The sequence below is a fragment of the Bombina bombina genome, chromosome 7 (genome assembly GCF_027579735.1).
Source record: "Bombina bombina isolate aBomBom1 chromosome 7, aBomBom1.pri, whole genome shotgun sequence".
NCBI lineage: Eukaryota > Metazoa > Chordata > Amphibia > Anura > Bombinatoridae > Bombina > Bombina bombina.
Genome location: NC_069505.1, coordinates 588309020 through 588381108, shown reverse-complemented (window position 1 = coordinate 588381108; position 72089 = coordinate 588309020). Strand labels below are relative to the sequence as shown.

The following is a 72089-nucleotide window of genomic DNA, read 5'->3' as shown; positions in this document are numbered from 1 at the left end:
TGTTGTATAATAGAACCATCAATAAGTTTAACTGAAACAGGATGTGTCTTGACAACAGTTGGAATTTTATTGAGCTTAACATATGCTATATCTATATAGTTTCCTGACGCCCCAGAATCAATCAAAGCGTTAGAGCGCACGTTTTTCTGATCCCACTGTAAAGAAAAGGTGAGAGTGAGATGGGGGTTTTGAGAAATGTGAAAAATATTGTGATTGAAACTACCCTTACCCTTTTTCTGTCTCAATAGAGATGGACAATTTGTGACGGAGTGGTCTTTTTGTCCACAATAAAGACAGAGATTTTCTAATCTACGTCTAGTTTTTTCCTCTGGGGTTAGAGGACCCCTTATAGTTCCAATTTCCATAGGAACCTGGTTTGAAACAGCTTTTTCCATGGCTGTAAAACAGGGATATGAACGTCTGGGCACAACTTCATAGGAAGCTTTTTCAGCCTTTCTTTCACGTAACCTTCGGTCCAAAGTGGTGCTTAATTTCATCAACCCATTCAGTGTGTCAGGCATCTCTAATCGTGACAATTCATCTTTAAGGGATTCAGAGAGACCCAATCTGAATTGATTCTTTAAACTGATCTCGTTCCATTGAGAGTCATCTATCCACATTTGAAATTCAGTAATATATTCTTCAATGTTTCTTTTCCCCTGTTTCATAGATCTTAATTTATTTTCAGCTGTTATTTGAGTGTGGGAATCCTCATACAAGGCAGTCATAGCTAGAAAAAATTCTTCAAGCGAATCCAATATTGAATGTTCACTTTCAAAGAATCTATTGGCCCAGGAGCGTGGCTCCCCCTGTAGGAAGGAAATAGTGGTACAGACCTTTATCCTTTCACTATGGTATGTTTTAGGTCTAAGTGAGAAAAGAAGTTTACATGCACTTTTAAAATCCCTGAATTCGCTGCGTTTGCCAGAAAATGGTTGTGGGTATTGTATGTGAGGTTCAGCAATTCCTGCTTCTTTCCCTGATATACAATCTTTTATTAAGGTTTTGAGAGCTTTATTTTCAGTTTGTACCTCTGTTAATGCTCTAGCAAGATATTCTAATTTCTGATGAATATTAGAAAATTCATTTTTAATTTCATTAGGATCCATCTTCAAAATAAAAAAAAAAAAAACTTTCTTTTTAAGGCCTGAAAATTCTGTGATAATTTTGTCTCACCAAACTTTAGAGAAAAATAAAATAAAGGGAATGTAGCTCTATTCTTGTAAACAGCAAGTAAATATAACTTAATATACTAGCATGCACAAGGTGAGCATTTACTTTTAGTAATTGAAATGAAAAGTATGGATTATACCTCTATGAATGATAATAGTAAATCTTATGTGAGAAACTTATTAAGCTTCTAATATATAAGCAATGATTCGTTAATATTATGAACAAAGAAAAAATGAGAAAAAATCCTTTATATTCAGGATATGAAATAAGTTGTTAAAGTTCAATTCTTGATAAAGTAATGTTCAAGTAACTTTCCTTAAGTTTCACGCACTCACACAAACACTCTAAAATATATATACAATGTTCCAACACACACGCAATATTGACCAGCAAGGAGGAGGTTAATTCAGTGTAGTACAGCTCAGGTAAGTAATGACACTTAGCGTTATATTTGGAAACCTTAAACTTTGTATACAATACGATACCAATACCAGCGTGGTGATAAGACCAGATTTCCCCAGAAGCGATGGTGAAGCGTGGAGAGCGGAATTAACAGCAGAGTAAATACTAAACCGGAGAATATTAGAGAGCGGCGTTCCGGTAGCAGCTTGTGTGAGTGCGGCTTCAGCTGCGTGTGATTGAGTTCCGGTAGCGTAGGAATATGATTAGAAGTATCGGTCCAAAAGGAATCAGGAAAGAAGTGCAGCAAACTTTGAGATACAAACAGCCTTCAAAAATAAAAATACTTAAGACCTGAAAGGGAAAAATAAACTGCTTGGAATGAGCAGTAGCACAGGATTACAGAATCCACTTTAATTTTCAGGCACTGAGTAATGGAGAAGCACTTCCTTAAATAGGAGGAAGTGCTGATAGTCAGAAAGTCTTAAAGGGATATCACACCAATAGAATGAAAGCTGTTAAAATCCTATTGGCTGTTCAAATCAGCCAATAGGAATTAAGCAGCTCTCATTCTATTGGATGATTGATCAGCTGTTAGTAATTTGTTGTGTAATTTTTCCACACCATAGGTGCTTATCTGTTTTACACATTAATACTGTGGACATGAAACTATAAAAACATGGAATGATCCTTTGTATATGAGTTCAAACCAGTATTAGTTTTTTTATATCAGTTTTTCTATGCAATATATATATATATATATATATATATATATATATATATATATATATATAATATGTACTCAGTTTTATATGTTTAGGGAATGACCGGTCATTTTTTATAAATATAAGTATTTCGAAATAATCTTGTGAACATTAAATTTGCATCTATAAATTAAAGGGAAAGCATTTTTTTTTCCTTTATGTATGTAATATATATATGGTTTTAAAGCACTTTGGTATATATCATTGTAAATTAGATATACAGATTTCGATCTTTACCCTGTAGCTGTGAAGTGCTCATATACACTTACAAACCTATCTAGTCACAATTATAATTTTTTTCCGTTGTGAGAACGGGATAGTATATGTAGCAAGGTTCTTAGACTAGCGCAACACTAACCCCTTCATACCAGAAGAGAGGGAGGGGAGTACCTGTGAATGGATGGGGTCAAGGGGACAGGTAGTGAGGTGAGAGCACAGTATAAGTGCAGAAACTTCTTCCTCAGTAGCAGGGGCGAAACAGCTAAATATATGGCTATGTGGGTTTTGGTTAATGGCAAGCTTTTGAGGGGGTGAGTGGCTTGAAGCATGTTGAGAGCTGATATCATTTCTGATGGAATCAATTTTGTTATTGAAGTGGCTGGCAAAATCTTGAGCTGACAGAGAAGTTGTATTAGGAGGTGGGGGTGGGCGGAGAAGAGTGTTGAAAGTAGAGAACCAATGTTTTGGGTTTGAAGAAAGAGTGGATAAAAGAGTACAGAAGTAGTGTTGCCTATGAAGATTAAGGGCAGAGTAGTAAGAGTTCAAGATGAACTTGTAGTAAAGAAAGTCAGGTGAACTCCGAGATTTTCTCTAGTGCTGCTCAGCAGTACGGGAACATCTGCGTAGGTACCATGTCAGAGGAGTATGCCAGGACTGAGGGTGAGTGTGTGATTTCTGAGCTATGGAAGGAGGGGCCAGATTGCCCAGGACTGATGTAAGGGTGGAATTATAGTGGCAGATAGATGAGTCAGTGCAGGAAAATGAGGAGATGGATGAGAGAAGAGGTTTGAGAGAACTAGCGAGCTGTTGCTGATCTTATGACATAATGCTTCTTGTGTGAGGTGTAGAAGAAGCGAGAGTTGTAGGGAGGGATGAGATGCTGCAAGTGAGGAGATGATGGTCAGAAAGAGGATAAGGGGAGTTTGTGAAGTTTGATAGCTTAAGATCAGATCAAGGGAGTGACCGTCTTTGTGAGTGGGAGAGTCAGTCCATTGTGACAGACTGAAAGAGGAAGTGAGTTGCAGAAGTTGTTTTGCAGAGTAGGCAGTGGGATTGTCAAGAGGGATGTTGAAGTCAACAAGAATGAGGGCAGGAGTGTCTGAGGAAAGGAAATAAGGTTTCCAGGCAGCAAAGTGATCTAGAAATTGAGTTGAGGAGTCAGGGGGTGGTATATTACTGCAACAAATATAGAGAGGGGAGAGAATAAGCAAATCATGTGGGTTTCGAATGAGGAAAATGTGAGGGAAGAGATGGATTGTATTTGTTGAAAGGTGCAATGAGAGGAAAGTAAAATACCTACACAACCTCCTTGTCTGTTACCAGACCTAAGAGTATGGATGAAGTAGAGATCCCCATGTGAGAATGCAGCAGTGGATGCTGTGTCTAAAGGAGAGAGCCAGAAGGTTGAGGGAGTGGGAGATAAAGAGGTCATAGATAGAAGTGAGCTTGTAGCAAACAGAGCGAGAGTTCCAGAGTGAACAAGTGAAGGGGGTAGTGACTTTAGATACAAGAGAAATGTGAGTAAGGTTACCAGAGTTTTGTTTACTGAGTCTGTGGAGGGGTACACATGGATGTGCATGGCTGGGACGTTGTTGGGGACCAGGATTAGGGGAGATGTCACCAGCAGCTAGTATGAGCAAGAGGGAGATTGCCATGAGGTGAGATGCAGATTTTCAGTAATAAAACTGCTTTTGGGATGAGGTGCAGGGGAAGAGAGGGTGTCTAGGAATGTGTGAAGTTCATGAGTACAAAATTAAGGTGAGTTTAAGAGAGATGGGCTAATGAACAGAGCAGGTGGTGAGGGGGAAGAAGTAATTGAGTAAATTAGTTTGCTATAGAGGCAAGAGGTAGCAAAAAGTAATATGAATATATTGAGCATTTTACAAAAGTGGGAAACAATTAAACACATAAAACACAGTAATACAGCAGCACTTGGCCACTAATGTGCAGGGGGCAGCATTGCACAAGCCTTTCACCAGAAAGGCTTCTGCAATGTTAAATGCTGACAGCGTATGCTGTCTGCATTTAGCGATGTTGGGCGGACATGATCCGCTACAGCGGATCATGTCCATCTGACATTTAATTTATCTACCCCTTAGACTTTACTGTATGTGTCTCATTTTGCTCTCCAAGGCCTTGTATGTTGAAAACTCAATTCCAGGAGATATGTGTAGAATAATGATTATTATGAAATGGTGCCTACCCTGGCTTAAAGTGAAAGAGAACCTCTAACAGTTCTGGTGTCAGAAGATTGGATTCAAACTGGGTTAGTAAGAAGCTTTTATGTATCCTGCTTCCTCTGTGAATCTGGACCCAAGGTCCTTGTTCAGTGTTTGCATCACTTTCGGAAATGTGTGAAGCGTAATGTGTCACATACTATCTAAACATAAAATAGCCTCTATCTCGGCTTTACACCTTGTAAATGAATGTATTTAGAAGTGATTATATTGTCATCTGATAGACATATCATCCATATGATTCTAGACACTGTAACTTCCTTTTTGAGTCATACATTATCCATTTGTTTATATTTGTAACCATGGTTACCCATTATACATATGGTGTTATAGCGTAATTAGACCCTATGTTAAGTTCCAAGTGCCTGTCATACAGTGATGTGATTACATGGTGTTTGTCACATGTGTCTCTACCTGCATATGTGCAAAAGAACTGTTACAAATACCACAACAAACTATTATAAAATATTATTTTAATGCCAATAAAACATCAACACTTCCTGTGTTACTTATTAATATACTCATATTAACTCATCATATCACTTCTATTTCATCAGTGAATACTCAAACTAAATATTTATACCCATGTATTATATTCTCAATTTGCGCTCATTACTCATCAGTATCACCCAATATTGCAAATATACTCATCTTCACAAAATAAATATATTATTTACACTGAACAAGAAAAACACAAAACAAGACTTTACTGAATCCCGTACCAGATGGAAAATCCTGTTTTACAAATTTGTACATATACATGGAAATATTTCTTAATGGAAAACAAATTCAATAAAGAACAAGGTGTTTCATGACACCTTCTTTCTTATAGTTTACATTAATATGGATACTTTAATTCATACCATTCAACTTTTTAAGCTTAGGGAAAACCCTGTAGGTATACCACTATAGACATGTAGGAACATATGAATATATATGTAGAAAAACACACACATGGAGCTATATATGGCTTCAGACAAAGGACTAGGTCCGGCCTCTTTAATGACTTATTTGTGTATAACAATGGTATTGAGCTGGTTGTTCATTCCTGTGAGTATGCTTCTCTCTGTGTGTATTTAGTCTTTCTAGGGGGAAAAAAGGGCAACCAGACGTTGACTCCTTGCTCAGTGTACTTAGAGGAATATGGCTACACCTTACTGACAAGGCCCAAATGAAGACCGAAACGATCATCTGAGGTTTCTGTGTTCTTTGTTCAGAGTTGAATTGCCTGGTATTTTGGTGCTGGACTGACCGTACTATGCGGAATAAGACTGAAATACTGGAGGATAGGTCTACTCTGTTGAAAGCATTACTGGGCCAAAAAGAAGCTGCACCTAGGTGGTAAATCGCCATAGAACAGGCAAAACTGGTATTGAGCTGGTTGTTTGTTCTTGTGAGTGTGCTTCTCTCTGCTGTATGTATATATATATATATATATATATATATATATACACTGTAGTGTGAAAACAATGAACGGTTTCGGGGTCTCCCCTGTCCTCAGAGAGTGCCTTCCTTTGACTACAGTGTATACTATTTTTGAAAGTGCACCCCGGGGGTTGTGTATGGTGTGAGTGCTGGATCCTGATCATATATATATATATATATATATATATATATATATACTGTATATACTGTATATATATATATATATATATATATATATATATATATATATATATATATTATAAAAAATACCCATATACAACACATATACATTGATGAATGTATTTATAAGGGGATGTTAAACAACTAGATAAAATGTCCAATTAGTGTTCTGATTTGTGCATACAATTATCTTTTGATATCATGATCATGCACATTCATTCTGAAACTGTTTCATATGCACATTTCTTTTCATTAGGGAGGTCTCATCGGCTTCACTAAGCTGAAGCTCGTGATGATTGGGTGGTGAAGTAAACACTAGCAGGTACTATACTAACTGAGCACATTCACTGCCGAAACCGGAAGCCATCTTCCTACCTGAGTCCTATGGGGGGGGGGGGGGGCATTGAAAGTTGGAAAATAACCAAATTTCATAGCAAAATTGTAAGAAAAGTAAGGAAAAATGCTATAAAAAAGTAATTTACAAAAAAGTATACTAACGTTCTTTGCATTGCTGCTGTTTTTTTAGTGTTTCATGCCCCTTTAAGAAAAAAAAATGCAAACTTATTAATCATCATTGATAATGTAACTTTCAAATATGAGGAAAAAAAATGTTTATATTTGCAAAATAGTTAATATACTAATGATTTGTTTTACGGGTATTTAATACCCTCTAGATGCTTCAGAAACCTCCAGAGTTTCAGACACTCATGGGATAAGCTCTCAGATTTAACAAAAATAATAATTAAAACCTCTGGGATTTAAGTATCTCTTGGCACCTGCTCAGACTTCATAAAAGATTATTAAATCCTCTGTTGTGAACAAAGAACAGAAAATATGTGGATTCAAGATTAGTGTGTAACTCTACTGTATGATAGCTTTTTTTTTTTCACAAAACATTGAAATTACGAGTTACATTTTACCGACCACCAAGAATCAAAAAGAAACTTCCTAAAAACAGAAAAGAAAAATTGTCGCCAGCACCTTGCAGCACAAAGCAACGTCTGATGCAGGATTCGCCAGGCTATCCCCAAATTAGACTGAAATTGTGGTTGAGTTTTATATCTCATTTGAGGTATATTGTGTTGTGTATTAGAAGCATACTTCAATTATTTATAGAATCACAATTTGAAAATGCATAATATATAGGGCTAGATTGCGAGTCGAGCACAAATTAATGCTCCCACTTGAGTGTTAATGGGTTTGCGATCATATTACGAGTTGAAAGTAAACTGTTTTTGCTCTCGCGGTAACCAGACTAGCACTAAAAAGTTAGAATATCACGTGCGTGTTCACGTATTCCCCGATAGAAGTCAATGGATAAAGAAAAGTGGGAAAAAAAAATCTAACACCCCACTCTTGCGCAAACACAATCGCATATTTTCATTTAAACTAAACCAACATAAATGATGAATATTTCATATTCCAATGTTCTTTACATAACAGAACATGTTCTATTTATTCATAAAAAATATTTCAAAATAAATCTGTTGTTTTTTTTTTAGAAATACCAATATATATATATATATATGACAATTTGCCTTCCTTTGTCAAAGACTCATTAGATGTTCTTAAAAATACACTGCTGGTTGCAATTGATGTGGAAGGACTATATTCTTCAATCCCACATGACAAAGGAGTGGAAATTTGTGGATATTTTCTGGAACAGAGAGGCAAAAGATACACTGAACATACACAATTTGTGATCTCCATTCTGAATTTCTTGCTAAGACATCATTTTTATTTTTTTCAATCAAAAGATTTATGAACAAATCCTAGGTACAGCCATGGGCACTTGCTGTGCCCCAATGTATGCATGTCTGTACCTAGGATACTGGGAAAAGGAAGTTATCTGGGATAGTGATTATAAAGACCATATAGGACTATGGATACGTTTTATAGATGACGTATTACTGTTATGGGAGGGGTCAGAAGAAAAATTGACAGATTTTATGAACTCTTTGAATATCAATAACTTTAATCTAAAATTTACTAACACGAGTAGTAAAACTGAAATTAGCTTTTTAGACCTGATTTTAAGGAATGATAAACTATGTATTGTGACTGCCACCCACAGAATACAAACAGAGGGTAACACTCTACTACGTGCAGATAGCCATCATCCTTTTCATTTACTTCTAAATATACCTCAAGGTCAATACCTTAGACATAGGCGTAATTGTTCAAAACTTGAAACTTTTAAAACTGAGGTCAATGAATTAAAACAGAGATTTAAGGAACGTGGTTACTCACAAAATTGTTTGAAAAGAGCATATAGCAAAGCAAGATATCTGGATAGGCAGGAAATTCTGTATAACCACAAATGACAGCTAGAAAAGCTCCAAACCTTAAAGACAAACTTGTCAAAAGCCACTTCTCATCTAAGGATAGCAACTGGCTATCTCAATATGAAGCAAAGATGGTAATTTTAAATCTTCAAAATGCTCAGTTTGCACAAATATGACAACTGGTAATAAATTCATTGATAAATTTGGTAAACAATGGTACATTCAGGAACACATAAATTGTCAAAGTGAAGGAGTAGTTTATTGAGTTTACTGTAGCTGCCCTTGTTACTACGTAGGAAAAACCTACAAAGAGCTAAAGGAAAGAATAAAGGAGCACAAAAGAGATATTAAAAACAAATTAATTGATACTAGTAGTGTAGCAAGACATTTTTTCTACAAACACAACAGTAATAAGCATGAATTGAAATTTAGGGGTCTACATAGAATAGACCTCAAAGAAAGAGGAGGTAACCTTGATAAATTGTTATTACAAAATGAATGTAAATGGATTTATAGTTTAAAAACACTTGCACCCTTAGGGATGAATGAGGAAATAAATTATGCATGCTTTCTGGGTGAATGAAATTTCTCTCTCTCTATATATATATATATATCCTTTTTGTATATATTTTTTGTATATATTTTTTTATTCTATTAGATATAATATAGCTTTAAAATATCTTGACTGCAGAAGAGTGGGTATGAATTCATAATGAAGTTCCCTTTCTAGAAAGTAAATATGAATTTTATTAATAAATGAAATGTTATCTGTTACAAAATAGATATCTAATATTCACAAAGTACATCAAAATACCTCAAATTGTATTACCGCCATGTCTAAAACTATTAAAGTATGTATATGATTAAGTGTATATGATCAACTCGATCGTAGTCTTAATTCCAAGTTATTTGTAGAGATTTTGTGCAAATATGAAAAATTTCTCAAAAAATGTACACTGTGCAGAAAGGGAGCAAAATTATAATATTATATTATCTGTATTAATTAGTTTCAATTATTGTATATATTTTCACTGAGTGATATGCATTTAAGTAACAACTGATTATTGTTACAACATGTTACCATTTTCCCCCAGCAGCTTATACATTTCAAAGGCTTTTCCTTTAAAAAGAAACCTCAAGATACCTATGATCATGTGATTTTTTGGAGTAGGAAGAAGCCCCAGAGGGGTGAAACGTGTGTAGCTGGCAGTTGTGTTTGCTGGAGCAACCTAGGCAGAAAAGTTTCAGGAACGGAGACTTTTTGAAAGGAGATGTCTGGAGTTTGGAGGTGCATCCACAAGTTTATGGCTTATAAAGTTTCATCAAAAGGAACGGAGAGGAGATAAACACCCTAGGGAAATACACCATACTTGTGGAATCAACTGGTGTACCTAGGAGGTGTGGAATCACGATAGTGGGAATCCCTCAAAACCGCAAGTATTAACCGCTATGGCGGTCTATCAGAAATACAGAAGTGGCATTATCATGCAAACCAAGATTGTTATAGCCTTATTGTGGGACTGCCAAACATAAAAGGGTAAATCAATAAACAGGTATATCATCCTAACACAGCAATCAAAGCATCTGTCGGAATAAGGGCATTTACTGTGTAAACCTTTCAATACCCAGACACACTCTGACTATTCAATATATATTATTTGTTTGGAACATTCAACTATAGGATATAATTTCTCTATCTCAGTGCTGGGAACTTAGAAATTTATACCTGTGAACTTTACAGGACTTTGGAACTTTTAGTTAACTTCCGGCTAGATTTAGAGTTTGGCGGTAGCCGTGAAAACCAGCGTTAGAGGCTCCTAACGCTGGTTTTAGGCTACCGCCGGTATTTGGAGTCACTGAAAATAGGGTCTAACGCTCACTTTTCAGCCGCGACTTTTCCATACCTCAGATCCCCTTACGTCAATTGCGTATCCTATCTTTTCAATGGGATCTTTCTAACTCCGGTATTTAGAGTCGTTTCTGAAGTGAGCGTTAGACATCTAACGACAAAACTCCAGCCGCAGGAAAAAAGCAGGAGTTAAGAGCTTTCTGGGCTAACGCCGGTTCATAAAGCTCTTAACTACTGTACCCTAAAGTACACTAACACCCATAAACTACCTATGTACCCCTAAACCGAGGTCCCCCCACATCGCCGCCACTCGAATTTTTTTTTTAACCCCTAATCTGCCGACCGCCAACTACGTTATCCTTATGTACCCCTAATCTGCTGCCCCTAACACCGCCGACCCCTATATTATATTTATTAACCCCTAACCTGCCCCCGACAACGTCGCAGCCAGCTACCTACAATAATTAACCCCTAATCTACCGACCGCAAAGCGCCGCCAGCTAAGTTATCCCTATGTACCCCTAATCTGCTGCCCCTAACACCGCCGACCCCTGTATTATATTTATTAACCCCTAACCTGCCCCCAACAACGTCGCCGCCACCTGCCTACACTTATTAACCCCTAATCTGCCGAGCGGACCGCACCGCTACTATAATAAATGTATTAACCCCTAATCCGCCTCACTAACCCTATCATAAATAGTATTAACCCCTAATCTGCCCTCCCTAACATCGCCGACACCTAACTTCAATTATTAACCCCTAATCTGCCGACCGGAGCTCACCGCTACTGTAATAAATGGATTAACCCCTAAAGCTAAGTCTAACCCTAACACTAACACCCCCCTAAGTTAAATATAATTTAAATCTAACGAAATTAATTAACTCTTATTAAATAAATTATTCCTATTTAAAGCTAAATACTTACCTGTAAAATAAATCCTAATATAGCTAAAATATAAATTATAATTACATTGTAGCTATTTTAGGATTAATATTTATTTTACAGGCAACTTTGTATTTATTTTAACCAGGTACAATAGCTATTAAATAATTAAGAACTATTTAATAGTTACCTAGTTCAAATAATTACAAAATCACCTGTAAAATAAATCCTAACCTAAGTTCTAATTAAACCTAACACTACACTATCAATAAATTAATTAAATACAATTCCTACAATTACCTACAATTAAACCTAACACTACACTATCAATAAATTAATTAAATACAATATCTACAAATAACTACAATGAAATAAACTAACTAAAGTACAAAAAATAAAAAAGAACTAAGTTACAAAAAATAAAAAAATATTTACAAACATAAGAAAAATATTACAACAATTTTAAACTAATTACACCTACTCTAAGCCCCCTAATAAAATAACAAAGCCCCCCAAAATAAAAAAAATGCCCTACCCTATTCTAAATTACTAAATTAAAAGCTCTTTTACCTTACCAGCCCTGAACAGGGCCCTTTGCGGGGCATGCCCCAAGAAGTTCAGTTCTTTTGCCTGTAAAAAAAAAACATACAATACCCCCACCCCCAACATTACAACCCACCACCCACATACCCCTAATCTAACCCAAACCCCCCTTAAATAAACCTAACACTAAGCCCCTGAAGATCTTCCTACCTTGTCTTCACCCTGCCAGGTTCTCCAATCGGTCCAGAAGAGCTCCTCCGATGTCCTGATCCAAACCCAAGCGGGGGGCTGAAGAGGTCCATGATCCGGTCGAAGTCTTCATCCAGGCGGCATCTTCTATGGTCTTCCATCCGGAGCGAAGCGGCAGCATCCTGAAGACCTCCTACGCGGAACATCCATCCGGCCCGACGACTGAACGACGAATGACAGTTCCTTTAAATGACGTCATCCAAGATGGCGTCCCTCGAATTCCGATTGGCTGATAGGATTCTATCAGCCAATCGGAATTAAGGTAGGAATATTCTGATTGGCTGATGGAATCAGCCAATCAGAATCAAGATCAATCCGATTGGCTGATCCAATCAGCCAATCAGATTGAGCTCGCATTCTATTGGCTGATCGGAACAGCCAATAGAATGCGAGCTCAATCTGATTGGCTGATTGGATCAGCCAATCGGATTGAACTTGATTCTGATTGGCTGATTCCATCAGCCAATCAGAATTTTCCTACCTTAATTCCGATTGGCTGATAGAATCCTATAAGCCAATCGGAATTCGAGGGACGCCATCTTGGATGACGTCCCTTAAAGGAACCGTCATTCATCGGGAAGTCGTCGGAAGAAGAGGACGGATCCGCGCTGGAGGTCTTCAGGATGGAGCCGGTCGTCATCGGATGAAGATAGAAGATGCCGCTTGGAAGAAGATGGTTGCCGGTCCAGATCTACTCTTCTTCCCGGATAGGATGAAGACTTTGGAGCCTCTTCTGGACTTCTTCAGCCGTCGGATGATGGATGTCTAGCCCCCGCTTGGGCTTAGATGAAGATATCGGAGCCAGGACGGATCGGTGATACCTGGTGAGGTGAAGACAAGGTAGGAAGATCTTCAGGGGCTTAGTGTTAGGTTTATTTAAGGGGGGTTTGGGTTAGATTAGGGGTATGTGGGTGGTGGGTTGTAATGTTGGGGGGGGTATTGTATGTTTTTTTTTACAGGCAAAAGAGCTGAATTTCTTGGGGCATGCCCCGCAAAGGTCCCTGTTCAGGGCTGGTAAGGTAAAAGAGCTTTTAACTTTATTAATTTAGAATAGGGTAGGGCATTTTTTTATTTTGGGGGGCTTTGTTGTTTTATTAGGGGGCTTAGAGTAGGTGTAATTAGTTTAAAATTGTTGTAATATTTTTCTGATGTTTGTAAATATTTTTTTATTTTTTGTAACTTAGTTCTTTTTATTTTTTGTATTTTAGTTAGTTTATTTCATTGTAGTTATTTGTAGGAATTGTATTTAATTTATTTATTGATAGTGTAGTGTTAGGTTTTATTGTAGGTAATTGTAGGTATTTTATTTAATTAATTTAGTGATAGTATAGTGTTAGGTTTAATTGTAACTTAGGTTAGGATTTATTTTACAGGTAATTTTGTTATTATTTTAACTAGGTAACTATTAAATAGTTCTTAACTATTTAATAGCTATTGTACCTGGTTAAAATAATTACAAAGTTGCCTGTAAAATAAATATTAATCCTAAAATAGCTACAATGTAATTATAATTTATATTGTAGCTATATTAGGATTTATTTTACAGGTAAGTATTTAGCTTTAAATAGGAATAATTTATTTAATAAGAGTTAATTAATTTTGTTAGATTTAAATTATATTTAATTTAGGGGGGTGTTAGTGTTAGGGTTAGACTTAGCTTTAGGGGTTAATCCATTTATTATAGTAGCGGTGAGCTCCGGTCGGCAGATTAGGGGTTAATAATTGAAGTTAGGTGTCGGTGATGTTAGGGAGGGCAGATTAGGGGTTAATACTATTTATGATAGGGTTAGTGAGGCGGATTAGGGGTTAATAACTTTATTATAGTAGCGCTCAGGTCCGCTCGGCAGATTAAGGGTTAATAAGTGTAGGTAGGTGGTGGCGACGTTGAGGGGGGCAGATTAGGGGTTAATAAATATAATATAGGGGTCGGCGGTGTTAGGGGCAGCAGATTAGGGGTACATAGGGATAATGTAAGTAGCAGCGGTTTACGGAGCGGCAGATTAGGGGTTAATAATAATATGCAGGGGTCAGCGATAGCGGGGGCGGCAGAATAGGGGTTAATAAGTGTAAGGTTAGGGGTGTTTAGACTCGGGGTACATGTTAGAGTGTTAGGTGCAGACGTAGGAAGTGTTTCCCCATAGGAAACAATGGGGCTGCGTTAGGAGCTGAACGCGGCTTTTTTGCAGGTGTTAGGTTTTTTTTCAGCTCAAACTGCCCCATTGTTTCCTATGGGGGAATCGTGCACGAGCACGTTTTTGAGGCTGGCCGCGTCCGTAAGCAACTCTGGTATCGAGAGTTGCATTTGCGGTAAAAATGCTCTACGCTCCTTTTTTGGAGCCTAACGCAGCATTTTTTTGGACTCTCAATACCAGAGTTATTTTTATGGTGCGGCCAGAAAAAAGCCCGCGTAGCTAACGCACCCCCTTGGCCGCCAAACTCCAAATCTAGCCGTTCATGAATACATATTGTACATTTATTATTTTACAATGTTTGCGTTGAGAGCTCTCTGTGTGATTTTTTTGGTATTCATAGTGCACTATGATAGGAGTTGAATTACCTAATTTACTGTTATATATATATATTTGTTGCCTATTGGAACTCCAATAAATGCTTTATTTTATGCTTCCCTTCTTTCAGTGTATTGATGCATTGTGCATTGGTAGGCTATTTATGAATATATCGTTATGTTGTAGGTCTTTAGCGCTAAGGCAGTATATCCACGTATTTTTAGGGATGAGTTAGTGCTGGATAGGAATTGCTGATACATTCTTCATAATTTCAACATATATATATATGACAAGAGGGCTCCAATTCCCTTCTATATATGTCTATAAATGTGTACATACTGTATGTAATTATATGTTTATATACATTGGTAAATACATAATTACACCTATAAATACATAAATATATATGTACACAAATATAGAAATATCTATATACATACATATACATCTTTTGACATGTATATATATGTGTCTCAATGTTAAAGCCCTTTGTCTGACTTTTTTTTCTAACACCCAAGATCTCATATCTTTGAGCCCTTATAACTTTTGTGTGCAATATATTTTGTAAGTAATTTTTATTAGATGTTATTATGAGTGTAACTGTACTTTTTAATGTATTTTTATGGGTTTTTTTTTGCAACTTTTTAGTTTCGCCAAACAGTTAACCAGAGCTCTGAGGTAGAGGTAAACATTCTAGCGTAAATCGCGATTGCACTCACGCGATCGTGTTTACTTTCAACTCGTAAAACAAGTGGTAAGGCCAATGAGTGCAAACCCTCGCAATATTCCCCTTATCACTCTGGCGCAGACTTCTTGAAAAAGCCCTTTGTGGGGGAAACTTGCATTGGGGCTATCTAATCTTTGGACACTGCACAGCACTAGAGGCGGAACTTTGTAAAGTAACTGAACTATATCCATGACCAACGGTAAACGTTGAATCCTCATGGCAGTCGCTAGCTGTAGTCCATACTTTTAATGTTGCTTGCCCTCAGCATTTCTTGTGTGTAAGATGTTGTCCAGAACATTGTCTTAATAAAGTACATTCTTAGATCCTGCGGTCTCCGGGTCCATTGTTTTGCCACTGGAGGATTGGGATTGATTTGGGCGTCTCTAACGGAGACCTCAGTCATTAGCTCACTAGTATGTGAGTACGGTCCTTATTTACAGCTGCTGTTTAATTGTATGCCACATAACTTCACTATTTTAACTCTGTTACTTTGAGGTTATCTACAGCTAAATTTCTGAAGATTTGGAAGAAATATTTACACCCCAAGGACTATATCCTTTTTCACAATTTTTTTTACAGTGCACAGTGTTGTATATTACTTTTCTGTTTTTAATATTATTATAAGTATAGCTATACTTTGTAATGTATTTTTTATGTGTTTTGTGCAACTTTATAATTTTGCAAAACAGTTAACCAGAGATCTGAGGTCGCGGTTAACATTCTAGCATAAATTACATTGCACTGATGCGATCGCGTCTTCTTTCAACTCGTAATACAAGTGGTAAGCCCAATGAGCACAAACCCTCACAATATACCCCTTTTCGCTCTGGTGAAAGCGTTTGCGCTACACTCGTAATTTAACCCTTAATAAGAAAGCATTCTGCATTCTGTTTTGTACATATTGTTCTAACAGTATGAAAAACAAAAAAATATATAAAACCCAAATATCATGGATTTCTCTTATCTTGTATAAGAGCTTTTGGATCTACAACATATTTTTTTACAGGTTATTTACTTTCTTATTTACTTTCTTTCATCAATCTTTTTGTGTATTATGTATAAATTATTAGCATTTTCTAGTAATTCCTAGAAATAAAAAACTAATAAAAAACCCAAGCATTGGTATGTGGTAGTCTCTATAGCCAAAAAATAAATAAAATTAGGTAATTTGATGTAATTATAGAATAGGGTTGTCAAATTCATGACATTTATTTTTATCTCCCCCTCCCCACCCACCAAGTCAGTTGATTATAAAATTTACTTATCTAATTGTGATATTTAGTATTATTTTCACTAATGCTAAGCCAAGATACTTATGTGCTCATTTATCATTGACAAGCTAGACATAATTATGCATCATTTATTAAATGTATTATATTGATGGGTATGCATTAATGTAGTATTAAAATACAATAATATTAATGGAAAATAAAGCTGTTTAAAATGAGAAAACTAATAGCATAGTTTTATTTCTGAATTTAAGTTTCAAAAATGATCTAAATAACACTTTTGATTTAAACTTTTTGCTTCATATTTTTTTTTTTTACTTATTCTTGGCATCATATAAGCACATAGATAAAATACAAAGGCCTAGATTTAGATTTTTGTCGGTAACGACCCGCGCAGCTAACGCTGGCTTTTTTCTGGCCGCACCTTTTAAATAACTCTGCTATTGAGAGTTCACAGAATGGCTGCGTTAGGCTCCAAAAAGGGAGCGTACAGGCATATTTAACGCCACTGCAACTCTCGATACCAGAGTTGCTTACAGACGCGGCCAGCCTCAAAAACGTGCTCGTGCACGATTCCCCCATAGAAAACAATGGGGCTGTTTGAGCTGAAAAAAAACCTAACACCTGCAAAAAAGCCACGTTCAGCTCCTAACGCAGCCCCATTGTTTCCTATGGGGAAACACTTCCTACGTCTGCACCTAACACTCTAACATGTACCCCGAGTCTAAACACCCCTAACCTTACACTTATTAACCCCTAATCTGCCGCCCCCCGCTATCGCTGACCCCTGCATATTATTATTAACCCCTAATCTGCCGCTCCGTAAACCGCCGCTACTTACATTATCCCTATGTACCCCTAATCTGCTGCCCTAACATCGCCGACCCCTATATTATATTTATTAACCCCTAATCTGCCCCCCACAACGTCGACTCCACCTGCCTACACTTATTAACCCCTAATCTGCCGACCGGACCGCACCGCTATTATAATAAAGTTATTAACCCCTAATCCTCCTCACTAACCCTATAATAAATAGTATTAACCCCTAATCTGCCCTCCCTAACATCGCCGACACCTAACTTCAAACATTAACCCCTAATCTGCCGACTGGAGCTCACCGCTATTCTAATAAATGTATTAACCCCTAAAGCTAAGTCTAACCCTAACACTAACACCCCCCTAAGTTAAATATAATTTAAATCTAACGAAATTAATTAACTCTTATTAAATAAATTATTCCTATTTAAAGCTAAATACTTACCTGTAAAATAAATCCTAATATAGCTACAATATAAATTATAATTATATTATAGCTATTTTAGGATTTATATTTATTTTACAGGTAACTTTGTATTTATTTTAACCAGGTACAATAGCTATTAAATAGTTAAGAACTATTTAATAGCTAAAATAGTTAAAATAATTACAAAATTACCTGTAAAATAAATCCTAACCTAAGTTACAATTAAACCTAACACTAGACTATCAATAAATTAATTAAATACAATACCTACAATTATCTACAATTAAACCTAACACTACACTATCAATAAATTAATTGAATACAATATCTACAAATAACTACAATGAAATAAACTAACTAAAGTACAAAAAATAAAAAAGAACTAAGTTACAAAAAATAAAAAAATATTTACAAACATCAGAAAAATATTACAACAATTTTAACTTAATTACACCTACTCTAAGCCCCCTAATAAAATAACAAAGCCCCCCAAAATAAAAAAATGCCCTACCCTATTCTAAATTACTAAAGTTCAAAGCTCTTTTACCTTACCAGCCCTGAACAGGGCCCTTTGCGGGGCATGCCCCAAAGAATTCAGCTCTTTTGCCTGTAAAAAAAACACATACAATACCCCCCCCCCAACATTACAACCCACCACCCACATACCCCTAATCTAACCCAAACCCCCCTTAAATAAACCTAACACTAAGCCCCTGAAGATCTTCCTACCTTATCTTCACCATACCAGGTTCACCGATCGATCCAGAAGAGCTCCTCCGATGTCTTGATCCAAGCCCAAGCGGGGGGCTGAAGAGGTCCATGATCCGGCTGAAGTCTTCATCCAAGCGGGAGCTGAAGAGGTCCATGATCCGGCTGAAGTCTTCATCCAAGCGGGAGCTGAAGAGGTCCATGATCCGGCTGAAGTCTTCTATCAACGGCATCTTCAATCTTCTTTCTTCCGGATCCATCTTGCAGACCTCCGACGCGGAACATCCTGCTGGCCCGACGGACTACCGACGAATGAAGGCTCCTTTAAGGGACGTCATCCAAGATGGCGTCCCTCGAATTCCGATTGGCTGATAGTATTCTATCAGCCAATCGGAATTAAGGTAGGAATATTCTGATTGGCTGATGGAATCAGCCAATCAGAATCAAGTTCAATCCGATTGGCTGATCCGATCAGCCAATCAGATTGAGCTCGCATTCTATTGGCTGTTCCGATCAGCCAATAGAATGCGAGCTCAATCTGATTGGCTGATCCGATCAGCCAATCGGATTGAACTTGATTCTGATTGGCTGATTCCATCAGCCAATCAGAATATTCCTACCTTAATTCCGATTGGCTGATAGAATCCTATCAGCCAATCGGAATTTGAGGTACGCCATCTTGGATGACGTCCCTTAAAGGAACCGTCATTCTTCAGTTGGACGTCGTCGGAAGAAGATGGGTCCGCGCTGGAGGTCTTCACGATGGAGCCGGTCCTCATCGGATGAAGATAGAAGATGCCGCTTGGAAGAAGATGGTTGCCGGTCCGGATCTACTCTTCTTCCCGGATAGGATGAAGACTTTGGACCCTCTTCTGGACTTCTTCAGCCGTTGGATGATGGATGTCTAGCTCCCGCTTGGGCTTGGATGAAGATTTTGGAGCCAGGACCGATCGGTGAACCTGGTATGGTGAAGATAAGGTAGGAAGATCTTCAGGGGCTTAGTGTTAGGTTTATTTAAGGGGGGTTTGGGTTAGATTAGGGGTATGTGGGTGGTGGGTTGTAATGTTGGGGGGGGTATTGTATGTGTTTTTTTGCAGGCAAAAGAGATGAATTTCTTGGGGCATGCCCCGCAAAGGGCCCTGTTCAGGACTGGTAAGGTAAAAGAGCTTTGAACTTTTGTAATTTAGAATAGGGTAGGGCATTTTTTTATTTTGGGGGGCTTTGTTATTTTATTAGGGGGCTTAGAGTAGGTGTAATTAGTTTAAAATTGTTGTAATATTTTTCTAATGTTTGTAAATATTTTTTTATTTTTTGTAACTTAGTTCTTTTTTATTTTTTGTACTTTAGTTAGTTTATTTAATTGTATTTATTTGTAGATATTGTATTTAATTCATTTATTGATAGTGTAGTGTTAGGTTTAATTGTAGATAATTGTAGGTATTGTATTTAATTAATTTATTGATAGTCTAGTGTTAGGTTTAATTGTAATTTAGGTTAGGATTTATTTTACAGGTAATTTTGTAATTATTTTAACTATTTTAGCTATTAAATAGTTCTTAACTATTTAATAGCTATTGTACCTGATTAAAATAAATACAATGTTGCCTGTAAAATAAATATTAATCCTAAAATAGCTACAATATAATTATAATTTATATTGTATCTATATTAGGGTTTATTTTACAGGTAAGTATTTAGCTTTAAATAGGAATAATTTATATAATAAGAGTTAATTTATTTCGTTAGATTTAAATTATATTTAATTTAGGGGGGTGTTAGTGTTAGACTTAGCTTTAGCGGTTAAAAAATTTATTAGAATAGCGGTGAGCTCCGGTCGGCAGATTAGGGGTTAATGTTTGAAGTGAGGTGTCGTGATGTTAAGGAGGGCAGATTAGGGGTTAATACTATTTATTATAGGGTTATTGAGGCGGGAGTGAGGCGGATTAGGGGTTAATAACTTTATTATAGTAGCGGTGCGGTCCGCTCGGCAGATTAGGGGTTAATAAGTGTAGAAGAAGGGGAGGCGGCAGGCACTACTTAGCAGACCCACAAACGTAAGTAGTAAAACAAAAAGTCTTTATTGAAGGCACTTGGCCATATTAAAAAGGCAGACTGACAGGCAGGGGAGACAGAACAACAAGGTCTTACGCGTTTCGCGCCCCCTAGTGGCGCTTACTCATAGACTGTTGTCTATGTTACAACCTTAACAATTTATAGGCTAAACAGGAAAACAGTTAACCCTTCAGCAGCTAAATAAAAACAGGTTAAAAACATAGATAGTACTGGGTAGATACAGGACAATTGTAGTTAGCAGTTGATAAACAGAATTACAAAGTACATAGTCACAAAATGTAAGAGCTAATGATGGAGCTACTTAATGCATCAAGATACAAAATTCAGAAACCAAGTATTATGAAATTAAGCAAATATATATATATATATATATATATTCTTTAAGATAAAGGGATTTGCACCATTAATTAGAAAGATTAATTTGTATGGTTTTCTATATTTTTGCTGGCAGAAAAAGCTAATGTAAGACATTGTACAGTTAGCTAATGCACAGTAATGTTAAGTTAAAAAAGAAAGGGAAAAAAAAGGGAAAAAAAAAGGAAAAAAGCAGATCCATAGAAATCAAGCATTGATAATGTAACATAATCTAGTTATCAATAAAATAACTAATATCGCATTCCCTATTCATGCCAATAGGATGGCGTGTTTTGAGTTTTAAAATCCAATATAATTCTTTCTTCTCTAATATCTTGGATTTGTTACCTCCTCTAGGGGGAACTATGGCTATGTCTATGATTTGCAAAGCCAATTCTGCTTGATTAGAGAAATTAACATAATTAAAATGGTTAGCAACAGCAGAGTCAGATTCATAATTTTTAGTATCCCTAATATGTTCATTGAATCTAGTTCTGACATGACGTGATGTCATGCCTACATATTGGCAGAAACAAAGTTTGCATGTAAGTAAATAAACTGCATATTGAGTGGAACAATTGGCATAGAAGTCTATATTGTAAGTGTTGTTATCAGCAGAGCAGTGAAAAGTGTCACCCTGTAGGATGTTAGGACACGCATAACAAATTTTGGCCCCACATTTATAAGTACCTTTTTTGGACAGCCAGTTTTTTGGTGTACCTTGGGATATATTCTTGACCATACTGGGAGACAATATTTGTCCCAATGTTTTAGATTTTTTAGGGACAAATATGAATTTGTGAACGTGTTCACCAAGTACATCATCTGTAGCCAGTATTGGTAAATGCTTTTTTAAGATGTTTATTATATCCTGATATTGCTGACTGTATTCAGTCGTAAATACTATTGAATCTTCAAAACTATTTTCCTTTGGCCTAGTGTGTAGAACATTTTGATGATGAGTACTAACCATTTTTCTGCATTTTTCTAACTTCTGAAACTTATATCCTCTTTTAGTTAATCTATTTCTGAGTTCTATGGACTGCTGTTCATAGATCTCATCAGATTTGGTATTACGTCTGAGTCTTAAAAATTGTGATTTGGGTATAGATTCAATAAGATGTTGTGGATGTTGAGAGGTGGCGTGAAGTATTGTGTTGCCAGCTGTGGTCTTTCTGAATGTTTTGGTCACTATATGATTATCAATAATTTGAAGGGTTAAGTCCAAGTAATTCACACTTACTCTACTAAAGACCCCAGTAAATTTTAGACCCATTTCATTGTTGTTGCAAAAATCAATAAATTCATAAAACAATGTATCATCAACAGGTTTTTTAACTATGAAAAGAAGGTCATCTATATAGCGTACCAATAATTCTATGTCTTCACACCAAGGGTTCATTGGCGTATACACATAAAGTAACTCCCACCAGGCAACAAAGATGTTGGCAAATGAGGGCGCATATTTGGCCCCCATGGCTGTACCACATATTTGTAAATAATATTGGTTGTCGAATAAAAAATAATTATGCGACAAAAGAAATCTCAATACCTCACAGACATATTCAATAATGGGGGATTCCAAATTAGAGTCCCTATGTAGAAAAAACTCAACTGCCTGAATACCCAAACTTTGCGGGATAGAGGTGTATAAGGAAGTTATGTCTATAACGACCCAAGTGAAATTTGATTGCCAGTTAATGTTATCTAATGTATTTAGGAGATGTGAGCTATCTCTAAGGTAACTAAGTTGGGAAGTGGCAATGGGCTGTAATATGGACTCTAACCATTCTCCTAATGGTTCAAACAAGGAACCAATTCCAGCCACTATCGGTCTACCCGGTGGGGAATCTAAACTCTTGTGTATTTTAGGTACATGGTGAAATACGGGACATATTGGATTTTCAGGTAACAAGGAATTCATGTCTTGTTCTTTAAAGACTCCCAAGGTAATGCCATCAGCTATTAGTTGTTTTAGACTATGTTTAAAAATATTAGTGGGATTGCTGCTCAATAGACGGTATGTGCCTCTGTCAGACAGCTGTCTGTAGGCTTCACTGAAATAGCTAGTCTTGTTCATGACTACAATGCTGCCTCCCTTATCAGAATTACGAATAACAATGTTGTTATTATCACATAAAGACTTAACAGCTAGTCTTTCTTTAAATGTAAGATTGGGGGAGGCAGCATTGTTGCCAGTATCTCTTTCTAGCCGCAGTATATCTGCCTGAACTGCTTTTTGAAATGCATTTACCAAAGGGCCCCTAGAATTCTTTGGATAAAACTCAGAATTATGTTTGTTGGGTCTTGGTACTGAATGAGGATTGGAGTCCTGATTATTATAACTATCTGAGTATAGATCTTCTAGAGTAGTTAAAGCACATGCATCCTGAAATGCTAAATGAGAAACATTAGGATTGTATTGAAGACTTACTACATTTTTGTTTGGTGGTATATCATTGGTTCTATTCTGTGCAAAAAACCTTTTGAGAGACAATTTGCGTACAAATTTGTTCACATCTAACAATGTATTGAAACTTGAAAATTTGTTAGTAGGTGCAAACCCAAGTCCTTTTGATAAGACTTTAGTTTCCTCTTTGGATAATGAATAGTCCGAAATGTTGACCACACTTAGATCATAGGAGGATGCAGGTGAGGTCTCGTTAACAGATGACTCAATTGGTGACTTCACTTTTTCTTTTTGTTCTTTGCTTGACCTTTTGCTTCTCCATCTTCTCTTTCTTCTTTCTCTTTTGGAATTGTTTTCCTTGTTTTTATTCGACCTGTCCGTTGGATCTCCTCTGGTTCGTCCACCGCTGGCACCTGTAAAAAAGCAGAGGAAGAAGAGAGGGAGGGGGAGGAGGAGAGAGAAGAGGGAATAGAGGAACTGGAAGAAATCCCAGTACCCCTAGATGTAACATCTGAATCAGTGGACTCTCCATCATTGCTGAATACTACTTTTCTTTTTTGTTTATTTTTCAGAATGGACTTAGGTTGTTCTTTCAAATCGTCATTGCCTTTAGGGCTTTGTTGACTTTTCCCAGTATTATTGCTTTTATTAGCTTTCTTGTTTTTCCAGAATGATTCTTTTCTTTGCTTTCGAACAGCAGCCCAGTTATAAACTTTATTTTGTTCATAATCTTCTTTATCACGATTGAATTTGTTGCTTTTTCTCGAAGCTTGTTCAGCATCAAATTTATTTATTACCTCATCCATCTTCTTTTTATTTTCAGCATAATTAGTGCAGTGCTCATAATTTTTCAAGTCTTCTTTTTTCACTTTAATTTCTGATTGTAATTGTGCACGCTTCTTTGTCTTAACTCGTACCAGAATGTTAATAAGTTTAAATGAGCACTCAGATAAAGTGTAGGCAGGTGGAGGCGACGTTGTGGGGGGCAGATTAGGGGTTAATAAATATAATATAGGGGTCGGCGGTGTTAGGGGCAGCAGATTAGGGGTACATAAGGATAATGTAGGTGGCGGTCGGCAGATTAGGGGTTAAAAATTTTTAATAGAGTGGTGGCGATGTGGGGGGACCTCGGTTTAGGGGTACATAGGTAGTTTATGGGTGTTAGTGTACTGTAGAGCACAGTAGTTAAGAGCTTTATAAACCGGCGTTAGCCCAGAAAGCTCTTAACTACTGACTTTTTTCTGCGGCTGGAGTTTGGTCATTAGATTTCTAACGCTCACTCCAGACACGACTCTAAATACCGGAGTTAGAAAGATCCCATTGAAAAGATAGGATACGCAATTGACGTAAGGGGATCTGCGGTATGGAAAAGTCGCGGCTGGAAAGTGAGCGTTAGACCCTTTAATGACTGACTCTAAATACCAGAGGGCGTTAAAAACCAGCGTTAGGAGCCTCTAACGCTGGTTTTGACGGCTACCGCCCAACTCTAAATCTAGGCCATAGTTATCATGTGTTATAATATGTATGTGTTGTCTTATGCTTGTATTAATACGTGTGCTTCTCTCATTATATTTGAATTATGGATGTCTCAGTATAAAGCCTTCTTCTTGTATTTAAATTATTATTAATATTCAGCTAGATTATGAGTTTTGAGTGCTATAGTTAAATTAACGAGTGCCACAACAGAGACGTTAATTCACCTCCCTATAGTGCTGCTATTACAAGTTTGTAAAAAGCAGGCTTCTACGGGCGATATGGTGGCGTTGAGCTCTATACCACTCTGAAATACAAGCGCTGTTTTGACGTGCACGATTTCCTTATAGACATCAATAGGGAGAGCGGGCAGAAAAGAAGCCTAACTCCTGCAATCGCAGAAACAAAAGCTCCGTAATGCAGTCCCATTGAAGTCTATGAGGAAAGAAAAATTTATGTTTAAACCTAACACCCTAACATAAAAAGCACATCTAAACACCCATAATCTGCCGCCCCCGACATCTCCGCAACCTACATAATGTTATTAACCCCTAATCTGCTGCCCCTAACATTGCCGCCACGTACATTATAGTTATAAACCCCTAATCTGCCGCCCCTAACATTGCCGCCACTTACCTACCCTTATTAACTCCTAATCTGCTGCCCCAATGTCGCCGCCACTATATTAAAGTTATTAACCCCTAAACCTCTGGCCTCCCACATCACTAACACTACATAAATATATTAACCCTTAAACCTAACCCTAACCCTAACGTAACCCTAAACATAAGTCTAACCCTAACCCTAACACCCCCTAACTTAAATATAATTAAAATAAAGCTAAATAACTAATAGTTATATTGTAGCTAGTTTAGGTTTAATTTTTATTTCACAGGTAAGTTTGTATTTATTTTAACTAGGTAGACTAGTTAGTAAATAGTTATTAGCTATTTACTAACTACCTAGTTGAAATAAATACAAATTTACGTGTAAAATAAAACCCAACCTGCCTTACAATAAAACCTAACATTACAATTAAATCAAATAAATTAAATTAATCAAATACAATTATCTAAATTACAAAAAACAAAGAAACACTAAATTACACAAAATAAAAAACAAAATTATAAAAAAAAACTGAATTACTCCTAATCTAATAGCCCTATCAAAATAAAAAAAAAAATAGCCCCCCCCCCAAAAAATAATAATAAAACCCCTAGCCTACACTAAACTGCCAATGGCCCTTAAAAGGGCCTTTTGCAGGGCTTTGCCCTAAAGATAACAGCTTTTTTACCTGGCAATAAAAATTATAAACACCCCCCAACAGTAAAACCCACCCAACCAAACCCCCCAAATAAAACTCTATCTAAATAAACCTAAGCTAACCATTGCCCTGAAAAGGGCATATGGATGGGCATTGCCCTTAAAAGGGCATTTAGCTCTTACGGTGCTCAAACCCTAAGCTGAAAATAAAACCAATAAACCCTTAAAAAAAACTCTAACACTAACCCCCGACGATCCACTTACAGTTTTCGAAGACCGAACATCCATCCTCATCCAGCTGGTGAAGTCCTCATCCAAGCGGGCAGAAGTCCTCATCGAAGCCGGCAGAAGTCTTCATCCAAGCAGGCAGAAGTCCTCATCGAAGCCGGCAGAAGTCTTCATCCAAGCGGGCAGAAGTCTTCATCCAGACGGCATCTTCTATCTTCATCCATCCGGCGCAGAGCGGGTCCATTACCAAGACATCCGGCGCGGAGAATCCTCTTCTTCAGATCATCACTGGAAAATGAAGTTCACTTTAAGTGACGTCATCCAAGACTTGAGGTTTGAGGTTTAGTGGTTAATTGGTTTATTATAGCGGTGGTGTGGGCGGACGGCAGATTAGGGGTTAATAATATTTATGTAGTGTTTTCGATGTGGGAGGGCGGCGTTTTAGGGGTTAATAGGTTTATTATAGTGGCAACGATGTCGGGGATTGGCGGAAGAGGGTTTAAAGGGACAGTCTACACCAGAATTTTTATTGTTTTTAAAGATAGATAATCCCTTTATTACCCATTCCCCAGTTTTGCATAACCAACACAGTTATAATAATATACTTTTAACCTCTGTGATTATCTTGTATCTACGCCTCTGCAAACTGCCCCTTTATTTCAGTTCTTTTGACAGACTTGCAGTTTAGCCAATCAGTGCCTGCTCCCAGATAACTTCATGTGCATGAGCACAGTGTTATCTATATGAAATACGTGAACTAACACCCTCTAGTGGTGAAAACTGTTAAAATGCATTCTGAAAAGAGGTGGCCTTCAAGGTCTAAGATTTAGCATATGAACCTCCTAGGTTAAGCTTTCAACTAAGAATACCAAGAGAACAAAGCAAAATTGGTGAAAAAAGTAAATTGGAAAATTGTTTAAAAATACATGCTCTATCTGAATCATGAAAGTTTATTTTGGCCTAGACTGTCCCTTTAATACATTTTAATAGTGGCGGCGATGTCCAGAGTGGCAGATTAGGGTTTAATAATTTTATTTTAGTGTTTGCGATGTGGGAGGGCCTCGGTTTAGGGGTTAATAGGTAGTTTATGGGTGTTAGTTTACTTTGTAGCACTTTAGTTATGAGTTTTATGCTACGGCTTTGTAGTGTAAAACTCATAACTACTGTCCTTTGAAGTCCCATTGAAAAAGGACTTTTTTAAAAGTGCGGTACTGACGTTGCGTGACAGCCAAAAAGGTGTGTGGTACACCTATAGCTACAAGACTTGTAATAACAGCGTTAGGGAAAAAGCATCGTTATGAGCCAAAACGATGCTTTTTCACTCAATGCAAAACGTAATCTAGCTGATAATTATTATTGCTATTATTTGTATTTCTCTCTTTAAAACATCACCTTATATTTTATATCTGATTTATCTTTTTGTCTATTTTTAAATATATACCCTTGAAGATTAGTTTTTAATTAATCCAGATATTTTTTCATCATAGTATAACAGAAGTTGGCATTTTTTAAAAATAACTTGGTACAGGTCCTTGTTCATTTATGTTTTTATTTATTTATTTATTTATATATATTTATTTATTTAACACCCTTTACATTTTCATACACATCTGCATACTGTATTGATTTGTTAGTCCAATCAATTAAGTCTAAAAACTAAACAATTTAAATTACTTTCCTTTTCCATATAAAATTACTAAATATGAAATTAAAATATAGAGAATTATACCTCAATATATATACTATATAAACCTGCTATTATATATTTAAATCATTTTTCTTTTAAAAAATATCCCAAACCTTTACATTTTTTGTATGGTAAGTGTATATTTTACATTCAGAAAAAGTTATATTTATAAGGAAAAACTAATTATTATAATTAAATTGTATAGCTTCACAAACTTCTGTAACATTGAGTACAAAGATAGGAATATACAACAACACAGATTTGTGGTATCAACATATTCATTTGGCACATATAAAATGTACTATGAAGTATAATTACTTTTCTTCTTATACAAACTCACTCCCCCCCCCTTTTATATATGTGTGATAAATCTTTCAGTAAATGCGTCAATCTGACAGTAACTGCGTTACTTAACTCAATATGATATCTTGCCAGATGGGAACCAGTCTTAAAGGTACCTTATAGCTAAGGTCCTGGGTGCTGTTCTCCAATATGTAATCCTCAATAGACTGTGTAACTGGATCTTTGATGATCCTTCATTCAGATACATGCTTTCTCTCCCTCAGCGTTAGTTACAGCGTCTGTCCAATCACACGGCTAGAGCCTGACCTCTCACCTCTCTTCGAAATTACACTCTCTAGTGACGTCACATTTCTCTTTACACACGCTCAGGGGGAGTGCGATAACCAATGTTAGCTATATGCAAGGGTGTAACACCCACTTAATGTGCTTGCTTTTTTCCAAACATACAGTTTCTTCAATAAAGGGTTGAGCAGCACCAGTAGCGAGTAAAACAATTTTTATTTGAACTTTCAATTAAAAAGGTTCTCCAATAACTAATTATTGCAAGGTGGAGCCGATGATATGACACACCATGACTACTTGACGCGTTTTGGCTGAAAAATAGCTTTTATCAGCCGAAAAGCATCAGCGAGTCATGGAGTGTCATACCATAGGCTCCACATTGCAAACATTTGTTATTGGAGAACCTTTTTAATTGAAAGTTCAAATAAAAGTTGTTTTACTCGCTACTGGTGCTACTTCACCCTTTATTAAAAAAAAGATTTATTATGAAATAACAGACTAAACAAATCTAGGAGGAGGACCCTTCTCTGAGGTGCTTACAGTCTATAGGTTGAGGGTGCAGAGATTTAAGGTTTGGGGTAGATTGTCATGTGGATTGAAGTTGCGGCAGTGAGTCAAGGCGATTCAAGATTTATATATATAATAATTTACTTATGTTAAATGCTAACCTGTCTATAACATCAAAACCCAATGCTTACTCTATATATAAAATCCATATTTAATAAAAAAATATTTTTCTTTTTTGTCAGCCAGATTTTCCTATACATATGGAAGAGATGAATCAGACAATGGTGACTTATTTTATTATGAAAGGGATTTCAGACGTTCCTCAGCTCCAGGCTCCAATCTTTATTTTGGTCCTGGTTCTCTATCTCATGACACTTGGCAGTAACATGACTATTCTTTACCTGGTCTGCCGGGATCCTCACCTGCACACGCCCATGTACTTCTTCCTTGGCAACTTGTCTATTTTGGACATGTCTCATACAACTGTTACTTCCCATAGGGTACTTGTTAATTTCATATCAGGACACAATAGTATTTCATATGTTTCCTACCTTTTGCAATTTTATATATTTGTATCATTAGCAGCTAATCAGTTGTTGATACTGACTGCTATGAGTTATGATCGCTATGTGGCCATCTGTAATCCGCTGTGCTATCACATGACCATGAGCCGTACAGTCTGTGTCCTGCTGGCCATTTTCTGTTGGGTAATCAGTTTCCTAGAAACCTTACCTTACGTTGTGTTAGTGGCACAATACACTTGTTACAGATCCAATATAATCAATCACTTCTTCTGTGATGTTATGCCTCTTTTGAAACTCACCTGCAGTGACACCACTGTTTTTTATATTTTGGTTTTCAGTGAGGGTGTGTTTATTATGGTTTTAACCCCCTTCATGCTCACCTTTATATCTTATGTATTTATCATCACTGCCATCCTGAGGATACGATCTAGTTCTGGAAGACGTAAAGCCTTCTACACATGTTCTTCACACCTCACAGTTGTCATTCTTCTCTATGTGTCTATCACCTGGCAATATATAAGGCCATCTGCAAAAGACAATTTGGATGAAAATAAGATGCTGTCTCTATTTAACACTGCTATTGTCCCCTTACTAAATCCATTGATATACAGCTTAAAAAATAAGGATGTCAAGTCAGCACTGAGACGTAAATTGATAACTTCTAAAACTTTATTATGAGTAGACTCCACCACAGCTCAAAACAATGTCACACACTCTTAAAGTTTGAGTTTGTGCTTCAGCCCCAGTGACACAGTTGCTCCCGAGCCCCGCAATGGAAAACTATGTCAGCCTCAAACAACCAAGCACCAGTTTACTTCACTTAACCACATCACTTCAAACCTACAAGAGCAGCAGTTGTCAAACTCAGACTGCAAAAGAGGTCATGTTGAAACCTAATTTTTTAGAATGGAGAGAAGCCATTAAGCAGCAAAAGTCAGATATGACAGATTACAGTCTCTTACAAACAGGATAGGAGAAGACTGCAATTGGAAGCTTTTACTGCCATTTTACTGCACTGTCAACTGTCAATTTACTTTAAAATGATAAATGTAGCAAAGGAAGGCATTAGGGACCAGTCCATCCTTTGCAAAAAGCTGTTCCTTCATAAACTCTCCAACAGTTCCTAGGCCTATACCTATAAACAGATTTATAATTATCTTAAAAGCATATCTGCTTTTTCCTTCACACTAATATATGTTAAAAATGATTTCCACTTGTATGGATACAAAGACTACTATAAACGAATGTAGGTATTTAAATTAATCCCATTAACTGCTGAGCCATTTCCACCTTGTGCTGCAAATTTATATATAAATTAAATTGAACTTGGTATACACCATTTGAACACCATATAGTGCATCAAGGAAAATATAACATTTTTTAAAATTCCGTTATGAAAGTCCTCTTAGAATATGCAAGTCCAAAGGAGGCGAAAGAGACAGTAGCAGGGTGACATTTGCAAATAAGCCTTTTTTCAAAGATGTTACGTTAAGTATTTCAGAGAAGGGATGAAAGAGAAGAGTAAGTGGTGGTGGAGGGGGGAATAAAAGCTGGGGGGAAAAAAGAGGGAGAAGCTTAAAGTGTATCTAACGTTGACATTTTTCAGAAATAAATCTGCTACTTATTTGAAATTCAAACTATGTGCTTTTACATTTTCTATTTATTATGGGTTTATAGGTTAATCTAGTGGTCCTTTAAAGCATATATGTTTTACATTATTGTCTCCTGTTAACAACAGGGTTGATCACAGTCACCATGTAAGAATAACTGGCACGTTGACGACTGTTAATCAGTTCTTTTCATTTTCATTTGGGGAAAATGTCTCTATATTTATCATGTGTCATGTTACCACTCATCACAATACAAAGTCCCGGTAATTAACGCCATGTTTGCAGGACCTGTTTTTACTAATCAAATTTCATAAATTAAAGGGCTCAATAAACTCACATACATTACTTTTATTCTTATAGTGAAATAATTACTTAAAATATTCCAACCTCAATTATGAAAAAGTTGGGATAGTATGGAAAATGCAAAAAAAAAAAGAGTAATTTGAAAATTCAATTCACCCTGTTTTATTTATTTGATGTTTTACTTTGTGAATTAAAGGAATTTTTGAAAATATACACTTCATTTCAAATCTGATGACTACAACACATTCCAAAAAAGTTGGTACAGGTGCAATTTAGGACTAATAGCGACAAGTGTGACAAGTTAAAATAAGAAGGTGATGGGAAACAGGTGAGGCAATTGTGTAATCAACGTATATAAGGAGTCTCCAAAAAAGGCCTAGTCCTTCAAGAGCAAGGATGGGTCGAGGCTCGCCAATCTGCCAACAGATGTATCAGCGAATAATCCAACTCTTTGAGAACAAAATTAGCCAAAAACAAATCAACTGGATTTTGGGCAATTTACCTTCTACAGTGCACAATATAATTAAAAGATTCAAGGAATCCAGTCAAATCTCAGTGCATAAGGGGCAAGATGAAAACCACTTCTTAATGCGAGTGATCTCCGATTGTTAAGACGTCACTGTCTCAAAAACCGTCATGAGTCTGTAATGGATTTCCTGACATGGGCTTGGGAATACTTTGGTAAACCTTTGTCAGTCAACACTATTCGTCGCTGCATCCACAGATGCAAGTTAAGGCTTTACTATGCAAAGCAGAAGCCATACATCAACGCTGTCTAGAAGTGCCGCCGACTGCTCTGGGCTTGGTCTCATCTGAGATGGACAGTAGCACAGTGGAATCATGTTTTGTGGTCCGATGAGTCAACATTTCAAATATTTTTTTAAAAAACAACCATTGTGTTCTTTGGGACAAAGAGGAAAAGGACCATCCAAGCTGTTATCTGCATCAGGTCCAAAAGCCAGCATCTGTCATGGCATGGGGGTGTGTCAGTGCCCATGGCATGGGTAACTTGTGAGGGCACCATTAATGCAGAAAGATATGAAAACATTTGTTTTCTTTGTTTAAGAGATACCTAGGTAGGTAGATATGATTATTGCAAAACATCTGCCATATAAGGCTCCAGCCACGTGTATGCTCCTGAGCTTACTTCCCTGATTTTCATTAAAATATACCAGGACACCAACATTTTTTTTCATAAGATGGTGTAATAGACTGTTTTTGTACTTGCAACCCTCAGCTGTGATTGACTCAGCTACAAAATACATATATCAATAGGTTCAGATATGTGTTAACCCTATTACTTTACATCTATGCCAGACTTATTTACCTACTTTAAAATATACATATTCTTTTTTTGTGGTTAATTGAATCAAATATGACTTTAAATAGTGTTTAAATGTAAGGTGCAAGAAAATCCTAACATCTGCTAAGCACAGGGGTATGCAAAGGTGTAGCAGTGAGGAGGAGTTAAAGGCAGCACAGCCTTATAATACATGGAAATGGAAAGAATGCATTAAATGTAATCATTCATTATCATTCTTCTTTAATTTGCATAGTGGTACTGTAGTATATAATCCACTGAACTGTAAGATAAATGAAATACAATAAATGCGCATGATAAAAACACAGTTCAATAGCACACAGTCTAAATTTTAAATGAGCACTAGATATTTTCTAGCAAATTTCAAAATGTCCTTTAATTTGCTGTCCCCCTGTATCATGTGACAGCCATCAGCCAATCACAGACTTATATACGTAGTCACTGTGAACACTTTTACATGCTCAGTATGATCTGGAGTCTCATAAAAATGCGCATATAAAAAGAATGTGCACAATGTGATAATGGTAATAAATTGGAAAGAATCTTAAACTACACGCTATATCAGAATTATTAAAGTTTAATATTGACTTTAGTGTCCCTTTAAATATTATTAATATGAGATCAATTTGTTTTATTATTTAGTGTCCGTGTAAGAAACAATATTTTGGACAAACAAGCAGACCAGTAAGGGATAGGATAAGGCAACATCTTTTAAATATAGAATGGGGCTTTGAGGATCATTTACTCTCAAAACACTTTAAAGACTTCCACGGACAGAAAACTGAAGGCTTTTTATACTGGGGTGTTAAAAAGGTTAAACTCCAAAGAGGCGGAAACACACTGAAACAGCTCCTATTTACTGAAGCTGAACTAAATTTTAATTTTGGTACTCTGACCCCAGGGGGGCTGAATGCGGAATTTGACCTTAATCCTTTTAACTAATGGGGTCATGAGATACCCATTCTTATATCTTAAAATAAAATCTTTTCACCTTGTATCAAATATTTACATCTGGTTTCTATGAACTTTTATTAAACACTTTGTTTTTTAAAAAAAACTTTTTCAAAAAATTTTTATTTATATATTTACATATTTATTATTCAGTTTATACATCACAGTCCATTGATCATGCGAAAATATATTTTATGGATTAGTCTTTTATTATATTTTATATACATTTATTTATATATCTATATATTTTTATATGTGTATATAGGTTTTTATATGTGCATATATTTTTAATATGTGCATATACATATTTTTTTTAATTTTTTTGATATTTTTCTGCTATTCTTCTGTTATTCATATAGACTCTATATGTGATTTTATATACATTATTTCTGTGCATATATATATATTTTATATAGGTTTTATTTATTTAAATTCCCTTCTCCCAAAAACATGAATGCATTAATTTTATGAATAAATGTTTGGATTAACAAAAGGTATTTTTATTGGTAATATCAAGACACTATGAATTGTATATAATACTTGTTAGATTATTACTCTCAGATAACAAGTAAGATTGCACTATTAAAACGCACTGTGGAATATATTGGATGTCAAAAAACAAGAATACTGAATGAAATTTAGCACTGTTTGCATAAATAGAGTTTATTACAATAGACATTTCAGAGTTAAAAAGGCGGCACAAGATTTCTGCCTATAAAAGGAAGGACTAGACCACTTGTAAGTCATCTTGATAAAGGCACGCTGTGCTGAAACGCGTAGAATGACTTACAACTTTTGAATCACACTCAATTGGATTATTTCAGAAACAACAGTGAACGTTTCAAATTTGGGACGTTTTTCCAGGGTCCGGATTGGTCAAACCAGTCAGGTGACGAAGACACGTACACGCTGACAGTGAAGACGCTGAAGCCGCGCTTAGGAGTGAATCAATACTCGGCGTGTAGTGCCCGTGTAGTGCCCGCAGCTGATTGCTGAGTGGAATCGTTCATACAGCACTGGAGCCGCTTACAGCCATTAAGTCTGTTAGGTACGTTCAAGCTATCCTAATTTAACATTGGAACACTTGCTTAACTGACCGGTCAGCACTGCTTATGCTTATGTTTTATGAACTGTGTGTCTGCTAAATTGATTCGAACAGACTACTTTACAGACCTATATACAGGAAACAGACTTTGCTGGATTACCATTTGGTTTTATACAAACGCACAACGGTCTTTTCTACAACCTTTTCTATAGTTTTTTATCATTTTTTTTTTAAATAACCACTTGCACTATTGGACTTTCTAATACCTTTTTAAGGAGCCAACATATGAGTGATAATATTAATGATCAGTTTTTAGATGTGGCCACATCTTAATCCATTTGTTTGAATGAATGCACTTACTTTCCCTGTTGCTGATTTATTACTTGAATGAATATATATGTTTTTTTTATTTATTAAATACTTATAAGGAACTTTACTTATCATTTGTGATTTTTTAGCATTGATATTAAATATTTTTATAAAATATTTTTATATGATATAGCTATCTTGTTATTATATGGTATAACCTACCTTACCTTTTATCTTTAGTGATATTTATGACATTATCTAAGTACCATTAGCTCTATTTTGTATGATAAATTTTTATTGTATATATTTATTTGATCTTATCATAACTCAGCCTAGTGCGCCGCTCTTATCTTTTCTAATTTGTTTTATTAGATGCTAAATGAAACAGATGGATCTAAACTCAGAGAGTAGAACAAAAAGTCATACGAACTAAACATGTGCGTTAGAATTTTGACAAATGCAAGCAAATAAAAAGTGGCCCCTGTAACAGATGCACAAGCTAACTAACGCCTAGATTTAGAGTTCTTCGTTAGCCGTCAAAACCAGCGTTAAGCGACTTTTTTCACTAGCAAGGACGCGGGGAACTTTCCCAGCAGAGTTTTTGCAGGCTACTATTATCACTCTCCCGAAGCAAGGGAAGGACTCGACACTTTGTGGAAGTTATAGACCAATTTCACTACTGAATCTTGATGTCAAACTCTATGCTAAAATTCTAGCCTCGCGTCTTAACTCCTTACTACCTATGCTAGTTAACCCTGACCAGGTGGGCTTTGTCCTGCGGCATCAGGGCCCAGATAATACCAGAAGACTCCTAAATATTTACTTTGAAGCTCATAGACTGCAGCTGCCCTGTGTCACCCTATCATTGGACGCCGAAAAAGCCTTCGACAGGGTGAACTGGGATTATATGTTTGCCGTTTTGCGACGATTCAGCTTCCCAGAGTCCTTTATCACGGCAGTTACGGCGTTATATTCTAATCCGTTGGCAGTGGTTAAGGGCCTAGGATTCTGCTCTAAGTCCTTTTTGATAACGAATGGTACGAGACAGGGGTGTCCCCTGTCTCCACTCATATTTGCCCTTATGATGGAACCCCTCGCTGCGGCTATCCGATCATGTCCCCAGATCAAAGGAGTTTCTATATATCAGACGGAGCAGAAAACAGCCTTGTTTGCAGACGATTTAACAGTACTCATTTCTGAGCCTCTTACATCTCTCCCCCACTTGTTCTCCCTGCTGGACAGATTTGCCCTGGTTAGCTACTATAAATTAAATGTGCTCAAAACGGAAGCTTACACGATCAACATATCTGAAGAGTCTCTTAACACACTAAAAAATACATATAAGTTCCTATGGTCCACATCGCATATCAAACATCTTGGGGTATATTTATCCCATAATATTTCTGAGATGATAGCCTTGAACTTTATTCCCCTGTTATCGGATGTAGAGAAATCTTCAGGCACGTGGAATGTTCCATCACTATCATGGCTGGGTCGGATAGCGGCTTTTAAAATGAGTCTTCTTCCGAAACTTACTTACTTGTTTCGCTCCTTACCCATTCCAATCCCTAGGTCCACAATTTATAAATTCCAACAATTGTGTAATAAATTCATTTGGCGCAACAAGGTCCCGAGACTAGCTACCAACATCCTGCAACAGCCCTTGTTGGCCAGTGGGGCAGCGGCCCCTAATATCTTAAAATATCATGAGGCAGCCAGGTTGTCCCATGTGACCCAGTGGAACTCGGTGTCGGTGAGCCGGTGGGCTGAGATCGAGCAAGCATCCCTCCCAGCGGGGTACACCCTGAGAGATCTACCATGGATCCCTAAGCACTCTAGGCCACCTGGCCTCTTGATGAACCCTATCATAAAATCGAATTTACGGTTCTGGGATAAAATACACAACCTTCCGTCAGTAGCGCCTCATCCTTCCCCGTCACACTCGTTACGAGGGCTGCTATTGTCTTTGCCAGATTCTCATCCTAATCTATGGCTTGTCTTAGGCTTAACCAAGCTAACAGACCTCTATACTGGGGATAAACTAATCACCTATCAAGATTTTCTTCGAAAGTTTAACCCGCCTTCTATCTTGCACTTTGAGTTCTGGAGACTACGTAGTTTCCTTTTGTCGTGGGGCTTTGATAAGGGTCCTCTGCGAGCCAAAACCATTTGGGAAATAAAATGGGACTCTCCGTCCTCCTCTACCAGACTCCTATCTGTCTCATATTGTGTACTCCTGAATTCTCCGGTCTTTTACAAATCTCCTCCGATACGACACTGGGAGTCTTCCTTAATGGTCTCACATGACCCTCGCCAATGGCAAGAAGCAGTCCAATTAACCAAAAAAGCTATACACTGTATTACACTATATGAGTTGTTTCTCAAGGTCTTGCTACAATGGCATATGACCCCTATTCGTCTTTTTAAAATATCGCCCGTTAATTCACCTAAGTGTTGGAGAGGATGTGATGATTTGGGAACCCCTCAACATATATGGTGGTCCTGCCCACAGATTCAGCCGCTTTGGCAGAAGGCAATCCAATTTTGCTCTTCCGGGGGCATTCATCTACCTATGTCACCAAGTGCATGTCTGCTTCATATTCTGCCTAGGCAGCTGATCCTGCCTCAAAAATTGTTTTGTATTTACCTATTCTTAGCCGTTAAGCTGGCTGTGGCCCGCATGTGGCTACAGCGTACCTCACCCTTATGGGAACAAGTGACTGACATATTAAACTTTGTGAAGAAAATGGAGTCCTATGTCTCACACATTCATGGGTCTGCAGATCTCCAAATCAAAATTTGGGAGTATGGCCCAAAGTAATTCTCGCTGTATATATCACAGGGCACTCACAGACCCTGCACACTGTCTTACTCTAGGCCCTCCTGAATACTTTCACCTGCCCCACCTCCTTCCTACCCTCCCTAGAATGAATCCAACTTTCCCTGCCTTCTCCCCTAAACCCCCCTATAACCCCTCCTTTTTTTTTTTTTTTCTCCTCCCCTCTCCCCCTAACTGATAGCTAGACACAGTCATTATCTGGATCGATTGATATACTTGCTTTGCAACACAGTATGTTTATGTTTTGATGTTGGTAAGAACAGCCATGTTTAGACTCTCATGTTTTATGAAAATGCTGCCTTAATTAGATAACTAGCAACATGTTTGCCTTTTTGAAGCAGCCAACAGTTGGCCCCCATGTCTGTTGAGATGGGGGTATAGCTGATAACCCATAGGCATTTGCTTTCAGCATTCAGTGTTCTCTTTTGTATCTTTATTATTATGCATGTCTGTTCCACATATTGTAATTTCCAACTAGTACCGTACTCTGTACTACCGATATTCAAATGTACGCTTTTGATGTTCTTATGTTTACAAATTTATTGAAATAATAAAAATTATTATATAAAAAAAAAAAACAGCGTTAAGGGGTCCTAACGCTGGTTTTTACCGCCCGCTGGTATTTAGAGTCAGTCAGGAAAGGGTCTAACGCTCACTTTCCAGCCGCGACTTTTCCATACCGCAGATCCCCTTACGCCAATTACGTATCCTATCTTTTCAATGGGATCTTCCTAACGCCGGTATTTAGAGTCTTGGCTGAAGTGAGCGTTAGAACTCTAACGACAAGACTCCAGACGCAGCAAAAAGCCAGGAGTTAAGAGCTTTATGGGCTAACGCCGGTTCATAAAGCTCTTAACTACTGTGCTCTAAAGTACACTAACACCCATAAACTACCTATGTACCCCTAAACCGAGGTCCCCCCACATCGCCGCCACTATAATAATTTTTTTTAACCCCTAATCTGCCGACCGCACACCGACGCCACCTACATTATCCCTATGTACCCCTAATCTGCTGCCCCTAACATCGCCGACACCTACATAATATTTATTAACCCCTAATCTGCCCCCCCCCAACGTTGCTGCTACCTTACCTACACTTATTAACCCCTAATCTTCCGACCGGACCTCGCCGCCACTATAATAAATGTATTAACCCCTAAACCGCCTCACTCCCGCCTCGCAAACCCTATAATAAATTTTATTAACCCCTAATCTGCCCTCACTAACATCGGCGACACCTAACTTCAAGTATTAACCCCTAATCTGCCGACCGGACCTCACCGCTACTATAATAAATGTATTAACCCCTAAAGCTAAGTCTAACCCTAACCCTAACACCCCCTAAATTAAATATAATTTTAATCTAACAAAATAAATTAATTCTTATTAAATAAATTAATCCTATTTAAAGCTAAATACTTACCTGTAAAATAAACCCTAATATAGCTACAATATAACGAATAATTATATTGTAGCTATTTTAGGATTTATATTTATTTTACAGGCAACTTTATATTTATTTTAACTAGGTACAATAGCTATTAAATAGTTAATAACTATTTAATAGCTACCTAGTTAAAATAATTACAAAATCACCTGTAAAATAAATCCTAACCTAAGTTACAATTAAAACTAACACTACAGTATCAATAAATTAATTAAATAAACTACCTACAATTACCTACAATTAAATCAACTAAACTAAATTACAAAAAAACAAACACTAAATTACAAAAAATAAAAAAAGATTACAAGAATTTTAAACTAATTACACCTACTCTAAGCCCCCTAAAAAAAATAACAAAGCCCCCCAAAATAAAAAAATGCCCTACCCTATTCTAAAATAAAAAGTTAACAGCTCTATTACCTTACCAGCCCTTAAAAGGGCCTTTTGCGGGGCATGCCCCAAAGAATTCAGCTCTTTTGCCTGAAAAAAAACAATATAATACCCCCCCAACATTACAACCCACCACCCACATACCCCTAATTTAACCCACTCAAACCCCCCTTAAAAAACCTAACACTAAGCCCCTGAAGATCTCCCTACCTTGTATTCACCCAGCCGGGTATCACCGATCCGTCCAGAAGAGGGTCCGAAGTCTTCATCCTATCCAGCAAGAAGAGGTCCAGAAGAGGGTCCGAAGTCTTCATCCTATCCGGCAAGAAGAGGTCCTCCAGAGGGTCCAAAGTCTTCATCCAGACGGCATCTTCTATCTTCTTCCATCCGGAGCGGCGTGGGTCCATCTTGAAGCAGCCGACGCGAAGCCATCCTTCCTCAATGACGTCCTAAGTCCGAATGAAGGTTCCTTTAAATGACGTCATCCAAGATGGCATCCCTCGAATTCCGATTGGCTGATAGGATTCTATCAGCCAATCGGAATTAAGGTAGGAAAAATCTGCCAATCAGCCAATCGGATTGAACTTGAATCTGATTGGCTGATTCAATCAGCCAATCAGATTTTTCCTACCTTAATTCCGATTGGCTGATAGAATCCTATCAGCCAATCGGAATTCGAGGGACGCCATCTTGGATGACATCATTTAAAGGAATACAAAGAGAGAAGCGCTCTACCAGGAACGAACAACAGCTCAGTGGCTTGTTCTATGGCGATTTACCACCCGGAAGCAGCCTCTTTTAGACCAGTGTGCTTTTCACAGAAGAAAACTTTCCTGAAGTATATCAGTCTGATCCCGCCAAGTAAGGTCAGTCCAGCCCTGAAATACCAGGCAATTCTCCTCTGAACAAGGAACATGACAACCCCAGACGATCGTTTCGGCCTCCTATGGGCCTCGTCAGTGAGGTGCAGCCACATTCCTCTAAGCACACTGGGCAAGGAGTCCACGTCTGGTTTCCCCCATCACCCATAGGGAGACTTCCCCAGGGTCATAATAATTTGCATACAAAGAGAGAAGCGCTCTACCAGGAACGAACAACAGCTCAGTGGCTTGTTCTATGGCGATTTACCACCCGGAAGCAGCCTCTTTTAGACCAGTGTGCTTTTCACAGAAGAAAACTTTCCTGAAGTATATCAGTCTGATCCCGCCAAGTAAGGTCAGTCCAGCCCCGAAATACCAGGCAATTCTCCTCTGAACAAGGAACATGACAACCCCAGACGATCGTTTCGGCCTCCTATGGGCTTCGTCAGTGAGGTGCAGCCACATTCCTCTAAGCACACTGGGCAAGGAGTCCACGTCTGGTTTCCCCCATCACCCATAGGGAGACTTCCCCAGGGTCATAATAATTTGCATACAAAGAGAGAAGCGCTCTACCAGGAACGAACAACAGCTCAGTGGCTTGTTCTATGGCGATTTACCACCCGGAAGCAGCCTCTTTTAGACCAGTGTGCTTTTCACAGAAGAAAACTTTCCTGAAGTATATCAGTCTGATCCCGCCAAGTAAGGTCAGTCCAGCCCCGAAATACCAGGCAAATCTCCTCTGAACAAGGAACATGACAACCCCAGACGATCGTTTCGGCCTCCTATGGGCCTCGTCAGTGAGGTGCAGCCACATTCCTCTAAGCACACTGGGCAAGGAGTCCACGTCTGGTTTCCCCCATCACCCATAGGGAGACTTCCCCAGGGTCATAATAATTTGCATACAAAGAGAGAAGTGCTCTACCAGGAACGAACAACAGCTCAGTGGCTTGTTCTATGGCGATTTACCACCCAGAAGCAGCCTCTTTTAGACCAGTGTGCTTTTCACAGAAGAAAACTTTCCTAAAGTATATCAGTCTGATCCCGCCAAGTAAGGTCAGTCCAGCCCCGAAATACCAGGGAATTCTCCTCTGAACAAGGAACATGACAACCCCAGACGATCGTTTCGGCCTCCTATGGGCCTCGTCAGTGAGGTGCAGCCACATTCCTCTAAGCACACTGGGCAAGGAGTCCACGTCTGGTTTCCCCCATCACCCATAGGGAGACTTCCCCAGGGTCATAATAATTTGCATACAAAGAGAGAAGCACTCTACCAGGAATGAACAACAGCTCAGTGGCTTGTTCTATGGCGATTTACCACCCAGAAGCAGCCTCTTTTAGACCAGTGTGCTTTTCACAGAAGAAAACTTTCCTGAAGTATATCAGTCTGATCCCGCCAAGTAAGGTCAGTCCAGCCCCGAAATACCAGGCAATTCTCCTCTGAACAAGGAACATGACAACCCCAGACGATCGTTTCGGCCTCCTATGGGCCTCGTCAGTGAGGTGCAGCCACATTCCTCTAAGCACACTGGGCAAGGAGTCCACGTCTGGTTTCCCCCATCACCCATAGGGAGACTTCCCCAGGGTCATAATAATTTGCATACAAAGAGAGAAGCGCTCTACCAGGAACGAACAACAGCTCAGTGCCTTGTTCTATGGCGATTTACCACCCGGAAGCAGCCTCTTTTAGACCAGTGTGCTTTTCACAGAAGAAAACTTTCCTGAAGTATATCAGTCTGATCCCGCCAAGTAAGGTCAGTCCAGCCCCGAAATACCAGGCAATTCTCCTCTGAACAAGGAACATGACAACCCCAGACGATCGTTTCAGCCTCCTATGGGCCTCGTCAGTGAGGTGCAGCCACATTCCTCTAAGCACACTGGGCAAGGAGTCCACGTCTGGTTTCCCCCATCACCCATAGGGAGACTTCCCCAGGGTCATAATAATTTGCATACAAAGAGAGAAGCGCTCTACCAGGAACGAACAACAGCTCAGTGGCTTGTTCTATGGCGATTTACCACCCGGAAGCAGCCTCTTTTAGACCAGTGTGCTTTCACAGAAGAAAACTTTCCTGAAGTATATCAGTCTGATCCCGCCAAGTAAGGTCAGTCCAGCCCCGAAATACCAGGCAATTCTCCTCTGAACAAGGAACATGACAACCCCAGACAATCGTTTCGGCCTCCTATGGGCCTCGTCAGTGAGGTGCAGCCACATTCCTCTAAGCACACTGGGCAAGGAGTCCACGTCTGGTTTCCCCCATCACCCATAGGGAGACTTCCCCAGGGTCATAATAATTTGCATACAAAGAGAGAAGCGCTCTACCAGGAACGAACAACAGCTCAGTGGCTTGTTCTATGGCGATTTACCACCCGGAAGCAGCCTCTTTTAGACCAGTGTGCTTTTCACAGAAGAAAACTTTCCTGAAGTATATCAGTCTGATCCCGCCAAGTAAGGTCGGTCCAGCCCCGAAATACCAGGCAATTCTCCTCTGAACAAGGAACATGACAACCCCAGACGATCGTTTCGGCCTTCTATGGGCCTCGTCAGTGAGGTGCAGCCACATTCCTCTAAGCACACTGGGCAAGGAGTCCACGTCTGGTTTCCCCCATCACCCATAGGGAGACTTCCCCAGGGTCATAATAATTTGCATACAAAGAGAGAAGCGCTCTACCAGGAATGAACAACAGCTCAGTGGCTTGTTCTATGGCGATTTACCACCCGGAAGCAGCCTCTTTTAGACCAGTGTGCTTTTCACAAAAGAAAACTTTCCTGAAGTATATCAGTCTGATCCCGCCAAGTAAGGTCAGTCCAGCCCCGAAATACCAGGCAATTCTCCTCTGAACAAGGAACATGACAACCCCAGACGATCGTTTCGGCCTCCTATGGGCCTCGTCAGTGAGGTGCAGCCACATTCCTCTAAGCACACTGGGCAAGGAGTCCACGTCTGGTTTCCCCCATCACCCATAGGGAGACTTCCCCAGGGTCATAATAATTTGCATACAAAGAGAGAAGCGCTCTACCAGGAACGAACAACAGCTCAGTGGCTTGTTCTATGGCGATTTACCACCCGGAAGCAGCCTCTTTTAGACCAGTGTGCTTTTCACAGAAGAAAACTTTCCTGAAGTATATCAGTCTGAACCCACCCAAACCCCCCTTAAAAAACCTAACACTAAGCCCCTGAAGATCTCCCTACCTTGTATTCACCCAGCCGGGTATCACCGATCCGTCCAGAAGAGGGTCCGAAGTCTTCATCCTATCCAGCAAGAAGAGGTCCAGAAGAGGGTCCGAAGTCTTCATCCTATCCGGCAAGAAGAGGTCCTCCAGAGGGTCCAAAGTCTTCATCCAGACGGCATCTTCTATCTTCTTCCATCCGGAGCGGAGTGGGTCCTTCTTGAAGCAGCCGACGCGAAGCCATCCTTCCTCACCGACGTCCTAAGTCCGAATGAAGGTTCCTTTAAATGACGTCATCCAAGATGGCATCCCTCGAATTCCGATTGGCTGATAGGATTCTATCAGCCAATCAGAATTAAGGTAGGAAAAATCTGCCAATCAGCCAATCGGATTGAACTTGAATCTGATTGGCTGATTCAATCAGCCAATCAGATTTTTCCTACCTTAATTCAGCCAATCGGAATTCGAGGGACGCCATCTTGGATGACATCATTTAAAGGAACCCTCATTCGGACTTAGGACGTCAGTGAGGAAGGATGGCTCCTTCAAGATGGACCCGCTCCTCTCCAGATGGAAGAAGATAGAAGATGCCGGCTGGATGAAGACTTTGGACCCTCTGGAGGACCTCTTCTTGCCGGATAGGATGAAGACTTCGGACCCTCTTCTGGACGGATTGGTGATACCCGGCTGGGTGAATACAATGTAGGGAGATCTTCAGGGGCTTAGTGTTAGGTTTTTTAAGGGGGGTTTCGGTGGGTTAGATTAGGGGTATGTGGGTGGTGAGTTGTAATGTTGGGGGGTATTGTATTGTTTTTTTTTCAGGCAAAAGAGCTGAATTCTTTGGGGCATGCCCCGCAAAAGGCCCTTTTAAGGGCTGGTAAGGTAATAGAGCTGTTAACTTTTTATTTTAGAATAGGGTAGGGCATTTTTTTATTTTGGGGGGCTTTGTTATTTTTTTTAGGGGGCTTAGAGTAGGTGTAATTTGTTTAAAATTCTTGTAATCTTTTTTTTTTGTAATTTAATGTTTGTTTTTTTTGTAATTTAGTTTAGTTGATTTAATTGTAGGTAATTGTAGGTAGTTTATTTAATTAATTTATTGATAGTGTAGTGTTAGGTTTAATTGTAACTTAGGTTAGGATTTATTTTACAGGTAATTTTGTAATTATTTTAACTAGGTAGCTATTAAATAGTTATTAACTATTTAATAGCTATTGTACCTAGTTAAAATAAATACAAAGTTGCCTGTAAAATAAATATAAATCCTAAAATAGCTACAATATAATTATTTTTTTTGTAGCTATATTAGGGCTTATTTTAAAGGTAAGTATTTAGCTTTAAATAGGATTAATTTATTTAATAAGAATTAATTTATTTTGTTAGATTAAAAGTATATTTAACTTAGGGGGGTGTTAGGGTTAGACTTAGCTTTAGGGGTTAATACATTTATTATAGTAGCGATGAGGTCCGGTTGTCAGATTAGGGGTTAATACTTGAAGTTAGGTGTTGCCGATGTTAGTGAGGGCAGATTAGGGGTTAATAAAATTTATTATAGGGTTTGCGAGGCGGGAGTGAGGCGATTTAGGGGTTAATACATTTATTATAGTGGCGGCGAGGTCCGGTCGGAAGATTAGGGGTTAATAAGTGTAGGTAAGGTAGCAGCGACGTTGGGGGGGCAGATTAGGGGTTAATAAATATTATGTAGTTGTCGGCGACGTTGGGGGCAGCAGATTAGGGGTTCATAGGGATAATGTAGGTTGCTGCAGTGTCCAGCAGATTAGGGGTTAATAATAATATGCAGTGGGCAGCGATAGCGGGGGCGGCAGATTAGAGGTTAATAAGTGTAAGGTTAGGGGTGTTTAGATTCGGGGTACATGTTAAGGTGTTAGGTGCAGAATTAGAAAGTGTTTCCCCATAGGAAACAATGGGGCTGCGTTAGGAGCTGAACGCTGCTTTTTTGCAGGTGTTAGGTTTTTTTCAGCTCAAACTGCCCCATTGTTTCCTATGGGGGAATCGTGCATGAGCACGTTTTTCAAGCTGGCCGCTACCGTAGGCAACGCTGGTATTGAGAGTTGAAGTGGTGGTAAATTATGCTCTACGCTCCCTTTTTGGAGCCTAACGCAGCCCTTCAGAGAACTCTAAATACCAGCGTTATTTAAAAGGTGCGGGGAAAAAAAACATGCATAGCTAACGCACCCCTTTGGCCGCAAAACTCTAAATCTAGCCGTAATAATGGAAACAATTCAATACAATTAACCCTTCATGTGAGTCTGCTCATTTTTTAGACTAAACTTTCCTTCTTAGGTTGCACACAGCAACTATACTATGGGATCCTTTCAATACATACAACAGTCAAATATGGTATTACAGACTCCGGTCCACAGGAAGGGCATGTATTAAGGCTTTCTAGGATATTATAATTCATGTACCTTATATAGGGTTTATTTAGCATATATCCAGCGTAGTTCCACAATCACAGAAAAAGCTGCCCCTCCTCGATAGCCCAATACCTTACTTTGCTTTTGTTCAGAGGGTTACGAATAAACAAATTCCCTACCTTTACTGCGGACGACCAGGACTTTATAACAAAATGGAATGGTATATTGACAGATTGCTCTCTGAAGTTAATAAAAATGATTATAGAATTTAAAAATGACAATTAACCAATGTAAAAGAACTAATTGGGGTAATACAACAAGAACTCAATAAAAGAAGTGGAGAGGAGAACTACTCCAAATTTGACAATTTGACGGTATTCTGCATAAAACAGTGGCAGAAGCCAAACAACTATTAATGCAGATCAAACATGGAAAGTATCTCCGTGACCAAATGGACTATGATAACAATATTGTATATATTTGGAACAAGAAAGAAAGGTTTCAGTATAGAACATTTTATGATAAGTCCAGAGATAGAGGTTTAAGTAGACAGTCAAGGGGTACATCTTTTGACAAGGATGATAAAAAGTAACCTTTTCAGAAAGTGAAGGGGAGTCTAGGGGAGAGGATTCAGCATCAGGGGGAGAGAAAGATAGGATTTTTGTAAATGAGGAACAGCATTTTAACTAGGATGTAGTGAGACCCAAAGCAAATGTGCCCCCCCACTGTTTCTATTAAGAAAAAAACTAGTCAGGAAAAAACAAGTAAATATACTACCAATACCCCAATACTCTCAGATAGGGCATCTGAGGAGAAAGATATTGAGCAGGTTTTTGCCATGGCAGAGAGAAGACCCAGAGGGGGAGTTCAAGGCAGAGGGGGACAGGTAGAAAAAGAAAAAGACACACAAGTATGAAACAGACCTAATTACGACCCGCCACAAGCGAGATATCAGCTGCGCAGGGGGAGAACCTCTGCGCAAACAAAATACAATTAAAAAGTGTTATTCATTTTTCAAGTCACTAAATAACAAAAGAGGAACATAGAGTGCTGTCATTGGGTTTAGGCTTCTCACCGTCCACCTCCTTTAATTTGTTTCAAACCCTGATAGATATAAATGGCCTAATTAGGAACTTAACACTCAAGAAACACTTTTCAGGGAGTGGGGAGGATGCACTTTCTAGGAGAAATACCCAGAGAACACAAGAAAATTATTAAATATTAATATTGTCTTTTAGTGAAACATGTGATGTGGTTTCTCTGGAGGATTTGCTCTCAGAAAGTGCATGCAATAGGCAGGAATATTCTGGACATGAGGAAAGTTTGCCAAAATTTAAGAAGCAATCTAAATTTTACCCCATACATGAAAGAGGATCCATTTTAGATATATTCCAGAAAAGAGTAGAGAAGGACCTTACAGAGCTATCAAATAAAATCAGCAGCTCAAATAAAGGAAATAACAATCTGACATTTAAAGAGTGACAAGCACTCCAAAGTTTAAGTTGGAACAAACATATTAATATCAGAAATGCAGATAATAGATGCTCGATAGTGGTTATGGATAGGATATGGTTTATAAATGAGGCCTTGAGATAACTAGAGGATGAATCCCAATACTCAGTATTACAAAGTGATCCCACAAACAAATTTAATAGGGAACTTAGACATTTGGTAGATGATAGTAGAGAAATAGATGTGTTTAACCAAGAAACAGCAGAATTTTTGATAGTGGACCTTCCAATAATTCCTATATTTAATCTACCAAAGGTCCATAAATCCCTTGAGGAAATAACAGGGAGGCCAATAGTAGTGGGATCAGCTCTATAACAGAATGACTCTCACAATGGCTAGATGCGGTCCGCAGCCAATAGTCCTTACCTTACACAGTCACTTGAAAGATACGAAGGATCTCCTAAATCTAATGACAGATTTCCATTGGCAAGGGGACTATGGATGGCTAACTATAGATGTTTAAGCCCTCTATACATCTATACAGCACGAGGAGGTTTTAAAAGCCATTGAGTTCTTTCTATGAAGAACTGGTAACTTCAGCAGTGTGTTTTTTAAATTTGTGATTTGAGTCACAAAATTTTTATTAACACATAAATATCTTCTTTTTGAGGGCAGGTACTATCTCCAGAGATGTGGAACAGCCATGGGGGCCAAGTTTGACCCCTCCTATGCCTACATATTTATGGGTTGGTGGGAGCTGTTCCACATCTTTGGAGATGATAACTGTCATAGAAAACAAATCAATTTTTTCAGATGCTTCATTGATGACTTGCTAATGATGTGGGAAGGAGATGAAACATCAGCGAACACCTTTGTTGAAAAGTTGAATAACAATAGAATAGGCATCAGCTTCATACACCATTATGAGAGAAAAAGTATAGAATTCCTAGACATTATAATGTCAGGAATAGTAGGAGAAGGGGTCCTAAACACTATTTACAGAAAGCCAATTTCAGGGAACACAGTCCTTCACGCTAAACGTTGTCATCCAAGAGGGATCTTTAAAGCAATAGCAAAAGGGCAATTTGTCAGGCTGAGACAAAAGTGCACAAAGGTGGAAGAATACAATTTACAAGCCAAAGATCTAGAAACAAGATTGAAATCAAGAGGGTATTGTGATTCGATGGTACAGAGTATGAATAAGCAGGGACAATGTGTAAGAAGGGAAGATTTACTACAAAACAATTCAGAAAGAAAAGCTGAGAATAGAAACTATAAAGGCGTAAACTTTGTAACAGATTACAGTGATCAATACCATTCAGTGTGCAACATTATAAGAAATCTTCTACCCTTGCTAAGCACAGATGACCTCCTAGTGAACACTAGTAAAGAAGGGTGTAGATTTTCATATAGGAAAGCAAAGACTGTGGGTAATCAAGTTGCCCCAACCAAACTGCCACCTGTGAAAAAAAGGATTAGCTCATGGCTCTCATGTACAGGTGTATATATACCCCTGCAGCAACCATTATTGCAAATCAATTTATGACTGAGGCCACGGGACAATCCTTTGAGCATAGGGAATGTCTCAACTGTAGATCAACTAACTGTATATATTTACTTACTTGTCAGGTTCAATACGTAGGGTTAACGACCCGAGAGGTGAGAGCCCGAATAAGGGAACATGTAAAAAATATAAAATCTGGTATTGTAACCACACCATTAATTGAACATTTTACAAAGAAACACTCCAAGAGACCAGATTCTCTTAGATGGACAATTGTCCAGAAAGTAAGATCACCAGAAAGAGGGGGATGTGCTTATATCCTGGCAAAAAGGGAGGTATTTTGGATGTTCAAGTTACAGTCAAGAACTACAAAAGGTACTCGGAATACGATGTAATTAACTTTTGGCAATAATACACAAATGATTAAAACACGGGCCCTCAAGCTTCATTCGGAGCTTGATAAATGGGCCTCAAAGAGTAAAAATGTAATTTTTATTTTTTATGTGAATCAGTATGTTTCGAAAAGGAATTATGAATGTACATTAATGGCAGTGTGTTATTCTTTGTAACCAATAGAAATGTAGATACAGTTTTAAATGTACGGTGGTGTGATACATGGGTCATACAGCTTCGACTACGGTAAGTAGCCGAAACGCGTCAGCTGACCCAGTGACTCTGCCTGAACACCTGTGTGTGCGCTGATTGTGGATACTATGTTGCCACAAATCTTTTAAAGTATATGGAATAAAGGATTGTTTTTACGATTCAGCTCCCTGGGTACGTCTTTAATTATTCTGTTAACTAATAATAGAGCCACAAGAAATCAGCTCATTCATGAGGTTAAAACTGATACTTTAAAAGGGAAAGAATCACATTTCGATTAAAAAGAGTACCGGAACCAGAATCTTTACTGTTTTTTCCCCTTTCTATGAGCACTAGGCTTGGTCCCTGATTCGCATATTATTTATTGAATGACTAGGCTTGCAATCCAGAGTTATAGCTCATTACAGGCAGTTTAATTTTAGTATACACAAACCAATGACACTATGATAATGCTATATATCACTATTTATTGAATATCTAATCTGTGTGAGAGCGAGGGTTGGTCTTTTATTTGAGTATACACATGAGAGTCTGTCTGTACACTTAAGGTTCATGTTTTTGTTGTCACTCGGTAACGAAGGCAATGTTTTTTTGCCTAATTTTGTGTGTGATGTTGGGGATGGTGGGGCTCTGTGGTGCAGAATTTGAGATATATATATATATATTTTAGTTGTCATTGATAATTTTTAAAATATAAGCAAAAACAGAAAAAAAAAATTCAAATGTGAGCAGTTTTTGTGATATGTTTATACTTCCAAAATAGTTAATATACTAATCATTTGTTTTGTGTGTATTTAATACCCTCTAGATGCTTCATAAACCTCCAGAGTTTCAGTCACTCATGGGATAAGCTCTCAGAGTTATCAAAAATTATTGAAACATCTGGGATTTCAGTATCTCATGGCACCTGCTCTCAGACCTGATAAAAGATTATTAAAACCTCTGTTCTGAATAAAGAACAGAAAATAAGTGGATGTAAGATAAGTGTGGTCAAATCTTATCTTTACTATTTGACAGGTTTTTTTTTTAATATTAGCAAAAGTTACATTTTACTGACAACCAAGACTCAAAAAGAAACTTCCTAAAAACAGAACGGACAAATCGTCACGAGCACCTTGCAGCACAAAGCAACATCTGATGTGGGATTCACCAGGCTGTCCCCAAATTAGACCGCAATTGCTATTAAGTTTTATATTTTATTTGAGGTATATTATGTTGTGCTTTATAAATGTTTCAATTTGGATAACATTTAGTAAGAAATTATTCTGCATAGTGTTTTGTACATAGTGTTCTATTAACAGTATGAGAAACAAGATATATATAAAAACCAAAGGCAATGGGGTAGATTTACTAAGGTTCAAGCTGATATGATTTGCTGTAGCATAAGCTATCACTAATCTTTTATAGTAGCTTGTGTATCTACAAAATATTATCTTACAGGCAATGAACTTTGTTTTATCAATCTTTATGTATAACTTATAAACATTTAAAAACCCAACCACTGATATGTGGTAGTTCTCTAATCTATTGGGAAAAAAAAGGAAATTTGAAGCAATTATAGCAAAGGGTTGTCAAATTTATGATACTTATTTTTATCTTTTCCCCAAGTCAGTTGATTATAAAAGTCTCTCATCTAATTGCAATATTTAATATTGCATTTAATAAATACCAAGCCAAGATTCGTATGTGATCACTTATAATAATTTATTAAGAGCCAGATTACAAGTAGCGTGCTAATTAATGCTCCCGCTCAGGCGTTAATTGCTCTAGAATTAAGCTTTTTGCGCCCTTCAAGTTGCACTCGTATTTTGAGTTGAAAGTAGACTGTTCTCATTCGTTTGCTAACCTGACGAGTGCAAAAAGCCAAAGTTAGAATATTGCGTTCACATATTCCCCCAAAGAAGTCAATGAAGAAACAAAAAGGGAAAAAAAAAACACTCCACCCACACGCAAACTCAGTCGCATATTCTCATTTGCGCTAACCCGACATGAAAATATGAATATTTCACACTTCAGTGTTCTTCAAATAGCAGAATATGTTCTATTTATTCATATCAAAATATATTTCTCCACATATCTGATGGGGTTTTTTTTGTACGATATATATCTATACCTATATATACATGATTATATATAGGTATAGATATATACAGATATATATAGGAATATCTATTTATAAACACCTAGAACATATTTTGCTATGTGCAGAATATAGGAATGTAACATAGTTACAGTAAATACACATTATAAAACTTTATTAAATATGAATATTGCATAAAAAATATTTTTTGTTTTCATCTATTTAACTGCAAAAGGCTCTAATACACTTATATATTTGTTTTATGTGTGTACATATGTATTTATGCGTTTATATGTGTATAAATGTCTGTAAATACATATATACACATATAAATACATAAACACGTATGTATACATATATTATATATATATAATATATATATATATATATATATATATATATATATATATATATATATATATATACATATATTTGATATACATATATATATATATATATATATACACACACCTTGTAAGTCTGAGGACGGGTTCTTTGTAGCCAGAAAACGTTCACGTAAATAAAGGTGACATATGGATATAAGACCTTTGGAGTGCTGCTTGTTTTGATGTATTAATATTTTGGCTCTAAGCACCCAAGGCGTATACATGCAGGATCTGGAGTGCACTTTGCTGGACATTTCTATATACATATATATATATACATACATACATATACATTTTTAGACATGTATATGTATGTATCTCTATGTTAAAGCCCTTTGCCTGCTTTTTTTTCTAACACCTGAGACCTAATATCTTTGAGACTTTATAACTTTTGTGCGCATGATTGTTTTAAAATGTTTTTTATCAGATGGTATTATTATAGAGTGTAATTGTACTTTGTAATGTATTTTTTATGCGTTTTGTGCAACTTTTTTGTTTCGCTAAACAGTTAACCATACTTCTGAAGTCACGGTAAACATGCTAGCGTAAATCGAGATTGCCCTCAAGCAATCATGCTTAGTTTCGAATCGTAATATGAGCGGTAAGCTCGATGAGCACAACCCCCCCGCGATAAACCCCTTATCGTTTGCGTTCAAATGTTTGCGCTTCACTGGTAATCTGGCTCTATGTGTGTTATATTGCTGGGTATGCATTAATGTGGCTTAAAAATACAATAGTATTTATGGAAAATAAAGCTGTTTAAAAATTAGAATACTCTAACACAAACAATATAAAATATAATAACAATATAAAAAGCATAGTTTAATTTATACAGGTGAAACTCAAAAAATTAGAATATTGTGCAAAAGTTAATATATTTCACTAATGCAACTTAAAAGGTGAAAGTAATATATGAGATAGACTCATTACAAGAAAGATAGTTCAAGCTGTGATTTGTCATAATTGTGATGATTATGGCTTACAGCTCATGAAAACCCTAACTCCACAATCTCAGAAAATTAGAATATTGTGAAAAGGTGCAATATTCTAAGGTCAAAGTGTCCCACTCTAATCAGCTAATTAACCCATAACACCTGCAAAGGGTTCCTGAGCCTTTAAATGGTCTCTAAGTCTGGTTCAGTAGGAATCATATTCATGGGAAAGACTGCTGACCTGACAGTTGTGCAGAAAACCATCATTGACACCCTCCATAAGGAGGGAAAGCCTCAAAAGGTAATTGCAAAAGAAGTCGGATGTTCCCAAAGTGCTGTATCAAAGCACATTAATCAAAAGTTATGTGGAAGGGAAAAGTGGGGAAGAAAAAGGTGCACAAGCAGCGGGGATGACCGCAGCCTGGAGATGATTGTCAGGAAAAGGCCATTCAAAAGTGTTGGGGACTTTCACAAGAGCCACCACACACAGACGGATCCTGGGCATGGGCTTCAAATGTCGTATTCCTCTTGTCAAGCCACTCCTGAACAACAAACAACGTCAGAAGCGTCTTACCTTGGCTAAAGAAAAACAGACCTGGTCTGTTGCTCAGTGGTCCAAAGTCCTCTTTTCTGATGAGAGCAAATTTTGCATCTCATTTGGAAACCAAGGACCCAGAGTATGGAGGAAGAATGGAGAGGCACACACTGCAAGATGCTTGAAGTCCAGTGTGAAGTTTCCACAGTCTGTGTTGATTTGGGAAGCCATGTCATCTGCTGGTGTTGGTCCGCTGTGCTTCATTAAGTCCAGTGTCAATGCAGCCGCCTACCAGGAGATTTTGGAGCACTTCATGCTTCCTTCCACATACGAACTCTATGGGGATGCTGACTTCATTTTCCAGCAGGACTTGGCACCTGCCCACACTGCCAAAAGCACCAAAACCTGGTTCAATGACCGTGGGATTACAGTGCTTGATTGGCCAGCAAACTCGCCTGACCTGAACCCCATAGAGAATCTATGGGGCATTGCCAAGAGAAAGATGAGAGACATGAGACAGAACAATGCAGAAGAGCTGAAGGCCGCTATTGAAGCATCCTAGTCTTCCATAACACCTCAGCAGTGCCACAGGCTGATAGCTTCTATGCCACGCCGCATTGAGGGGCCCAAACCAAGTACTGAGTACATACAGTATGCATGCTTATACTTTTCAGAGATCCGATATTGTTCTACAGGTATGTACAATCCTTGTTTTATTGGTTGCATGTAATATTCTAATTTTCTGAGATTGTGGATTTGGGGTTTTCATGAGCTGTAAGCCATAATCATCACAATTATGACAAATCACGGCTTGAACTATCTTGCTTTGCATGTAATGAGTCTATCTCATATATTAGTTTCACCTTTTAAGTTGCATTAGTGAAATAAATGAACTTTTACACAATATTCTAATTTTTCGAGTTTCACCTGTATGACTTTAAGTTACAAAAATTATCTAAATAACAGATTTCGATTTAAACTTTTTGCTTCATATTTATTTACGTAACCTTTGCATCATATCTTTTAATCAGCACATAGGTAAAAACACCTTGGGGCCCATTTATCAAGCTATGGATGGAGCTTAAGGGCCCGTGTTTCTGGCGAGCCTGCTCCAACCCTGCTCTTAGCAGGCGGACACACATTGCCGAAAATCAACCCGATCGAGTACGATCGGGTTGATTGACACTTTCCTGCTGGTGGCCAATAACAAGAGCTGCTGGTGCAATGCTGAATACGGAGAGCGTATTGCTCTCTGCATTCAGCGAGGTCTAGCAGACCTGATCCGCAATGTCGGATCAGGTCCACCAGACCTTTGATAAATATCCCCCCTTAAGTTTATATAAGCTATCGTGTTTTAATGATAGTGTTGTCTTATGCTTGTGCAATTAAAATGTGTGCTTCTCATTATTTTTGAATTATGGATGTCTCAGTATAATGCCTTCTTCTTGTATTGGTATTATTATTATTATTTTGTATAATTATTATTATTATTATTATTATTGATATTATAGTTATTATTATTATTCAAATTATTGTTATTATTAGTATTTGCCTCCTTAAAGTTTAATTTTATATTTGATATTTGATTTGTATTTTTTTCAGTTTTTAAATATATACCTCTTGACAATTATTTTACATCTTTTACTAATCCAGATATTTTTTCATCATTGTATGACCATTTTCTTTTAAATAACTTTGTACAGGTCCTTGTTTATTTATTTATTTATTTATGTATTTATTTAGTTTACACCTTTTGCATTTTCATACACATCTGCATACTGTATTGATTTGTTAGTCCTTTCAATTAAGTCTGAGTACTAAACCATTTAAATGACTTTCCTTTTCTAATATATAATTACTAAATACGAAATACAAATAAAGAGATATATACCTCAATATAAATGTAATATATACTATATAAACCTACTATTATAGTAAGTTTTTATAATTTTTCTTTAAACCCCCCCCCCCACAACTTTTCACTTTTTTTTTTAAATATGGTAGATATATATTCTAGGTTCAGAAAAAATAACCAACAAAAAATACTTATTTTTATAATTGAATTATTAATATGAGTACATAGATAGGGGTATACAATGACAATGATTTGTGATAAAAATTTAACAGACTAAATAAATCTAGTACAGGAGCAGGACCATGCCCAAAGAGAGTGCAGAAACACAAGATTTGGGGTAGCTTGTCATGTGGATTGTAGTTGCAGGAGTGAGCCAAGGCAATACAATATGTATCCATACAATAACTTACTTATGTTAAGTGCTAACATGTCTATAACATCAAAAATCAATGCTTACTCTTTATGTATAATACATATTTAATTAAAAATAATTTCTCCATTTTTTGTCAACCAGGTGTATTTATACATATAGAAGAGATGAATCAGACAATGGTGACTTATTTTATTATTAAGGGAATTTCAGATGTCCCTCAGCTCCAGGCTCCAATCTTTATTGTGGTTCTGTTCCTCTATCTGATGACACTTGGCAGTAACATGACTATTTTTCAGCTGGTCTGCCAGGATCCTCAGCTGCACACACCCATGTATTTCTTTCTAGGTAATTTGTCTTTCCTGGATATGTCCTATACAACTGTTACTTCAAATAGGGTACTTGCCAATTTCATATCAGGACACAATAGTGTTTCATATGTTTCCTACATTGTGCAATTTTATATATTTGCATCATTAGCAGCTAATCAGTTGTTGATACTGACTGCTATGAGTTATGATCGCTATGTGGCCATCTGTAATCCGCTGTGCTATCACATGACCATGAACCGTACAGTCTGTGTCCTGCTGGCCTTTTTCTGTTGGGTAATCAGTTTCCTAGAAACCTTACCTTACGTAGTGTTAGTGGCACAATACACTTGTTACAGATCCAATATAATCAATCACTTCTTCTGTGATATTGTTCCTCTTCTGAAACTCACCTGCAATGACACCACTTTATTTTATATTTCGGTTTTCAGTGAAAGTCTATTTACGATCTTAACCCCCTTCATGTTCACCTTTATCTCTTATGTCTTTATCATCACTGCCATCCTGAGGATACAATCTAGTTCTGGAAGACGTAAAGCCTTCTACACATGTTCTTCACACCTCACAGTTGTCATTCTTCTCTACGTATCTATCACCTGCCAATATGTAAGGCCATCAGCAAAAGACAGTTTGGATGACAATAAGATTCTATCTCTAGTTAACACTGCTGTTGTCCCCTTACTAAACCCATTGATATACAGCTTAAAAAATAAGGATGTGAAGTCAGCACTGAGACGTAAATTGATATGTTTTAAAAAGTTATTATGAGTAGACACCAACACAAATCCAAACACTATCACAAACACTCACAGTCTGATTTTGTGTTTCATATTCATTGACATGGTTGTTTCCCAGCCTCACAGTGGAAAACTATGTCAGTCTCAAACGACCAAGCAACAGTAACTTCACTGAACCAAGTCACTTAAAACCCACAGGAGTTGCATTGTCAATGACAGACTGGACAAGGGGTAAGGTAGCCAACTAGTACACTAAAATAAAGAGCAAAAAGTGACTTGCAGTCACTCAATTACTTAGACCTCTCTTCTAAGTAGGGTAGGCAGAGACTGTAATTGGAAGCTTCTTCTGCTGCTTAATTAGAGGCAGTAATGCACTGTCAACTTACAATTAACTTTGAAATATACATGTAGCCAAGGAAGGCATTAAACACAGGTCCATATTTTGCAAAAAGTAGTCCCTTCCTTTGAAAATTTGTGTGTGTGGGGGGGTGTTTCTCCTTATGGTTTCTACTAATATAGATCTAGATCACAAGTGGAGAGCAAATTAACACTCCCGCTTGAACGCTAATTTCGCTAGAATTAAGATTTTTGAGTTTGTCCGGTTGCGCTCATATTATGAGTTGAAAGAAACCTGTTTTTGCACTTGCGCATACCTGACGAGTGCAAAATTAAGAATTTAGAATATCACGTGCATGTTCATGTATTCCAACTAGTGATGTCGCGAACATAAAAATTTGGGTTCGCGAACTGCGAACGCGAACTTCCACAACTGTTCGCGAACGGGCGAACCGGGCGAACCGCCATAGACTTCAATAGGCAGGCGAACTTTAAAACCCACAGGGACTCTTTCTGGCCACAATAGTGATGGAAAAGTTGTTTCAAGGGGACTAACACCTGGACTGTGGCATGCCGGAGGGGGATCCATGGCAAAACTCACATGGAAAATTACATAGTTGATGCAGAGGGGCCTAGTTATCAAGCCGTCAACCTCAAATATGCTGGAAATCCACAGCGTATTTGTGGTGAGGCTAATTCGCCTTAGTTATCAAGCCCTAGATACTGGCAAAAGTAGAATTTAGTGACGTAAGCTTCGATCCGCCGGACTCAGTCCGACACAGATCGATTCTTACGTCACTACAGATGTTCCGCACACAAGTTCTGACTACTTTTGCTAGTTATCAAAGAACTAGCAGGTACGCTCGGCACTTTTCCAGCCCAGCGTACCTGGATTTCAATCCGCCGCCCTGGAGGCAGCGGATCCCATAGGAATCAATGGGAGTCTGACCTTAGCGAAAGTTCATGTTCGCTGCTGCCCGACATCCCATTGATTCCTATGGGAAACGTCTACACCTAACACCCTAACATGTACCCCGAGTCTAAACACCACTAATCTGCCCCCCCTACACCGCCGCAACTAAATAAATGTATTACCCCCTAAACCGCCGCTCCCGGAGCCCACCGCCACTCTAATAAACTGATTAACCCCTAAACCGCCGCTCCCGGAGCCCACCGCAAGCTATAATAAATATGTTAACCCCTAAACCGCCACTCCCGGTCCCCGTTGCAATTATAATATATGTATTAACCCCTAAACCGCCGCTCCCAGACCCCGCCGCCACCTACATGATACCTATTAACCCCTATCCTGACCCCCATACCGTTGCCCTCTATAATAAAGTTATTAACCCCTATCCTGCTGATCCCGGACCTCGCCGCAACTAAATAAATAGTTTAACCCCTAAACCGCCACTCCCAGACCCGCCGCCACTCTAATAAACTGATTAACCCCTAAACCGCCGCTCCCGGAACCCACCGCAAGCTATAATAAATATGTTAACCCCTAAACCGCCACTCCCGGTCCCCGTTGCAATTATAATATATGTATTAACCCCTAAACCGCCGCTCCCAGACCCCGCCGCCACCTACATGATACCTATTAACCCCTATCCTGCCCCCCCTATACCGTCGCCACCTATAATAAGTTTATTAACCCCTATCCTGCCCCCCACTACACCGCCGCCACTGTAATAAAATTATTAACCCCTAAACCTAAGTCTAACACTAACACCCCCTAACTTAAATATTAATTAAATAAATCTAAATAATATTTATCTTATTAAATAAATTAATCCTATTTAAAACTACACCGTTACTCTCACACTGCGCTAACTGACCACTGCTGCAGAGCCTAATAGTACCTATAGTGTATTTGGCTGTACTCTACACACTTGACTGATATATATAATTGTAATACAAAATAACGTATACAATAAAATTGGTCTAAGCAAGCTAAACAATAAGCACTTTTAGTTACCTAAATGTACTCTCTGTGCCGTTCCTTATATTAATATCAGTACTGTCTATTGATCTTTACACATACATTTCCGGCAAAAAGCTCTATTGTTTTGAACAGAGATTAACAATAAATAGTGTCAATAATACCTATAGATAACACTGAAAAATAACAATCATAAACACACTATTGTACAACAATTACCAGTGATACCTGAGAATCTAAAAACAAACACAAGGACTTATAACATTAAAAAATGTTACCAATCTCACCTCGATGTCCCCAGGAGTATGGTAAAATCTATAAAGTGTTCTGGTGCCTGGATATGACTCCTCCTGACTCTGTAGCTGAGAGCGGTGCTGCTTTACTGATCGTTGGACGCTGAAGAGCGCCCAAACAACTGGTAGCTGTGAACACAAGAAAAGAACAGAGCGCAACCGCGACTCAAGGTAAAAGTTTTATTACTTATTTGAGCGCTAAAAACACATTGCACTTACAAGAAGTTAGTAATAATTGAGCCTTTGGGTATAATAATCCACTGGACCACTCTCCTCTACATACACCTTCCACGCCGGAAAAGGATATGGCGTCTCCGGGAAGTCCGTAGGTATAAAGCTCAATGCTTCGATGGTAGACGATTAAAAAGTACTTGTAAAAACAATCGGCTATAATGTCTTTCAACAATGTCCCTTAAGGTGGTCTACGCGTTTCGTCCTCATTGATCGGGACTTTCTCAAGACACAGGGTTTGATGTCCTTGTTCGCGGGGATCCTCTTCTTAAAAAACTCCTACTGTGTTCCTATTGGATGGACTGTAGACCAATCGCGAGCGCCGATCCGACACACCTACTTTCGATTCAAATCACACAAAAGCGGTGAGTCAGACCGGACCCGCCGGTCTCCAGTCTAATTTGCATTCTCATTCTTAACAACCATTATATCGAATATATATAACTCTTGAATCTTGTACAAAATGAACGATTATAATTAAACAGTTATATATATAGAAACACACAAACCTAAAACTCAAAAACTCAAACTAGTCATAATATCCTGCTAGCCTTTACCGATCATAAGACTTCTATCTACGATGCACATGGCTGACAGTTCTTAAAGAGATATTTTAGTTGTCTTAAAGGGGTATTATCATTTTTATAAAAGGACATTGAACTTGCCTTCTCCTATCTAGTGCCTTCTAACACTGATAATAATGATGTACCAACACCAATCTTAAAATGTAAGTGATATGTGAATATCCTTAGCTAAAAAAAAAATTCTTAATTAGTATCAAAAATATTAAAAAACGTCTTAAAAACATTAATTTGCATTTTAAAACTATATGAAAATAAATATCATTTTTATGAAAAAATAATAATAAGTTCATACTGATTATTTAATCTAAAAAATTGAAACAATACTACTTCCATGTGTTTTTCTACACTTATAGGGATTATTAACTTATTAAATCATGAATGCTTGGAGATCTAGATCTATATTTAACCCTTTTGGGGCCAAGCAGTCTAAAGATTGAATCCACTTTGTTTCTTTTTTTCTTAGTTCTGTTAATCTCTGATGGGGGTTAGTTGACACAGATACTGTTTCTAAGATGCTGATTTTGAGGCCACTAGGGTCTTTATTATGAAACACCCGAAAGTGATCGGACACACTATGTGTCTTCAAGCCTAATTCTATGTTATGAATATGCTCATAGCATCTACGTTTCACCTTCCTTTTAGTTCTCCCTACATAGACACATCCACATTTGCACGTTATGCTGTAAACTACATATGTGGATTGACAGGTACCACGTGAAGTAATTGGAAATACTTTTGAATGACTCGTATCCTCAATGGAGTTCCTATTCCAAATTAAGGGGCACATGCAACATTTTTTCCGACCACATTTAAAGGTCCCAGGTTTCCCTTTGACCCATTTGTCTAATGTGCCCAGGCCACTATGTTTATTACTTTCTAATACAGGTAATTTAGATGGGGCTAGAATATTCTTAAGGTTCCTATTTTTCTTATACACAATATTGGGTTTGTCATTAATTACATCCTTAAGAAGGGGGTCTGCTTGTAGGACCCCCCAATGTTTATTCAGGATTCTTTTGAAGAAGCCCGCACCTTCATTATACGTGGTTATAAACCTAATACTATCCTGCTGAGACCCTTCACTCTTTGTCATCTCTTTTGGGCCTAATAATGCATCTCTACTGCAAATTGTATTTCTATTTCTTGCTTCTTTTATTAAATTTTTATCATACTCCTTCTCTAACAACTTCTTTTCCAGCACATCTGCTTCCTTCCTAAAATCCTCCAATTTGGTGCAGTTTCTTCGTACCCTACGGAACTGCCCGTAAGGGATATTTTGTATCCATGATCTCTTATGGCCACTATTGGCATTTAGCAATCCATTACTATCGGTGGGTTTGCGAAAATTTTTAACCATTACAGTATTTGGAGTTCCTTCACTAAAAAATTCTACATCCAAGAATTTTATTAAATTTTTATCATACTCCTTCTCTAACAACTTCTTTTCCAGCACATCTGCTTCCTTCCTAAAATCCTCCAATTTGGTGCAGTTTCTTCGTACCCTACGGAACTGCCCGTAAGGGATATTTTGTATCCATGATCTCTTATGGCCACTATTGGCATTTAGGAATCCATTACTATCGGTGGGTTTGCGAAAATTTTTAACCATTACAGTATTTGGAGTTCCTTCACTAAAAAATTCTACATCCAAGAATTCAATACTGACTTTTGACATTTTACTAGTGAATGATAAATTAAACAAATTGGTATTTATGTAATTAATAAATTCTGTAGCCAGTAGTTCTTCTCCTTGCCAAATAATAATAATATCGTCAATATATCTCAGATATTTGACAATATTATTTGCGTAGGGATTATTATTCCATATTTTCTCGTCCTCAAACTGGGCCATGTAGATATTGGCATAAGAGGGCGCCATTGGAGGGTCAAAGGGAAAACTGGGACCTTTAAATGTGGTCGGAAAAAATGTTGCATGTGCCCCTTAATTTGGAATAGGAACTCCATTGAGGATACGAGTCATTCAAAAGTATTTCCAATTACTTCACGTGGTACCTGTCAATCCACATATGTAGTTTACAGCATAACGTGCAAATGTGGATGTGTCTATGTAGGGAGAACTAAAAGGAAGGTGAAACGTAGATGCTATGAGCATATTCATAACATAGAATTAGGCTTGAAGACACATAGTGTGTCCGATCACTTTCGGGTGTTTCATAATAAAGACCCTAGTGGCCTCAAAATCAGCATCTTAGAAACAGTATCTGTGTCAACTAACCCCCATCAGAGATTAACAGAACTAAGAAAAAAAGAAACAAAGTGGATTCAATCTTTAGACTGATTGGCCCCAAAAGGGTTAAATATAGATCTAGATCTCCAAGCATTCATGATTTAATAAGTTAATAATCCCTATAAGTGTAGAAAAACACATGGAAGTAGTATTGTTTCAATTTTTTAGATTAAATAATCAGTATGAACTTATTATTATTTTTTCATAAAAATGATATTTATTTTCATATAGTTTTAAAATGCAAATTAATGTTTTTAAGACGTTTTTTAATATTTTTGATACTAATTAAGAATTTTTTTTTTAGCTAAGGATATTCACATATCACTTACATTTTAAGATTGGTGTTGGTACATCATTATTATCAGTGTTAGAAGGCACTAGATAGGAGAAGGCAAGTTCAATGTCCTTTTATAAAAATGATAATACCCCTTTAAGACAACTAAAATATCTCTTTAAGAACTGTCAGCCATGTGCATCGTAGATAGAAGTCTTATGATCGGTAAAGGCTAGCGGGATATTATGACTAGTTTGAGTTTTTGAGTTTTAGGTTTGTGTGTTTCTATATATATAACTGTTTAATTATAATCGTTCATTTTGTACAAGATTCAAGAGTTATATATATTCGATATAATGGTTGTTAAGAATGAGAATGCAAATTAGACTGGAGACCGGCGGGTCCGGTCTGACTCACCGCTTTTGTGTGATTTGAATCGAAAGTAGGTGTGTCGGATCGGCGCTCGCGATTGGTCTACAGTCCATCCAATAGGAACACAGTAGGAGTTTTTTAAGAAGAGGATCCCCGCGAACAAGGACATCAAACCCTGTGTCTTGAGAAAGTCCCGATCAATGAGGACGAAACGCGTAGACCACCTTAAGGGACATTGTTGAAAGACATTATAGCCGATTGTTTTTACAAGTACTTTTTAATCGTCTACCATCGAAGCATTGAGCTTTATACCTACGGACTTCCCGGAGACGCCATATCCTTTTCCGGCGTGGAAGGTGTATGTAGAGGAGAGTGGTCCAGTGGATTATTATACCCAAAGGCTCAATTATTACTAACTTCTTGTAAGTGCAATGTGTTTTTAGCGCTCAAATAAGTAATAAAACTTTTACCTTGAGTCGCGGTTGCGCTCTGTTCTTTTCTTGTGTTCACAGCTACCAGTTGTTTGGGCGCTCTTCAGCGTCCAACGATCAGTAAAGCAGCACCGCTCTCAGCTACAGAGTCAGGAGGAGTCATATCCAGGCACCAGAACACTTTATAGATTTTACCATACTCCTGGGGACATCGAGGTGAGATTGGTAACATTTTTTAATGTTATAAGTCCTTGTGTTTGTTTTTAGATTCTCAGGTATCACTGGTAATTGTTGTACAATAGTGTGTTTATGATTGTTATTTTTCAGTGTTATCTATAGGTATTATTGACACTATTTATTGTTAATCTCTGTTCAAAACAATAGAGCTTTTTGCCGGAAATGTATGTGTAAAGATCAATAGACAGTACTGATATTAATATAAGGAACGGCACAGAGAGTACATTTAGGTAACTAAAAGTGCTTATTGTTTAGCTTGCTTAGACCAATTTTATTGTATACGTTATTTTGTATTACAATTATATATATCAGTCAAGTGTGTAGAGTACAGCCAAATACACTATAGGTACTATTAGGCTCTGCAGCAGTGGTCAGTTAGCGCAGTGTGAGAGTAACGGTGTAGGTTTTTTTTAAGTAAAGATATTTCACAGCAGCATGACAGACACTGCAGCTGAGGCAAGCACCAGCGCACCTGTTGATGTCCCTAACTCTTATTTCAATCGTAATAGGGCCATTAATCTACTTGAGTCAACAGTTCCCAATGTATTAAAGGGGGATCCTCATGAACTATTTATTACATTGGAAAAATTACTTACAGCAGATGCCAAAGATTGGCATGATTTGATTTTATTGGACAATTATGTCATGCACAATGTAATCCCAAGAGGATTACGTATTAAGAAATTCCCAGCTTTCCAATTGGATGAAGTAGAGTATACTTCTGAATGGGATAGTGCATTGCATAATTGTTCAATAACTTTAATTAAAATTTTAATTAAGTATAGAGAGAATAAACTGCAAAAACTCAAGGATATTAAAATGAGAGTCCATAAAATTGAGGAAGAACTTCTTATTTCCAAAACAAATAAACTCAAACGAGATCTAGATGATTACAAGAACGATAGAGTGTATAATTATAACAAAGGGAGGAGACAGGGCAATTATCATAGACCAATGAATTCGAGACAGAGTACCAACACCAATCCAAACCATGCACACTCATTACCAAATGATTCATACATAGTTAAAGGCAATCAGAATGGCCAGCATACTTATAAACAAGCTGACCAACGAGTTAATAAAGATAATCCAGCAAATGAAAGGAATCACAACGATCAGTCAAATAGTTATGACTCAAATAGAGAATATAAAAATAGAAATATAAATGGCACTAGACCTAAAGACAACATGGCGTTTCAAAATAAAAACTTAGGAAATTATAAGAATTCTGGTACTCCACATTCGCCAGGTGAGAGCAGGAGGAACTATAATCAGGCCAATGATATGCATTATAAAAATTCCACCAGTAGTCATTCAGGATCGCATTGGAATCATAATGTTCAATATAAACACAATAAAGACCCTAACTGTCCAGCAGGTCAGAGTCTTGAATGGAGGGGCCCACATTTTTTAGAGCAGGGTCTAGGTCCTCACCCCCCATGGCCACAAACAAACACCTGGGGAGAACCTCTAATGACAAACAGGGAGAACAGGAAAAGGCAAAGAGAGGGAAGAGATTGGGAACCAAACGAGGTAAACGAAGTGGCAAAAGAACCAAAGAAACAGAGAGAAAGGAACAACATTTAGAGAAAGCAAAAGAAAATATTTACAATTTATCCAACACTGAATTGACTAATTCAGACCTATTGCTGTTAAACAAAGGGCTCAAATTTGCCCCCAAACAACTCCCAAATAAATTTGAGACTTATATTGATCTCCAAAAATTTGTTCGTAAATTAAACCTTAAGAGGTATTACGCAAAGACAAGCATGACATACAAAGTAGCTAATATGAAAGATCAAATGGAAAACATTTGGGATAAGAAAGATATTGAAACTTTAAGGATACTTAATGAATTGAAAGAGACAAGAGAGGTAGATAATAGTGTGAATCCAGAATTGGAGGATTTGTTAGAACTGAGCCTACATGATCCTGAAGTGGAAATTAAGCACAGTAATTTCAAACGTATATCATCTTTTAATCCTACTTCCACACAAGGAGAATACATTCCAGTATTCAATGCACTAATGACTGAAGAACTGAATAAATATTTTGATTCAGGTTCCTTCAAGAACAAATTTAAATTCAAAGATAATTTAAACCAACAGGAAAGAATTTCTCTTAGTAAGTTGAAAAATGACAAACAGTTGGTTATAAGACAGGCGGACAAGGGCGGGGGGATCATTGTCCAGAATAGGGCAGATTATTTAAATGAAGCTTTCAGACTTTTGGGGGACACACAAACTTATGAAAAATTATGTAGAGATCCCACAATTGAATATAATAAACAACTATTAAAAATCTTAAGTGAGGCTAAAAATGATTCAATCCTGAACAATGATGAATTTGGATTCATTTATAACCCCCATCCGAAAATACCTATCTTTTATCATATTCCCAAACTGCATAAAGACTCCAGTAACCCCCCTGGTCGCCCCATCATCTCAGGGGTAGAGTCCATTACCAGCAACTTATCGACCTATATCGATTTTTATATGCAGCCAATTGTGAAAAAGATAAAATCTTACATTAAAGATACGTTGGATGTAATCACACAGTTAGAAGGTTTAATATGGAAAGAAAATTATGTGTGGATTACATGCGACGTATCTTCTTTGTATACTAGTATTCCCCACAAGGAAGGAATAGAAGCTTTCAACATAGTAGGTTCAAATAGTGGCATTTCCAACAAACATCTTGAGTTTTTGATAAAAATAATAGACTTTATATTAAGTAAGAATTACTTTAATTTTCAGGGTAAATTCTACAGACAAACCCAAGGGACAGCCATGGGCACTCCAATGGCGCCCTCTTATGCCAATATCTACATGGCCCAGTTTGAGGACGAGAAAATATGGAATAATAATCCCTACGCAAATAATATCGTCAAATATCTGAGATATATTGACGATATTATTATTATTTGGCAAGGAGAAGAACTACTGGCTACAGAATTTATTAATTACATAAATACCAATTTGTTTAATTTATCATTCACTAGTAAAATGTCAAAAGTCAGTATTGAATTCTTGGATGTAGAATTTTTTAGTGAAGGAACTCCAAATACTGTAATGGTTAAAAATTTTCGCAAACCCACCGATAGTAATGGATTCCTAAATGCCAATAGTGGCCATAAGAGATCATGGATACAAAATATCCCTTACGGGCAGTTCCGTAGGGTACGAAGAAACTGCACCAAATTGGAGGATTTTAGGAAGGAAGCAGATGTGCTGGAAAAGAAGTTGTTAGAGAAGGAGTATGATAAAAATTTAATAAAAGAAGCAAGAAATAGAAATACAATTTGCAGTAGAGATGCATTATTAGGCCCAAAAGAGATGACAAAGAGTGAAGGGTCTCAGCAGGATAGTATTAGGTTTATAACCACGTATAATGAAGGTGCGGGCTTCTTCAAAAGAATCCTGAATAAACATTGGGGGGTCCTACAAGCAGACCCCCTTCTTAAGGATGTAATTAATGACAAACCCAATATTGTGTATAAGAAAAATAGGAACCTTAAGAATATTCTAGCCCCATCTAAATTACCTGTATTAGAAAGTAATAAACATAGTGGCCTGGGCACATTAGACAAATGGGTCAAAGGGAAACCTGGGACCTTTAAATGTGGTCGGAAAAAATGTTGCATGTGCCCCTTAATTTGGAATAGGAACTCCATTGAGGATACGAGTCATTCAAAAGTATTTCCAATTACTTCACGTGGTACCTGTCAATCCACATATGTAGTTTACAGCATAACGTGCAAATGTGGATGTGTCTATGTAGGGAGAACTAAAAGGAAGGTGAAACGTAGATGCTATGAGCATATTCATAACATAGAATTAGGCTTGAAGACACATAGTGTGTCCGATCACTTTCGGGTGTTTCATAATAAAGACCCTAGTGGCCTCAAAATCAGCATCTTAGAAACAGTATCTGTGTCAACTAACCCCCATCAGAGATTAACAGAACTAAGAAAAAAAGAAACAAAGTGGATTCAATCTTTAGACTGCTTGGCCCCAAAAGGGTTAAATATAGATCTAGATCTCCAAGCATTCATGATTTAATAAGTTAATAATCCCTATAAGTGTAGAAAAACACATGGAAGTAGTATTATTTTTTCATTATTTTTTCATAAAAATGATATTTATTTTCATATAGTTTTAAAATGCAAATTAATGTTTTTAAGACGTTTTTTAATATTTTTGATACTAATTAAGATTTTTTTTTTTAGCTAAGGATATTCACATATCACTTACATTTTAAGATTGGTGTTGGTACATCATTATTATCAGTGTTAGAAGGCACTAGATAGGAGAAGGCAAGTTCAATGTCCTTTTATAAAAATGATAATACCCCTTTAAGACAACTAAAATATCTCTTTAAGAACTGTCAGCCATGTGCATCGTAGATAGAAGTCTTATGATCGGTAAAGGCTAGCGGGATATTATGACTAGTTTGAGTTTTTGAGTTTTAGGTTTGTGTGTTTCTATATATATAACTGTTTAATTATAATCGTTCATTTTGTACAAGATTCAAGAGTTATATATATTCGATATAATGGTTGTTAAGAATGAGAATGCAAATTAGACTGGAGACCGGCGGGTCCGGTCTGACTCACCGCTTTTGTGTGATTTGAATCGAAAGTAGGTGTGTCGGATCGGCGCTCGTGATTGGTCTACAGTCCATCCAATAGGAACACAGTAGGAGTTTTTTAAGAAGAGGATCCCCGCGAACAAGGACATCAAACCCTGTGTCTTGAGAAAGTCCCGATCAATGAGGACGAAACGCGTAGACCACCTTAAGGGACATTGTTGAAAGACATTATAGCCGATTGTTTTTACAAGTACTTTTTAATCGTCTACCATCGAAGCATTGAGCTTTATACCTACGGACTTCCCGGAGACGCCATATCCTTTTCCGGCGTGGAAGGTGTATGTAGAGGAGAGTGGTCCAGTGGATTATTATACCCAAAGGCTCAATTATTACTAACTTCTTGTAAGTGCAATGTGTTTTTAGCGCTCAAATAAGTAATAAAACTTTTACCTTGAGTCGCGGTTGCGCTCTGTTCTTTTCTTGTATTTAAAACTAAATACTTACCTTTAAAATAAACCCTAATATAGCTACAATATAAATAATAATTATATTGTAGCTATCTTAGGATTTATTTTTATTTTACAGGCATCTTTCAATTTATTTTAACTAGGTACAATAGCTAGTAAATAGTTATTAACTATTTAATAGCTACCTAGCTAAAATAAAGATAAATTAACCTGTAAAATAAAAACTAACCTAAGTTACAATTACACCTAACACTACACTATACTTTAATAAATTATTCCTATTTAAAACTAAATACTTACCTGTAAAATAAACCCTAAGATAGCTACAATATAATTAATAATTACATTGTAGCTATTTTAGGATTTATATTTATTTTACAGGTAACTTGGTATTTATTTTAGCTAGTTAGAATAGTTATTAAATAGTTATTAACTATTTAATAACTACCTAGCTAAAAGAAATACCAAATTACCTGTAAAATAAATCCTAACCTAAGTTACAATTAAACCTAACACTACACTATCATTAAATTAATTACATAAATTACCTACAAATAACTACAATTAAATACAATTAAATAAACTAACTAAATTACAAAAAATAAAAAAAGCTAAGTTACAAAAAATAAAAAAAATAAGTTACAAACATTTAAAAAATATTACAACAATTTTAAGATACTTACACCTAATCTAAGCCCCATAATAAAATAACAAACCCCCCCAAAATAAAAAAATTCCCTACCCTATTCTAAATTAAAAAGTTCAAAGCTCTTTTACCTTACCAGCCCTTAAAAGGGCCTTTTGCGGTGCATGCCCCAAATAATTCAGCTCTTTTGCCTGCAAAAGAAAAATACAACCCCCCCAACATTAAAACCCACCACCCACATACCCCTAATCTAACCCAAACCCCCCTTAAAAAAACCTAACACTACCCCCCTGAAGATCATCCTACCTTAAGTCGTCTTCACTCAGCCGAGCCACTGATGGAAACGAAGAGGAAATCCGGAGCGGAAGATGTCATCATCCAAGGGGCGCTGAAGAAATCTTCCATCCGATGAAGTCATCATCCAAGCGGCGCTGAAGAAATCTTCCATCCGGGCAATGTCATCTTCCAAGCGGCGTCTTCAATCTTCATCCATCCGGAGCGGAGCGGAGCCATCTTCAGACGAGCCGACGCGTAGCCATCCTCTTCTTCCCGACGACTACCGACGAATGGATATTCCTTTAAGGGACGTCATCCAAGATGGCGTCCCTTCAATTCCGATTGGCTGATAGGATTCTATCAGCCAATCGGAATTAAGGTAGGAAAAATCTGATTGGCTGATTGAATTAGCCAATCAGATTGAAGTTCAATCCGATTGGCTGATCCAATCAGCCAATCAGATTGAGCTCGCATTCTATTGGCTGATCTGAATATTTAGAATAGGGTAAGGAATTTATTTATTTTGGGGGTGGGTTTGTTATTTTATTAGGGGGCTTAGATTAGGCGTAAGTAGCTTAAAATTGTTGTAATATTTTTTAAATGTTTGTAACTTATTTTTTTTATTTTTTGTAACTTAGCTTTTTTTATTTTTTGTAATTTAGTTAGTTTATTTAATTGTATTTAATTGTAGTTATTTGTAGGTAATTTATTTAATTAATTTAATGATAGTGTAGTGTTAGGTTTAATTGTAACTTAGGTAAGGATTTATTTTACAGGTAATTTGGTATTTCTTTTAGCTAGGTAGTTTGTAAAATAAATATAAATCCTAAAATAGCTACAATGTAATTATTAATTATATTGTAGCTATCTTAGGGTTTATTTTACAGGTAAGTATTTAGTTTTAAATAGGAAAAATGTATTAAAGTATAGTGTAGTGTTAGGTGTAATTGTAACTTAGGTTAGTTTTTATTTTACAGGTTAATTTCTCTTTATTTTAGCTAGGTAGCTATTAAATAGTTAATAACTATTTAATAGCTATTGTACCTAGTTAAAATAAATTGAGAGATGCCTGTAAAATAAAAATAAATCCTAAGATAGCTACAATATAATTATTATTTATATTGTAGCTATATTAGGGTTTATTTTAAAGCTAAGTATTTAGTTTTAAATAGGATTAATTTAGTTAATAAGAGAAATATTATTTAGATTTATTTAATTAATATTTAAGTTAGCGGGGTGTTAGGGTTAGTGTTAGACTTAGGTTTAGGGGTTAATAATTTTATTACAGTGGCGGCGGTGTAGGGGGGGCAGGATAGGGGTTAATAAATTTATTATAGGTGGCGACGGTGTAGGGGGGGCAGATTAGGGGTTATTAAGTTTAATATAGGTTGCGGCGGGGTCCGGGAGCGGCGGTTTAGGGGTTAATACATTTATTTAGTTGCGGCGAGGTCCGGGATCAGCAGGATAGGGGTTAATAACTTTATTATAGAGGGCGGCGGTATAGGGGGGGCAGGATAGGGGTTACTAGGTATAATGTAGGTGGCGGCGGTGTCCGGGGGCAGCGGTTTAGGGGTTAATACATTTATAAGAGTTGCGGCGGGGTCTAGGAGCGGCGGTTTAGAGGTTAGTAACTTTATTTAGTTGCGGGGGGCTCCGGGGGCGCCGGTATAGGGGGTAAAACAGTGTAGTTAGTGTGGGTGCTTAGTGACAGGCTAGCAATAAAGCTGTGAAAAAGCCGAAGAGCAGCGAAATCGGATGAGTGATAATTCTCACAGTCCGCTGCTCATCGCCCCATACTTGGTGCGCGGCTTTTTGACAGCGTTTATAATTTTGCAGGTCCGCGCGGCGATGGTAAGGCGAGCTTAGGCGGGCGTATTCAACCGGCGAAGGCAGGAAAAGTAGACACGTTGATAACTAGGCCCCAGAGTCTGGTTTTAATCCATAAAGGGCATAAATCACCTAACATTCCTAAATTGTTTGGAATAACGTGCTTTAAAGCATCAGGTATGATGTTGTATCAGTCAGGTAGTG

The 72089-nt window shown here is 37.5% G+C and overlaps 2 protein-coding genes across 2 annotated transcripts; both read left to right on the top strand.

The window, feature by feature from the left end:
• The first annotated feature begins 29466 nt into the window (after window positions 1-29466).
• LOC128636614 (olfactory receptor 8D1-like) lies at window positions 29467-30408 on the top strand. The gene has a single exon (XM_053689607.1). The coding sequence runs from the start codon at window positions 29467-29469 to the stop codon at window positions 30406-30408; it is 942 nt and encodes a 313-aa protein (XP_053545582.1).
• Window positions 30409-49900: 19492 nt separating this feature from the next.
• LOC128636613 (olfactory receptor 8D1-like) lies at window positions 49901-57162 on the top strand. Its single transcript, XM_053689605.1, has 2 exons — window positions 49901-49943; window positions 56210-57162. The coding sequence occupies exons 1-2, from the start codon at window positions 49901-49903 to the stop codon at window positions 57160-57162; spliced, it is 996 nt and encodes a 331-aa protein (XP_053545580.1).
• The last annotated feature ends 14927 nt before the right edge of the window (window positions 57163-72089 follow it).

What these genes read in the sequence shown, in the direction of transcription:
- LOC128636613 (XM_053689605.1), top strand. Translation starts at nt 49,901, where the DNA reads ATGTACGGTGGTGTGATACATGGGTCATACAGCTTCGACTACG. An exon ending in GTCATACAGCTTCGACTACG is followed by an intron (nt 49,944 to 56,209) that starts GTAAGTAGCCGA and finishes TTTGTCAACCAG; the next exon opens with GTGTATTTATACATATAGAA.
- LOC128636614 (XM_053689607.1), top strand. Translation starts at nt 29,467, where the DNA reads ATGGAAGAGATGAATCAGACAATGGTGACTTATTTTATTATGAAAGGG.